We start from the raw sequence: 72,089 nt of genomic DNA on the forward strand, positions 1-72,089 counted from the left end.
CCAGGTGTCACTATACAGGACGACGTCGTCAACGTAAGCTGCACATCCGTCTAGCCCGGATATGACGTCGTTGATCATCCGTTGGAACGTTGCCGGAGAGTTCTTCATTCCGAATGGCATCACCTTGTACTGGAACAATCCGTCTGGTGTAACAAAGGCGGATATTTCACGAGCACGATCCGTCAGAGGGACTTGCCAAAATCCCTTCAGTAGGTCAAATTTCGTCACGTACTTGGCTTTTCCCACTCGGTCGACGCAGTCATCAATCCTCGGATTGGAAAGTGTCTGTCTTTGTTAAAGTGTTGACCTTCCTAAAGTCCGTGCACATACGATAACTGTGATCTGATTTGGGAACAAGTATGCACGGCGAACTCCAGTTACTTTTACTGGGTTCAATAAAGTCATTGTCCAGCAGGTATTTGACTTCTTCCTGGAGATATTTCGCTTTTGTTGGATTCAGTCTGTATGGATGTTGTTTTACAGGCTTACTGTCCCCAACATCAACGTCGTGATAGATGACGTTCGTCCTCGTTGGAACATCTTGAAATAGGTGTTTATATTCGTGGAGCAGTTCTTTCACCTGTTGTTGTTGTTCTGGCTGGAGGTGTGCCAACTTTGTAGACTCCAGCTTCTCCAGGATTTCTGAGTTCTGAAGCTTGACCGAGCCCAGCTTTGAGTTTAGAGTATTTTCACTCAAGTCAGTTTCAGTATCACTATCTTCATAATGGTTTGAACTGACTGCACTGACAGGCTGAGTTATAGTAGGATTATCCCTATCCAAATATGGCTTAAGCATATTTATGTGACATAGCTGTTTTGTTTTCGCCTGTCAGGTGTTATTATGATGTAATTTAAATCACTCAATTTCTTATCAATTAGATATGGCCCAAAGTAACGAGCATGGAGTGGTTTGCCAGGAATTGGAAGTAGAACAAGAACTTTTTGACCTGGTTCAAACTTCCGTTTTGAGGTGCTTTTATCATATTTGGTTTTCATTGACTGCTGAGATGACTCAAGATTTTCTCTGGCTAATTCACATGCTTTAGAGAGTTTCGTACGAAAATCTGACACATATTGCAAAATATTCAGACAATCATCATCGTCTGATAGGAATTTCTCTTTAACGAGCTTAAGTGGGCCACGGACTGTATGTCCAAATACAAGCTCAAATGGGCTAAAACCAAGAGACTCTTGAATTGACTCTCTAACAGCAAAGAGCAGAAAATGAATTCCTTCATCCCACTGCTTCTCAGTGTCAAAACAGTAGGTCCTAATCATGTTTTTCAAAGTTTGATGAAATCGCTCAAGAGCACCCTGACTTTCTGGATGATAGGCGGAGGACCTATACTGTTTAATGCCTAGCTGATCCATTACTTGTTGAAAAATACCAGACATAAAGTTGGAGCCTTGATCGGACTGGACACATTTAGGGAGGCCAAATAAAGTGAAAAATTTGACTAAAGCTCTCACTATAGTCTTTGTCTTTATATTTCTCAGTGGTATGGCTTCGGGGAACCGAGTTGATGTACACATAATTGTCAACATGTACTCATTTCCTGATCTTGTTTTTGGTAGGGGCCCAACACAGTCTATTAGTATCCTACTAAATGGTTCTTGAAATGCAGGAATTGGCTGTAAAGGGGCCTTTGAATAGTCTGATTTGGCTTTCCTACCATTTGACATGTGTGACAAGTTTTACAGAAATGTGCTACATCCTGCCTGAGATTAGACCAATAAAAGTGACTGAGAATTTTATGATAAGTTTTCCTGACTCCTAAGTGACCAGCCCAGGGGGTTTCATGGGCCAGGCGCAATATTTCAGCACGATAGGGCTTTGGAACCACAATTTGATGTTTTATAGCCCAATTGTCATCAACCAAAACATCTGGAGGTCTCCATTTACGCATGAGAATACCAGATTTTGTATAATAGGTAACAGAGCTATCTGAAGTTTTACCTTCATCATCTACCCTGTCAAACAAAGACAAAATATCTGGGTCTTTGTGTTGTTCTGCAATGAGATTTGATCGAGAAAATGTCTGACTTTTGTCAGCAGAAGTTTTACTGGAAGTTTCAAATCCACGAGGGATAACGGAATGATCCGTGTCAAACTCCTGACTGAGAAAGGTGCCATTCAAGTCAACATCTGGACATTATTTTTGAGAGTATTTTGATTCTCGGAAGTTTTCTTTGACATGGCTCGAGTAATAGCACATGAAGGAAATAAATCGGGTATCTCTTGTTCAATTGGCTCTGGATCCTGATCTAAACAAGGATTATCAGTCACAAGTGGATTAGTGATGACCTTGTCCCCAGCAAGGTCGTTTCCAAGAAGAAGGTGAATCCCTTCGAAAGGCAAAAAAGGCCTAATACCTAAAGTCACAGGTCCAGAAACAAAGTCCGAAGACAAATAGACATTATGGAGAGGAACAGGAATAAAGTCATTGCAATCTACCCCCTTAATAAGAACTTTAGAACCTGAAATGACTTTTCAGAAAACGGCAGGGTATCTGCCAACAAAAGAGACTGGGAAGCCCGGTATCTCTTAAAATTTGACAGGGGTAGCGAAAGAGAAATCACTAGAAAGTGATATAAAACCATCATGAATAAATGGTTCGAAAATACCCATAATGCTATCTTGAGAAGAATTGACCTTGACCTCATTAATTGGGGATGAATAAGGGTTGAGGGGTTTACCTCAGAAAATGTGTTGCACACATTATTAGACTCTAATCGAGTTGATGAAGAAATAAAGCCGGTGGGCTTAGATCCACTTTGACTACTTTGACCTTCACGTTTTCTTTTCAATTTGAAACACTCTGACATTAAATGGCCGTCTTTCTTACAATAATTACAAGAAAGTGTACCAAATTGTTTGCCAGAAGGAGATTGAGACTGGGATCTGATGATGGAGGAGTGTTACTTGAACTCTGTGAACTGTTGTCATTTGATTTTCTACTCTCCTTTGAAAAATTCTTGGATGAAAAGGAGTTAAATTTACCTGCATTGTTTCTGTATGAAAAGGACTGGGATGGTTTGCTGAGAAATGAAGATTTGTGGGTCAATGAATAATCATCGGCCAAACGTGCAGCAACCTGCAATGTATCTGCCTTTTGTTCATTGATAAATGTTTTGATGTCACTCCGGATGCACCTTTTAAATTCCTCAATCAAAACAAGTTGTCGTAATTTGTCATAATTCTGACTGACCTTTACAGAAGAACACCAACGATCAAACAGTTGTTCTTTTGTTCGAGCAAATTCAACATAAGTTTGATCCTTCACCTTCTCACAATCCCTAAATTTCTGACGGTAAGCTTCAGGCACCAACTCATAGCCCTTGAGAATTAATTCCTTCACAGAATCATAATCTGAAGCCTGCTCTACTGACAACTGAATGTAAATTTCTCTGGCTTTACCCACCAAAGCACTCTGCAAAAGCATAGACCAGGACTCCTTAGGCCAATTCAGACTCTGAGCAATTTTCTCAAAATGAAGGAAATATTTATCAACATCCTTTTCTTGGAAAGGGGGAACTAACCTGAAATGCTTAGTGATGTCAAACTTGTCTGAAGGGAAGAATTTTCCTGACTGTCCAAGCTCTAAACGTTTTATTTCTACCTGTAATCGCTGTTCTTCTAATCGCAATTCTTTTTCTCTCTGTCTTTCTTCCATTTCTAATCTTTCCTGCCTTTCTTTTTCTTTCTGTCTTTCTTCCATTTCTAACTGCATTCGTATTTTTTTCTTTTTCTAATGCCTGTCTCTCTTTTTCCATTTGTAATTCTTTTTCTTTCTGTCTTTCTTCCATTTGTAATTCTAGTTTCTTAATCTCCAAATTTGTCCGCAATTCTAATTCTAATTTTCTGAGTTCAGAGGAAGACTCAGGCTCATAATCTTTTAAGGCAGACTCCTCAAAATGGCCAGAATTAACTAAATGTTTGCAATCTTGAACTGTATTTCTCGCTTGCGCATAGATCTTTTGACATCTACTTTAAGGAAATTTGCCAGTGCTATGAGGTTGTCTTTTCTGAGGGAATTAAATGTGTCCTGATCAAGGTCATCCATAAATTCGTCTGGCTTGAATTCCGCCATGATTGAATTCGCTGAGTTCACAGTATACAGTAGTTTTGAAAAGGCTGTCAAAATGTTGTCAAACGGCTCAAATATTCGTCTCCCGGACGAGCCCCCAATTTGTTACGTGCAGAGAAAACGAACAAAAGGGTGAACTCAGCAGTTTCCGTTTAAACAAAATTTATTACGAAAACAAAACTAATTGCTAAGTTAGGGACAGAGTACAAGCTTTAAAAGTGTACAGACTACTTATCTCAGCTGGGACGGCAAAGCTCCAGTCCAGAGTTGTAACAGTCAGTCGGACGAATGAACAGTCCTCCGGCTTGCAGGCTTGTAGTTGCACAAAGTCCACAGCACAAATCCAGCGCCGGCAGTGAAGGTCTTGAAAAGTCTTGAGAATGACTACTGCTGGAGTTTAGTAACCACAAGAGACACGATCCCAAAAGTCTGACTGGAAGCTGTGCACGTCCCTTTTATAAAGGCATATAAGAACAATCTAGAACTTTTATTGACATGCTAATTACTGTTCTAAAATTATCTCTCTTACACAACTAATCAACTTTCCAGAACATTCCAAACATGACTAATTGAATTCAAGGTTGTGAGGTCATTAAGGGCAGTGACCTTGAGAATGTTCTAGACTAATTGAACTCTGGTCATGATGAGTGTGGGGTAAATGACCTACATAACACTTTGGCTAATATGAAGATTGTTTGGTTTTGACTAGTCCGCTCAAACTATCATGGCTTCAAAATAGTTTCTCATCAGAATGCATTTACATCTCTGTGGCGGTGCTGACAAGACGGTGTTAAATCAATGAATTTTCGATTGGATTCTAACTTACAACGTACGGCGCCCAGTCACCTAGGGAAGACATCACAGTCAAAACGCTCGGCAGAACAAAAAAAACTGGCAAAGCATTGCTTGGATCTTATGGAATCTGACAAGATCATCATCAATAACTTACGGTGTCACGAAAGAACAAACTCACTTACGGCATCGTACATGAGTTTTGCTTTTGATGGAACCCAAACTTATTATAATAACAAAGTAATCGCGCTTTGCACAAAACTAGGGGATGTTTCATAGTCTCATAGTCTACTGTATTCTTCTGGCAGGAGCGTCTTTAAAATCGTTGAAAAACAAAGAAAGTTTGGAAATCATTTCTTTTCAGCAGACTTTTTGATTTATTATTTTAGACAAAATCATGTCTTAACAATAAAAAGTGTCGTCTTAGGTAGCTGTTGCTGCCAACAAATTGATGTTTAGTGAGGATAGAAATATTGCAGACTTTTTCATTACAATTTTTTTGGACAGAACAACAATTTATCATAGGCTGCATTTGAATCATCCTCCATGAAAGCGTACAAAGCAATATATGCAGAGTGCAAAGTGGATAATGCAAATACTCACGTTTGCAGCAGAGTCACTTCAGTTAATTCATATGAAGATGGTGAAGCGACATGAATGGTAACACTATGTGTAGTAATAGAATGACGTCAACATTAAAATTTGGCATTCACAGCTTAACGAACACAGAAGGCAATCCTTAAATGAAATTGCCCTGGTTGCGGCATGGTGATACTAAAAATACAGATTATTAATATCACAACGAATCACTTGTTTACTGCATTTCTTAATCTCACCAAATGATAGGGTGTCAAATGCGAAGCAATAACCTTGGGATGAGATATTAAAATCAATACGACCAACCGAACTAAACATTCATTTATTTGGTCTGAACAAAGTCCTTCCACCTACTGAAGAGTGTTGTAATTTGTTGTGATTCCAAACCATTGTAAGAATTAAACTTAAAGCAGTTCTGCACTCTATCTATCTATCTATCTATCTATCTATCTATCTATCTATCTATCTATCTATCTATCTATCTATCTATCTATCTATCTATCTATCTGTCTGTCTGTCTGTCTGTCTGTCTGTCTGTCTGTCTGTCTGTCTATCTATCTATCTATCTGTCTGTCTGTCTGTCTGTCTGTCTGTCTGTCTGTCTGTCTGTCTATCTATCTATCTATCTATCTATCTATCTATCTATCTATCTATCTATCTATCTGTCTGTCTATTTATCTATCTATCTATCTATCTATCTATCTATCTATCTATTTATCTATCTATCTATCTATCTATCTATCTATCTATCTATCTATCTATCTATCTATCTATCTGTCTGTCTGTCTGTCTATCTGTCTATCTGTGTCTGTCTTTGTTTTTCTGTCGTCTATCTGTCTGTTAGCCGTCTACCCGCCTGTCTCTTTGCCTGTCCATCTATTAGCCTGTCTGTCTGTCTGTCTGTCTGTCTGTCCGCCTATTTGTCTGTATGTTTGTCTGTCTGTTTGTCAGCCTGTCGGTCCATCTCTCGGCTACTGTTCGTCAATCTCACTGCATATCCATTACATCTAGCAATCAAGTCAAACTGTGACTACTAGCAAATGTCTTCCGTCAAGCAATAATTTTTGTCAGCAATCCGTCTTGAGGATCTTTTCAAAGTTCAGCAAGATATGTTCTTTGTTTAACTGTTTTAAATTCTATATGAAGAATGCTCAGAATTCTAATGCATATAATGCACACTATAATGCACACTTATACAGGTCTACCCTTGATTCGGTAATGCCTTGACAGGCATTTCCTGGTCGCCATTATCTGCTCATTTTGTCTTCTAGAACACAAAATAACTCCTTCATCATGACATGTAATCTGTATCTTTGTTTATTGCTTATAAATTGCAATTCGTATTACAGAATCGGGATATTGTAGTAAACTGAATCATTTGTCTATTAAACTGGTGATTCTCATAATATTTTATATCCTTCTCCTCCGGTAGGTACGGCATCACAGATTACCACAAACATTGAATTTAGCTTATCGTGCTCACACCGGTTTGCAATGATACAGAAAATCCGTGACATTTCGCGGCCAAGCAACATATGTATTTCAAATAGACATATCAAATTATAGATTTATTGCTAAAATGTCATTTTTCCATCTATCAAGTACGTCAAAACGACACGCTTTCACAAACTTGCAACATGTCATTCTTTTTTCGTCATACACAATGCAGTCATTCATTAATTCTATTCTAACTTTATGAATACATGTATTATTCGGTCCAGACATGTGCTTTAACTTAAGTGATAATGTGTTTTCGGTATTTCTGTTTTTAGCCTAATGGATTTATCTACTGTCGGAATGTCGACGTCGCACTTGCTTTGGAGGGGATAGGGCTGAGGGATGATTAGGGCTAAATTCGTTGCTAGGTGATTTGGTGACGTTATGGCAAGATGAGAGAATACAAAAGTTGTCGAACAATTTTTTGTGTTACTACAGAGCATTGTTGGTGGGGCATCGGCGTTCGTTTGGTCGTCATTTGCAGTTCTTTGTGGATGGTTTTACTTGAAGCTATTTTCAAGCGTCGTGCACATAAAACTTAACAGTAAAAAGGAAAGGGAAAGCGGCGACTGTCAAAGTCGTAGTGTAAATTAGCTCACTCGAAGGATTGAAATTGATTAGTCATAACATGAGGGCTACTAATTTTTTTGCCCAAGTGATACCGTGGATGCCATGCATAGGCCATCTTCTCTGACTCCCCGCTCTAACTCTGAGCCAACATTGACCATTTTGCAATCGTCCTTAAGCTTGTTTGTGAATTTAGCACGGTCCCGAAGGAACGGCATCGTGTCGATCTAGGCAGATGAAATGGCAGGAGAGATGCGGGGAGAGACTTGCACAAGTGGAAGTAGCAAATTTCAGTCTCGATACGTTACCTTTAGCGTATATCTATCGTCATCGGAATATGATGACTTACGAGGGCTAGCGTTAAAAGACAGTCGGAACGCTCTGCCTTACTTAATCAGGAATCAAGGCGGTACACCATTTGACTGGATGGAAAACTTGTACAACGGGTCAGGATTGTATCTAAATAAGGTGTTCTCTTATCCAATTTGGATGATATATGAAAAGAAGTGACATCAAATATGTGAGTTCAGATAAATCAATAGACTACATTTCTCTCGGACTTCTGGCAAGAACTTCAATCAAAAGCGTTAACTATATCTAGATTTATTGACCTCATAAATTGCAAAACAAAATACTCAAGATGGTATTTCAAGATGGCATTCATATTCAACATATTAAGTACAGATGACATGTAATCATGCTGGTAGCATTAAATATGTTGGACAAAATCTTTCACTTCAGAGTCTGCATACTATGATATATTTTAACACAATGTGCCATATGTTTTTGATTGAGAATTTTCAATGCCATAAATGACTTTTATTGAGATGAAATATGGCCAAAAGATGGTCAATTCAAATATTTGAAATAAAAAGAGGTTTTAAAAAAATAGAGTACAGGGTACGTATAGGTAAAAATACACACATATCGTTGTTTCGCTCTTTTTGTATGCAAATGGCTGTGCTTCACAAACTGGTTTCTAGTTAAATATAGCATGCACAGGTGTATCCGTTAAAAAACTGTTGGCATATTCTGCGTGTTAACATATTTAAATTAGACGCAAAGTCGTACTGTCACTGATCTTGTTTTCTGTGAATTATGTAGGTACCTCTAACGTTATTGTAAACATTTCTTGTATGACTTAAAATGGCAGCATGGATACGTTTATACTGGCATCGTGAATCATGCAGGTGTCGTTATCATTGTCCGGTGCAAGAATTAGTGTTAAGGTCGAATGCGCCTCGAGGACAGATATTCAGACTCTCAAACTTTTCCACTTTCTTTCTGATCTACCACTTGTGGGGTATCATTTGAAAGCTCTTGGTGTACGAAAACTTGTTATTGCCTTAGTTGTTTTGAAAATCGAAAAATGATTTTTTTCTATATAGAGTTAACACAGAGATGGCGGCCATTTTGAATTTCAAATATCGGGAAATCTAGGGTAATTTGTTTCTCCAGTACCAAACTTTGCACGGTGACTCCTTATTTTTATTCTTGATTTAGAATGAGAGTGGTTGAAATATTTCTTGACGAAAGTTTGAGAAAAAGTTTAAGTTTTCACTTTCCAGGCGCATACTACCTTAATGAAGGTATACATTATTTAGAGTATGCCGCTGCAAATCTGGTGTCGAGGATTATATATATTCATCCTGCAGCACATGCTAGTGGCAGTGAAAAAAAATGAACACAAAGAGTAATACCATTTTCTGCATAACTGAATCAATTTATATCGAACATTCTGAGTGAAATCTTTTGCTACAGGATGACGGATATGTGTATCGAGTATTAACTGAATGGTTCGAAAAATTTCACTGTACATAGTTTATTTAAAAACGAGAATTTTACATCCAGGAAACTTTTAAAAAATGGGAAATTAACAAACAATGCAATACTTGCTCAGTATTCGGTAAAATGTCCTTTAACACTTAGTGTATGACAGTTGTGCTGACCTTGGTGAAAAACATCTTTTGACAAAAAGTACAGAGGTCATGTTTGAGCAAACAACACACCTTCTAAACCTTTCTTTAGCATATGTGCAACGTGAACATCATCATGGACAATGGGTTTTTCAATATGCTGCCTTTAACTGTTACACTAAATGGAAGGTTTGGTATAATTGAAAGAATGGTTTCTACAAAGATAAGTAAGTTTTCGATGCAAAACTCTGCCTTTACGGTACTATTTGTAAAAGTTCCCATGACTTATAGCATGAACCCTTAAGAAAAAAATCATATTGCTTGTCTGAAACACCCACTACACGCGAAATTGACATGAAGAAGTTTAATCTTAACGAAAATGCGCGATAAACCTTCACGTTTTCTGATTACTTAGAAATTGACGCAGAACATGTTGCTACAGACATCAAAGCTCTATGAATTCTTTGTTGATGCCAAGATCTCACTATAAACTGCCCTTTGCCAGGATGATGAATAAATATCAGACCGATTTTTGCGTTACTGTTGACTATCAATGGTTAAAACCGAATTATCAGTTTGAAAACAGTACGGACTTCTGCACATTGATTCGTTCGTCTCCTTTTATTTGCCCGCAGATAATAGATAAAATTAACTTTTAATATTTTAAGCAAAGTTGTAAATAGTGGGACAAGGAACAAGGATAATCAATATGATCCAATGGATTCGCCATAAATGTTGAGGCAATGCAATGATTTCCGAATTTCTGGAAATGCTGCACAATGACAGAGTTACAGTTCTGGGTCAAATATGTAAAATGCATATGGATAAGGTCGATGCATTGTACGTTCCTGTCTGTTTACATCTTCATCAATCATTTGGACTTTGCAGGAAAACCACATATGTTTACTTGTTAGACATGCCGCTCCGGAATATGACCAGTTCGATAGGAAAACGGTAAACATCCGGTAACATTTTGTCGTTTCGATCCAAACAGCTGCTTAGAACGGAAAATAATCATGCCCGGAGAGCTTTTCCCGATTGGAAAAACTCATATTTGCCTTGTAATGTTATTATACCGCATGGTATTTTCCGCGTTGCCAATATGCCCGTCATATTTACCCACTTAAATATAAATAAGAAACGTCACGATGTATTTTGAAACTACAATGAGGCGAATATAATACAATATAAGTGCGTTTTGCAGTACCTGGACATCCTATTTTAATGTCAATGGCTATTCAACTTTTTTGTATTTTCTAAACTTTTGCTGGCATTTGCAAATATTTCTCATTTGAATAAAAACGACAAAAATCGGTTACTGGATGTGGTACCATTTTCAGACCGAACTGACATATTTCGGAGTGGCACGTCGAACATGTAAACATATGTGTTTTTTGCAAAGTCCAAATGATTGATAAAAATGTACACGTTCATTGCATTTACCTTATCCATATGCATTTTGCATATTAGATCTACAATTGAAACTCTATCATTCAGTTCTTCTACAGTTTACATTGCGTAATATTGTTTCCTGTGCATTCTACGATTAGGAAACATTGTTAACGAACATGGTAAGTTAAACACAATACACCTCTTAAAACTGTATCCGCTAATTACAGAAGGAATTGCGCAAATTCCGTTTCTCATCAACAAACTTTGACACGCCGCCAGTGAACACACGGCATATCAGAGTATCATGCTTAATATCTGAACGTGAGATGTAAAGATGGAAATGTCAAATATGATACAAAAATAGAGTGAAGGTGCTATGTTTACATTGCACACACAAAATAGCTCTGTTTTTCTTCTCAACATCAATTGTGATCAAATCGTGGTTTAAGTTGTTTAAACCTAGAAACAATGAGTGTTAGATTAAAACTGTTATGCAAATTCTATTTAATTGTCAAAAGGTGCAACACGACTTGCAGAATGGTTAAAGAATGGTTTCTACAAAGATAAGTAAGTTTTCGATGCAAAACTCTGCCTTTACGGTATTATTTGTAAAAGTTCCCATGACTTATAGCGTGAACCCTTAAAAAATCATATTGCTTGTCTGAAACACCCACTACACGCGAAATTGACTTGAAGGAGTTTAAGCTTAACGAAAAAGCGCGATAAACTTTCACATTTACTTAGAAATGGACGCAAAACATGTTGCTACAGACATCAAAGCTCTATGAATTCTTTGTTGATGCCAAGATCTCACTATAAACTGCCCTTTGCCAGGATGATGAATAAATATCAGACCGATTTTTGCGTTACTGTTGACTATCAATGGTTAAAACCGAATTATCAGTTTGAAAACAGTAAGGACTTCTGCACATTGATTCGTTCGTCTCCTTTCATTTGTCCGCAGATAATAGATAAAATTAACTTTTAATATTTTAAGCCAAGTTATAAATAGTTGGACAAGGAACAAGGATAATCAATATGATCCAATGGATTCGCCATAAATGTTGAGGCAATGCAATGATTTCCGAATTTCTGGAAATGCTGCACGATGACAGAGTTACAGTTCTGGGTCAAATATGTAAAATGCATATGGATAAGGTCGATGCATTGTACGTTCCTGTCTGTTTACATCTTCATCAATCCACATATGTTTACTTATGAGACATGCCGCTCCGGAATATGACCAGTTCGATAGGAAAATGGTAAACATCCGGTAACATTTTCTCGTTTTGATCCAAACAGCTGCTTAGAACGGAAGATAATCATGCCCGGAGAGCTTTTCCCGATTGGAAAAACTCATATTTGCCTTGTAATGTAATAATACCGCATGGTATTTTTCGCGTTGTCCACATGCCCGTCATATTTACCCAGTTAAATATCATAAGAAACGTCACGATATATTTTGAAACTACAATGAGGCGAATATAATCATACAATATATGTGCGTTTTGCAGTACCCTGGACATCCTATTTCAATATCAGTGGCTATTCAACTTTTTGTATTTTCTAAACTTTTGCTGGCACTTGCAAAAATTTTTCATTTTGAATAAAAACGACAAAAATCAGTTACTGGATGTGGTACAATTTTCAGACCGAACTGACATATTTCGGAGTGGTACGTCGAACATGTAAACACATATGTTTTGCAAAGTCCAAATGATTGATAAAAATGTATACGTTCATTGCATTTACCTTATCCATATGCATTTTGCATATTAGATCTACAATTGAAACTCTATCATTCAGTACTTCGACAGTTTGCATTGCGTAATATTGTTTCCTGTGCATTCTGTGATTCTTTATTTTGGGGGCAGTCTTCTTTGCATAGGAAACATTGTTAACGAACATGTTAAGGTTAAACGCAATATACCTCTTAAAACTGTATCCGCTATTTACAGAAGGAATTGCGCAAATTCCGTTTCTAATCAACAAACTTTGACACGCCGCCAGTGAACACACGGCATATCAGAGTATCATGCTTAATATCTGAACGCGACATGTAAAGATGGAAACGTCCTATATAATACAAAAATAGAGTGGAGGTATTAAGTTTACATTGCACACAAAAAAGCTCAGTTTTTCTTCTTAACATAAATTGCGATCAAATCATGGTTTAAGTTGTTTAAACCTTGAAACAATGAGTGTTTGATTAAAAATGTTACGCAAATTATATTTAATTGTCAAAAGGTGCAACACGACTTGCAGAAGGAGGTAAATGCATACGCCCCCAACGAGTCAACGATCATACTTTCTTTTTTTTGTTCGATACCGATGCTGTGCAGTAGTCGTCTTTACATGAGAAAGATGACGCACATATTCACAGGAATTGCGTATCGCATGACATAAGACGTTTTAAATAAGAGTATTGTGCATTTATTTATTTATTTATTTATTTATTATTTATTTTGAAATTAATTAAATCTTGCCCTATTTACAGGTTCCAAAACAGACACAAAAGTGTACAACGATATACGAAAACAGCCAAACAATAGAATAATGATAGAAAACTTAAGAAATTGACAAAAAAGGTTATGATTAAATGAAATCAAAAACAAAGCGCGCGAGCACAAATGATTAAGAGGACAGAATGTGCAAAAAACATCTCAATTGTCAGTTCTTAACTGAGCAGCGTAAGCTTACTGACTAAAACTCTATAACTATGAAAGGCATTCGCGCGTCTGTTGATTGGCGAAGATACAGATGCATTGCTGCCACTGCTGGGTAGTCTCACATGTAAGGTGGCGCGGCTGCGTACATTTTGGCAGGGGCATCAAAACATAACTTGAACAAATACGGGGCGAATTATACATTTAAGTTGGTTTTAAAATATGATGTCGTAATAGAATTTTCGCGGTTATGAACTAGAAGTCTAAAAACTGAGCATAGAGCTTCATATTGACGAGGAAGGAAACAGTATGAGTCTTAAAATGTGGATATTTTACAAACATCTTTCGGATAGTTTCTAAAGTTGACGTATGATACTTTTGCCAAGGATTCAAAACAATGGAACTGCACTCCAGTTCACTTTGTACAAGATAAACAAAAAGAGTTCCTACTGTTCGAGCTTGCTTAAAATTCTTGGAATTGTGTTTTTAAAATCCCAAAATCATAAGGGATTATTTACAATAAAAGAATTGTGACAAGGGAAACTTAGCTTTTAGTTTCGAATTACAGAATGAGTAATAAAAGCTCCCATTTCTATAAAGGGCAACCCGTCAGTCATATCAATGACCCTGTAAAGTGAAGCATATCATCATCTTCAAAAGTAAAGCAGGCTTCCCTCCATCGACAAGTTCTGCATCGTCCGCCAATTTTATGTGATGTGCGCCACCAAACAGCTTCTGACAGCAGCAGACTTTTTATCAAGTGAGCCAACTTCCTACGATTGTCGTTAAATATTGAACAAGTACTTTTAAATCGTGTTGCTAGGCAATGAAATTCGAGCGGAAACATTTTGTAAACGTACTTTTAATGCAAAAAAAATCAAAACGAAATGAAGTTAGTTTGTAGAATATAGCCGACATTGCTTTCATTATGTTTTGCTTTTATGTCTGTTTTGGATTTCAAGTTGCTGAAGTTAACATTTCCGTCACAGTGCATCTAAGCCTATCAATGAAATGCAAGTGACTGTTTCCCGTTTGACGTTCGGAAATTTATTTAAAGGAAATCACCTTTTTTCATTTGTATAATGAGAAGCAGTTTCTTGTATAATGAAATTACCCATAGAAAATCGCAGTGAAGCATTCGGACGACAGCATCCATGCGAGGTACAATTACTAGTTATATGTTGACATGATGACCGATTATTTGTGTTTGTCTGTTTTGAAAGCACTGTACGAGGAATGACCTGGACCCGATAAAATAGTGCTCTTACAACGAGCACGCGGAGCTGGTTCCCGCCATTCTTGATGACGCGATATCTGCGTTAGATAGTTAGTCAGGCTGTTCGCCTCTGGGACAGCGACGGGGCAAAGTCCCAAAGGTAGCCCAATGAATGTACGATGTGAGCATGCGCACATTGAACACACTCGAGTCACAAGTTTGAAGCACAGTTTAAATCATTGTCATGCCTTGTCTTTCTGAGCGCCCTTAAAGTTATCTTCTCGATTTATGTTTTAATCAAATGTGAGACAAGAAACGCGCTGGATTTATGATCATTCACATGGAACCGGAACTTTGGCAGTCGCTCATGCCAAGTTACGCAAGGTGAATTAACGAAAATGCCCCACTTACTAGTAAAACATAACTTCGCAGTCTGTTATGTTTGGTGCCGCAATGCCATTCCAATCTATATTCTACACCGGCAATGGGCCAGGTTAATATCGCCAAGCACAGCAACCGTAGAGGGTGTAGTGTACACTATGATAGCGGGAACTTTAAAGGCTTCATATTTCCACGTTGGCTCACGATGCATTTTTGAAATTGCATTTGTATCAGTCTATCAGCATCGAAAGGTTCCCAGTAGCACGGAACGCGTCGACGGGGAGAGATTTTTATTTCAATCGGTATTCTTATACCCAACATATCTAATAAAAGTGGGGTCGATGACTATTATTGTAACTGAGCCATCCTTGATGCTTGTTTGAAAGACTCAAATTAAAAATACATATTAAAAAGTTTAAAAATAAAGTTGACCGTATCATACCGATAAAGGTAAACCCATGAGTATTTCTTACGGCGGAATGTAGCGAATGAGAGGGCCCGTGAGAGTCTGCACATTTATATTCAATATACTAACGTTTTTAATTACCTGACGACACCACTAGGCCTTTGCCTGGTATGTGTATTGGGAATTATTAAATGAAATTTGAAGATAAGACTGGATGGCAGGAAAAGTAATACTTTGCACAAAAGGACTTTCTAAAGGGACAATTGATTCATAGAGTGAAAAAAAAATTATGATGTTAAATAACGTATTGAAAAAAATTCTCTCTTTTAAGGTAGAATACGCCTCGGGACAGATATTCTGACTCTCAAATTTTCATACCACTGTTGGGGATTCTTTTTGAAGCCTTCGATGTAAGAAAACTTTTCACCGTCTTAGTTGTTCGAAAAATCGAAAATTTTATTTTCCCGATAGAGTTAATACAGGAATGGTGGCCATGTTGAATTTAAGATGTCGGTAAATCTTGGGTAATTTGTTCCTCTAGTATCAAAACTTGTATTGTGACTCCCACTTTTTATTCTTGATTTTGAAAGAAAATGTTTGAAATATTCCTTGAGGAATTTTGGAGCAAAATTTTAAGTATTTTACTTTCGAGGCGCATACTACCTTAAGATCCTGCCCCCTGTTTATTTACTCAACATCTATGTTAATTAGGTCTCATTTTCAGTTAAAGCATCACTCCGAGTCCTTTTTGATGTCCGTGAATTTCGTTCTGTTACCTTACATTTTAACCTAGTGTATCAGTTATCGCTGTTTGTAATATTTTACATAAATCTTTTGTACCTTAGGTTCACAAAATTATACCTCTAGATGATTGCCCAGTCATAGTTGAACATCTGACTAAGGATTTCACAAGCACGGGAAAGGGCCAGAAACTTTAAAATTTGATGATTTGCCGCGATTTGTGTTTTGAAGTCCATAGCAATATCTCCTACTCCCGAAAACATGTTGGAACGCCTTCTATTTAGCTGGCAACGCGGCTTCTATACGTATAGATTAAAAAATGCATTATTGTTGTTTACATTTGAATTCTAGTCCGGACCTGAATTCATACGCAACGAATAATAACGCCATCTACACATGTACAGGCTGGGTTGAAAAGCTCAACACTACATATCTCACCTTGCTTTAGAAAATATAACTAGAAACTGTTGTCGATATTAAAAACGAGAGATCGTAATCTAGATACGTTGGCATTTATTCATCAAAACGTTCATTAAGAGATCAACTATTTTTCCCCCCGATATAAAGATAAAAAAAACATCTGAGTGATGTGCGAATTTGTAAATATCATTCTGATACGATTATGTGTTTCACATTTCCTATCCGTGCACTCAGATGATAAATAAGGATGAGGGGCACAAAGTCCTCATTTCATGAATATCAGTGACATACGATCTGCTATGGAGGATCAAAAGGAGATAAAATGTTCGAATCATTTTCTCTTGATGGGAGCACCCATCCTCTGCAGGTGTGGTTGAACAAGACGCATGTTATCTACAAATTGAACCCCTTCATGAGTTATGAGAACAATTGCCCCGTTTCTCAGGTGAATTATACTCCAATCCTAGCTACGTCATCTTCTGTCTGTCTGTCTGTCTGTCTTCCCCCTCTGTTCCTCTGTCTCTCTATGTCTGTTTCCTGTCTGTCTGTCTCCATTTCTCTGTCTCTGTCTGTCTGTCTACCTGCCTGCCTCTCTCTCTCTCTCTCTCTCTCTCTCTCTCTCTCTCTCTCTCTCTCTCTCTCTCTCTCTCTCTCTCTCTCTCTCTCTCCATCCAACCATTAATACATTCTTGTACGTATCCATCTCGTCAGTCATCTACCAAAACTTGACCCACTAACCTTTTTTCTAGTTTTATTGATTTTTTTTGAATCGCTATGAGTAAGCCCAAAAGTCCGAAAAACATGCCTTTGTTATGCAACCTCGGCATAGAATGTAATCATTACCCTTAATAAGTGAAAACAAAGAGCACATAAAAATAAACGTGTCGTAGAGCGTTTAGTTCTTTTTATTTGTAGACTCTGTCAAAGGCATCTCAATGTGCGATGACACTGCCTACCCAGCGATGTCTTATATTTAAATTTGTCGTTTTGAATTACCTTCCGGAGAATTGCCAGTGCTCTGCTTTGTTGATTTTGTTTCCCTAAAAAGCGAAGGAAGGTAATTTCTGAACTGGAGACTTTGAACTTGAAGCAGAGAAAATGATCGGTTAGGTTTCCATGACCCTGTGGGAATAAGCTTAATAGTAATCGAGGCACAAGAGAACACTGACAATGAATGAAAACACCGTGGGTGGTCAAAGGAAACCCTGCCAACGTTATGGAAACCCAAAAGACGCGACTGACGTCATCAGTGCGAGAGTAAGAAAAAAATCATGAAAACACATTGGACTTCATTCATTCGAGTATTTAGCTCTGACGTGCCAAGTTTGTGAGTGTAATGCTGGTTTTAAGAAACTGTCAGTTGCATTTCGCGGAATTTCAGTCACAGTGAAAAGATTAAACAAAACATTTTACTTGCTTCAAAAAGATACAAGAATCAAGGCACCGTTATTAATTTTTGGAAGAGATTGTACCCCCTTTATTGAACATTAACGTAATTAACATGGGCACAGTATACCTAGGTCAAAAGGTAGATACTATTACACTATCGTATTCAATCCCATCAACAGTTGATGTATTATTTATCCGAAGATACTACTGCTTCGAAAGTTGTCTTTACGACCAATGATGCTGACAAACAATAAATTATTCCAGAGAAAGTTGGTTAAGTTACGGAAACACGTTTTTATTTCTGTTATTCTGTATGCATATCTGGCCTTCAGTTTACAATGTGAATGCTTCGCATCGTCGCCGTAGCGATCATTTCATACATTCTCATCACCATGACGACGGCGTTAAGGCTTATAGTTGTGACAGTCTTGATGTCTTCTGGAAGCCATGAGAAACCGCTTATGCCCTCAGCTTGCCGAGCAGCCTTCTCGTAAAGATAAAAGAAGAGTAGGTAGGTAGGTGAATAGGTAGGGGAATGAGGAGTTTGTAAACTACTAAACACGGGTATGACTGTCGGAGGGTACCTATGTAATTACATATGTAGGTGGGTATAGGTAGGCAGGCAAGCATATATTGATAGACAGACCAAAGTTAAATTGAACACATGGTTTGATAGTCAGATCAAAGTTAAACTGGATACATGGACATTGAATATTAAACAGGGCTAAATATGCAATCTATGTATGAAATACTAAAAACATTATATCCATATATATATATATATATATATATATATATATATATATATATATATATATATATATATATATATATATATATATATATATATATATATATATATATATATATATATATATATATATATATATATATATATATACATACATATTTCTGTCAGATGATTGTACTATGCATGGAACTTAAGTAACAGATATAATTACTAAGTAATAGTACAATCATCTGACAGAAATATATATATATATATATATATATATAATATATATATATATATATATATATATATATATATATATATATATATTTCTGTCAGATGATTGTACTATGCATGGAACTTAAGTAACAGATATAATTACTAAGTACTTTAATTTTGTCGAGAGACCAGTGAACTCTGATGAAAATTGTCAGGAAGTTCTCTCGATAGAATTGTTAAGCTTACATGGGATACCGATCTCTGCCATGAGTTGAGTCCTCTTTTCGCTGAAATTGTGCCAACAGCGGCATGTCGTTGAGATAGTATTACTGTCACTTGAAGCGCCAGAAACAAAGATCCATTGAGCTTTGGAATTTTAGGTTCGTCGCCGTTAATCCTCCCGACAGCACTGGTCCGATGTGTTGCCCAGAGATCAAAACTCGCAGGGTATGGCAATTATCCAACTTGAATGTAGGGCGTGTTCATGGTATCTGACAACGGTTTGTGTTGCTCCGTTATCTAACATACATACTTGGAATCAAGGGCGACCTGACCTCGTTTTCAGCATGGCTTCGATCACGACTCCGTCAGGTCGTAGCAGTGGCTATCCATTATGAAAAAATCGTAGAAGAGTCGGACACCTGCCAGTATGTTCACCTTTTGGCAGAATACGCCTCGGTGACAGATAGTCAGACTCTCAAACTTTTACAATAATCTTTTGACCTACCACTTGAGGAGGCTCATTAAGTTTGAAGTTTATGGAGTGAATAAAATGTTCATCGGCGTAGTATATGAAATTTTATTTTTCCCAAGTGAGTTAACACAGAAATGGCGGCCATTTTTAATTTCAAATATCGTTAGATATGGGGCTAACTGCTTCTCTAGTACCATATTATGCACGATTACCCCTGATTTTTATTGTTGACTTTGAAAGAGAAAGGTTGAAGGTTTACTTGAGGAAATTTAGCAAAAGTTTAAGTCTTTCAATTTCTTCATGCGAACTACCTTAAATAAAAAAAATCGTACAAACATGCTACAAAAGTATCGACAGAGAGGTGCACAGAGTATCGAAAGACTGTAATGAGATTTGCTCCGATGACATTTGCAAAAACTTTAGCGGTGATCCTGTCAGGGTGAACTGACTTTTCTTTTGAGAGCCTCGTGTTCAGTTGCATTCAGTTCAAACACCCCCACGTGCCATGTCACCTGCAGACGACCTAAAAAGTACGCGTATCTGACTGTGCTATAACCTGACATCTCACATCGCACAAATCAAATAGGACAAGAATCTTATCTTGCCTCGTGAACGACACAAATTGCATCTTTGTGCCATAAATTGAATGCCATCTGATCGGAATCAGATCCCGGGGTTTTATATTGGTTCTTTGACTTTGTGTGACCTCCTTTACATGTATATAGGCAGCAATAGGCCATGAAATGCGATTCCTAAGTTATTTTAAACGGTCTGCGAGCGTTCACCGTTGTTTGGCCACCCTACAGAAAGTATAGCAGCTTGAGAGGCCATTATGTTGAGAGTTCGAAATCGTATGGTCTATTTCGATGCCAACATAACCTTGTTAGCCACACCAGTGAAGCGCGGGTAGTCAATCAATGCCATGTACACGGTATATAAAAGCTATACCAAATGTCGTCACCCGACGAGCCGTCTTAAGGTAGAATGCACCTCGGAACAGATGTTTGGACTATCAAAATTTTACAATGCTGTTTTGGTCTACCACTCGTTGGGTTTCATTTTGAAGCTTATGGAGTATAACAAAGTTTTCACTAGTTTTTTTTGTAAAAATCGAAAATTTAATTTTTCCTCATAGTATGGTTAACACAGAGTGGGCGGCCATTTTGAATTTTAAGTTTCGGTAAATATTGAGTAATTTCTTTCCCTTGTTGCAGATTTGCGAGGTAATCCCCTAATTTTTATGCTTTATGGACTCTACAGCGTGTGGAGGGGTACCGTCACAGACTGAGTCAGAATAATTGGAACAACTTAGCTCTGTCATTGAACCGCTCTTTTTAAGGGTGGGGATTTGGCCGAGCGGTTTTGACTGTGAAGTCTTCGCTACATAGGTGACTGGGGCCTTACGTTGTGGGTTCGAATCCGATCGAAAATCTACTGAATTTTATATCATGTCATTTCGAATACGAACGGGGTAAAGTTTTCTGACAGTCATTTTTTTGAGCAAAAGATTAAGTCTCATATGAATAAATTCCCCTGATATCAGTCAAGGTATCAGCAATCAGCAAATTTACATCGATCCTGACTAGAAATCTGTCAAAAATGTTTCATAACCAAAACGTTCGACGACACATATAATATTACAGAACAACCGTGACACCGACGAATTGTTTTCACTAGACACATACAATGAACAAGCATCGCCTCTCCGAGACAACAAGGTCATATATTCCCTGACAAGCGGCATCGGCATCGTGCGTTTTCCTGAGATTTGGGTTTAAGTTCAAGTTTCATGTACTATTAGTAAACGACAGACACAAGTCGGCTCTCAGGGCCAAGGCGCTATGTTCCGACTCTTGAGAAATAAAGTTGACGCAGTCAGGTGTAACAGGTCGCTGTCGTGCGATTGTCATTTCTTCAACATTCCCTTCTGCTTCATATATCCCCGGGAATGCGGAGACAATTTATTGTCTTATTAACACAACAAACGGAAGTATTCATTCACGACCAGAAATGAAAGAAAGTATGTATCCGGTTAACCCGCTTACCCTAATCAAACCTGCCGACCCGGAACGGTTTTCGCATGATGAACTTCCCGGCCACATGAGGTAAATTCAGCTTTTTTTCTCAAGCCAATGAATTGGAGATCGCCTGTTTGTGGTTATTTGATGAAGAATATCTTGAAAGACTCTGGAACTGAAGACGAATGATGATGTAGAACTTGAACCTGTTTATTGAATACGGAACCATGGCTAGGCCTCGCGGTCTGGCTGCTGATGTATCATAGAGGTATTAAGCGATGTGAAATGTTAATTTTTGAGGATTGTGACATCAATGTTTAAAAAGTTGTCGACTATCGACCGTGTTTTTCGAAAAGTTGTAACAAAAACACGGGCACTTTCTACCCGTTCAATTATCTAATTTCACTTTATTTATCTATCTATTTATTCATTTGTTTATTTATTTATTTATTCATTGATTTATTTATCATTGATATTATGTTTAATCATGCGGGATGAAATTAAAACGTACATGATGAATCATAGAGGAAAGCTAAGCGAAACTATGCCATTGAGTTTCAATATGATAGTACCGTTAACTGGTGGTAGCCATGGAAACCAAACACTCCACGAAGACTTTAGGAAGATATGGTGGTGACGTGGGCTTTGGTGTTTTGCGAGAAAAGCAGTCGAAAACGGTTACCCAAATAGTTATACGGGCTAAGGAACGAACGCAGCTGTAAATGAGTTTACGGTTACTCAGCGTTTTACAACAATGCATTTCTGTCGTCACGGTCTGTGTTCAGGCTTTACAAATGTAAAGCCCATCTTTTCAGTCTATTGGGAAATTCAAAGCCGTCTTGAAGTTTTTGCGGGCGTACCTGCAAGTCAATCAAGAACGACTCTCTGAAAGCAAGTAACCATCGAAACTGCGTGGCCCGTTTTCCCGTCAATATTTGTATAAAATGACTTCATTTAGGGACTGCGGTTTTTAATGATAAGTAAGCGAAAGTTATTTTTCTGGTAAAACTTATATTCTGAAAGATCTTGAAAACAACTTAAAAGGGGACCGAAATTAGCCATGGAAGTTGCCTCACCGGTTTTACAATGTTTCCTTGTTTTCGCCTGATAAATTTCCAGTTACTTTATTTCTTGACTCAGAAAGAAACTTGCATAAAGATTATGGCAAGAAACCCACAAGTACTCACAGCTTGGTATCCCAACGTGTTGTGAAATATCCCTAATATTAGAAAACGGATCAAATACATACTCCCATAAATACTATTGCAAGGAACGACCCTGTGAGTACTTAGCTCATTTTAAATAATTTAAGGTGCCCTTCTCTATCCCTATAGGTCTCGTAAAAATTGATGTGTGATGTGCCACAAACACTTTGACAATCTTTTGTTGTCAATTTAAATGTTTCCAACTCAATAAACGTACCGTTAGATACATCTGATAATTAAACGGGGCCTTCAAGAATATCGTCTTCGATATTTATTTGGTTTTGACATCACTGCGGAAAAGAAGACGTCACCACGTCTTTACACTGAGCGCCAATGCATGTTTCATATACAGGGGTAAAGGTACGTTCGGAAGCACTTTTATTTTTGGATACGTCTACCGTGCACTACAAAATAACGACGGACACACGAGATCCAATTCAATTGATTGCGGATCGCTTTCCGTTTACGAGGCTGTCTTACAACTATGATCTCAGAATTTATCGTATCAGATCTTAGTGAAATCCTCTACTTAAAAGATTCTAATCTCGTCCTTGCGCACGGTATGAAAAAGCCGTGACCTTAATATGTGATTGATTTCTGCATTGATGTCAACAACCTGAGCGCTTGTCGAGACAAATCGGCCTATGACTTTCGTCTTTTCGGATTTATGGTTGCAACGAGGTGCCGTGCATGATCTGTTTTGCTATTAAATGTCCGAGGGGCAGTTGACATCAGCCCGATGACGGAGATAGCGACACGAACAGTAATAAATTCAAAAGGTAATGACTGAACTCGGGGAGTTATATCATTAAGATTATCACCGCTTTGCCACAAGCGATAACGTCGAGGGCACAGCCTTGTAGCAAAATAATCTGCAGGCTTTTAACATGTTCACGCCCGGTATAATCACCGGTAATCTGTGTCCCAAATGAGCTGAGATTTCTCGAGAGTTTAGCCCAGCCATTCGATGATGAAGTGTGAGCGTAATAGTCTTCGCGAATTGCTTGCAGACTGCGTCACTTACATTCAAACTTGTCAGATCGGTCTGATAAGCAAATGCTTGGAGCAGCGCTCCCAAACGTGTTCACAAGGAGGCTCACGGGCAGGCCGCAAATTACAGCACGGTCGGAGACCTGTGAACTAGTTATTTTTACTGCGCGGGATCAGTCTTTTAAATTCAATCTTCTTCAGAAGTCGGAGAAATCCCACTCCACCTCAGAAATCACCGCATAGCCATTGCAGTTATTTTATTGACTCCCCCCCCCTAAAAAAAAACCAGTATTACGTCATCGCAAGGAGCTGCTGATGGCACTCATGACGTCACAATGATTGACGTTCTGAGGCCGGATTAGCGTTGACATCAGCCGATAAATCCCTTTTCAATAAACTCAATGAATTATTAGGGAAAAAGTTCTCTGTCTGAGTGCATCTAATGAGTGTCTGTGCTCCTGAATGCACGTGGGTGATAATGCCATGATTCATATTTTTTAAAGAGAAAAGAATTCCATCCATTGAGCTTGCCCGAGAACACGCTCGTTTCCCCTTATCTAAAATAGAAAATAAACAGGGGCAAGTAAACCGCCTTCGCATGTCAAGGTAATGAATAACCATCAGAATGGGGACTTTTTTGCCACAAAGAACCATTGACATTCCAAATTTCTACGAAACACTTAATAATAGAGGAGGGGGGAATCAGCTAAATATTGCATTAAATTTTCAATTTCTCCTAACAAAGATATCCCCGTTTCTAAGATTTTCGTGCATTTTAACATATCACTATATTTTTGACGTGTTCTAGCAGTAGGAAATTAAAGTGATCCAGAGCCTCGCAGTAGCCACGCCCAATGTGTGAATAATGACGCAATTTAGAGTCCTTCCCTGGGTGTCCTTTTAGCTCGAGAAGATACCGAGTCGGAAATGGAAAGCTTTGCTCCGATCCAACTGCACCGATTAAACATCGAGGGATGCTCTTCACCTTTATAGTGCTCATTTATTCTGTTAATCTGCCACATCCGTATTATGCGCAAAACGATCTTCGCGAGTCATATCATGGCATAGATCCATTTCAAATGCTTATCTCCTCGGGTATCCTGATCAACCGTTTTTTGTGTCATTTTCCCTTATCTCATAAAATTATCCTAGGAGACTGTCTCGCGACGCTTTTCGTCCGATGAAAGTCTATCACTCCCAAGTGAACCACCTTATATCCGTCGGTCCAATGAAAACTTTCGATGTCCTCGCCAGGTCAGCGTCCTCCTAGCCGAACCTTTCGCTATCTACCGACTATCGAAGATTTTGATCGAACTTTTTCGCGACAATTTCTCTGTATTTATATTCCTAGAGTATGCATGTTCGGGCGGGTTTTGTTAGTTCTCTTTGTTTTCTGTGATCAAGATATTTTGCGCTTTTAGCCGAGATCCTGCAAACAAAATGAAAGCGTTTGTGTCACAGTGTGGTGTGTCTGTGTGTATATGTGTTTATTTGTGTATCTGTAAACGTTGTATATTACACGTATTTACCGTGGCCGATTACGACAAGTCTCTGAGTCGCTTCTGTGAGTAAGATCCATATGTGATAACCATCATCATTGGCGCACTCGTAAAACACTCTTATGTATAAATTTTTTCACGGTTCCCCTCTTTTGTATATCACATTTTTCTTTTAAAGGGCTAGTGGCTGTAACCTTAAGGTAGAACGCGCCTGGGACAGAAATCCGACCTTTCCAATTGTATCAATTCTCTTCTGACCTACCACTTGTGGGGGCTCATTTTAAAGCTCTCGATGAAAGAAAAGTTGTCACCGTCTTAGTTTTTCGAATATCTAAAATTTAATTTTTCCCCAAAGAGTTAACGCAGGGATGGCGGCCATTTTGAATTCCAAAGATCGGGGAATCTTGGGTAATTTTATTCTCTATAGCTAGTACCAACGTTTGCACGGTGACCCCAGATATTTATTCATGCTTTGGTAAGAGAATGGTCGAAAGTTTCATTGAGGAAAGTTTCAGGAAAAGTTTAAGTCTTTCACTTTCTAGGCGCATACTACCTTAAATATATATGGTTAGACAACATAAGGTTACTTCCACGGCGTCATGTCATGGCTCCATACTTGACGAACGGTTGATGAAAACGAGACAACTCTTCGAAGGTCACCAAACGGGTTCTTGACAGTCGACTTTGAACAGCTCGGTTTATCTCTTGAATTGTCTTCTGGTTTGGATTGCGGTGACGGTAATGCGTCGGAAGTCGAGGCTCTACCGTGTGAAGCATGAACCAAATTACAGTTACAGTAACACGCGATGAAACATGAGATGATTACTGGGGCTGGTTTATCTCGCAAACCGACAATTCACAGACGCCTGCCTCCTTTTCGGAAGCAATTCATATCTCAATTCGTTAGTAATTTTTATCAACATGTGATAGGAAGGAATTCTTATCAAGTCACCACACTTGTCACACCGGCCGCTCATTTCTCTATCCCATCTAAAATATGAACCTTGAAGGTATACTGTCACCTGTTCCAATTTTGCCACAGTTACCATGGAAAGAGAAAATCTAACCAATCACAGATTTTAAGCGGGTGGCCGCTTTAAAAACAGCGCGCTCACATTGGCATTTTGAATACCAAGGAACGCCCTTTTGACCATATATGGGCATATTTAGATTACAGATGACTGTATACCTTTAATGTCTTCCATGACAATTGGACTTGCGTTTTCTCTATAGTTCATTATGCATTGCCTACATTGTAAAAAGATATAATAAAGAGGGCAAGCATCGGTGTAATATTGTGTATGATTGTTAGAAATTATTATTGGCTGTTCTTTAACCCCTTCTGGTAGGCTGAACATCATAAAGATTAATTAGAAAGAACCAATCAAAAGAACTTACCTACATTTTTTCATGTACAGAGCCGTTAAGTTCAACCCGTAATCCTTGCTACTGTGTTGTCTACGCGAATCGTAAAACGGTCAATTTAATATAAAAATGCATCATCCATTAGACTGTGCGTCAAGAATCATCAGCGTTTCATGAAAATCTACCCCGAGTTGAGACCGTAACAACAAAAAACGCCCAATCTTCGCCGATTCGGACTATTTAGAGTGTTTTCTGTGCTGGTAGATGATCCGGGGGTCGCCCGAGGTTCACGTCGATGAGAACGTCAGAACGAGAGCGGCGTTGGAGATAATGAATCGCTCCTCAGGAGCTAATAACACGGCAGTTAGTGATATTGCATGACAAGAAACCCACGTAATGGTTATTTACTTCCGTTCTCGGCTTGCCCGCACTGGAAAACACCTACATCCGTTCGTGCATTTCCCCTTTTCGAGTCAAAATGTCAAAAGGAAACTCTGATAACAATTTAACACGTGTATGATTTACAATACAGGTGACGGTGTTTTCTTTTTAATCGTTTGGCGCGACCAACAAGCACTACTTTGGTAGATTAAACGCTGTTAGGACACACACTGCAAAAAACTGTTCCTCAGAAATACTCGCTTTCAGTGGATATTAAAACTTGGGTGTCTAGTTTCAGTCATGCCATCTTACCAAGCAGCGTTCCCGTCGGTCAAAATGGCTTAATATCAGGTGTACTTTTCCAATCCAGGATTATATTGGAATACTGTTTCAGCAAAACCAACGGAACTGAATATTGTAAGCAGGTCTTTAATTCGTCAAGCAAATGAATGATTCAGTTTGATGGTACATAATAATAAGACGGAATTAGCTCTAAGAGACGAGGCCTTGCAGAGTGTCTACTAATGGAGAAATCAGGAAAAAGCGTGCAAGGTGTTACAAGTGCGAAAATAATGATTGGAGAAAAAAAAGAATCATCAACAGGTATAAGCAATTATGTTTCTGTTTTTCAGTGAGTTTGCTCATGGTGTTAACGCTTCCAGAAGCGGTTTTTTTTAAAATAAATTTCTTCTCCGTTGGATTTACAGGCCCCATCACTAAGTAATGATGTATCTCTCCATGGCCTGCTCTTTCCACAATTAATTGCCGGCTATCGGCGACTAATCCCGATCACGATCAATTTACGGCCTCTGCGGTCATCCATCAACTTTTCACATTAACTCAAAGTGACTGAAGCAAAGGACAATTTTAGAGTGTTGTCTTCGTTAATTGGAGACGCGCGCCGAAGACGACATGATTGCTGGTGGCGATGTATTTATTAAAACTTACTTTCTTGTAAACACCCTGATAGAATACACTGTTGATTCGGCTCAGTCGAGAAATGCAAATCTCCCCTTCAGTCTGATGACGTACTCGACTGTACGTCACGTGACGCGTTCAAAAGATCCCGCATTCCCTGCAGAATGGTTATTTCTAATCGCCGTTGGATTATATCAATCTAATTCTGAAGTGATCTGTATTCCTAACATGGTCCTGTAAAATAATTGAAGTTCGCAGGGAAATTTGAGAAATCTCGCTGCCCTTGCAAACCCGCACAAGACGATGCCACACCGTACCATTAAACGTCAATTCACTGAATTCTACACCTTACCAATATACGTCAATTCACAAAAAATCTTAGTATAACTATTAAAGTAACATTCCAACATGACAGAGCTCCTTCACAATTATTTAGACTGTCTCATCCTTGACATGTCTATTAATTCAGTCAATTCACCCATCTTACGCTTCGTCCAACCGTTCATTCATCTAACAATCACAGCATCTCTCTCTCTCTCTCTCTCTCTCTCTCTCTCTCTCTCTCTCTCTCTCTCTCTCTCTCTCTCTCTCTCTCTCTCTCTCTCTCTCTCTCTCTCTCCCCCAGTAGGTCAGTCTATTTTACCTGAGTACTTATCTACACATCTATCTGTCTGTCTAATTGTTTGTATGTCGATCTATCTACTCATATTTTGATTAGATTGAGTGTTGTGGTTTGGTGGACAGATATTCGAACTCTTAAGTTTTTACAATTCTTTTCTGATCTATCATTCGTGGCGGCTCATTTCAAAGCTCTTGAAGTATGCAAATTTTTCATAGTCTTAGTTTTTCGATACCTGAAATTATATTCTCCTTTATGGAGATGTCACAGGTATGGCGGCCATTTTGAATTTCAGATATTGGCAAGAGTGCGGTTGTTTGACTTTTTAGGACAAATTATGCACAGCGGCCCTTGATTTTTATTCCTCATTCGTTACAGGTAAGTCGTAAGTTTCACTGAGGAAAGTTTGAGCAAAAGTTTTAGGTCTTTCACTGTCGAGGTGCACGCTACTTTAATTCTAATTTTGTTTCATTTGTGAATATTAATAACTACAATGATTCCAAGAACGTCGCAACACAGCAAGACAATTCGCTTGCACGAACGCGTTGTAATGATTTCAGAGCTTTTGAGAGATGTATAATTTACAAATTCAAAATTCTTTATATTTTGTACGCTCGAAGTAGCGGTGAAGCTACGACATATGTAACTCATCTATTGTCCATTACTTTTTTTAGTTTATAATGTATTATGCCATGTCCAAAGTCACATTATTCAACTTGTCGCTAAACTCTGAATGTGTGCACTGCATCCACCGATGTTATTGGTGCAAACTGAATCTCAGTCTCTCGTCTGATTCATTTCTCAGCCACATACTGCACATTTTACATGATGTGCTGTTTTCAAGTTCAAGATTAGTATATATATTTTCTGCTCATACTCTTAAAGGAAAAGGAGATACTGTGTCTGCTTTCTAAACGAAATAGAAGGAAAAATCGTGAAGTGTTATCACCGTTGTTCGTCCAAATTACGAGCGCAACTACCGAGATAGAAGAAATTCTACCGCATACAGTATAACATATCAAATGCAGTGACTGCCTTCCCGTTTGTTAGTGTCTCTCGTAACAGCTGATATGAATCTTCGTAATCCTAAGCAAATATTTCTTCTCCTCTTGACAAGAAAATGATTTACGTGAAAAAAAACCGGACTGATTCATAAAGCAGCGATGTGTGGGACAGTATTTGCTGACCTTTAACTTCCTAGGGGCCTGAGATTGCGCGGCGAGCAACTTGAAATTAACCAGACGTGATGTTTTTGCGCACGTTCACAAATAAATCATGGTGAGCGAGGGTGAAAGACGACACACGGCATCAGCATTCCAAGGAGTTTCCAAAAGCCACACACTGATGTTCAAAGAAAGCAAAAAAGAGGACACTTTATTGAAATCGGTGTAATAAAGTACACGGAAAACACTAACAGATAAAACAGTACAAACTTAAAGGTAAATGCCAAAATCCACGGCCAGAGTCTGGCGGGATTTTGATCAACCATACAGAAATGACCCGATTCAATTCAGTCTTGCATTGTTTAATATTATGAGTCTTTCCTCCATTTGAAGGTGTTTTTTTCTCTTTAAATATTAAATACAGTCAGACAATAAATAATAAAATATACTTCTATGCTACCATATGCTGCCTTCTTCAATAAAAGCGATTTTGTTAGTGGAATTTTCTCGGATAAGGTGAACTTAAAGAAACAAATTCCTGCACAGATGTAGCTAGAAATATTATTATGCAGTGTTTGCGGCATGTACAAACATGAATGAATAGTTCTTTCAAGACAAAATATCAACTTGTAAAGTTTGTTTGCAAAATGACCTTCCATTACCATGGCCATGTCCTGTGAAAATATGAGCTAAACAGCTAAAAAGCTACGATCTGATAAAAAGCTGCCGATATGAATTATGTCTGTTTATATATATATATATATATATATATATATATATATATATATATATATTGTCTGGTTATATGCTATTTTTTTCACACCAATTTTGCGAATGCGTAGAAGTGGTCACGGTCAGTGAAAGAGTTATCGAGGTCCATGGAGGCTTAGATTTCTCCGGTCCTGATGGCATGTGTGTCGAAGATATGGTAAGATTGTTAGTTCGCACGCTGTAGCTATGGGTAATCTTCTGAGCGGTTCCCTAAACAGAATATGGCAGCTAATCCAGGTATTAGAACGCAATTGAACAGTATCTCTACTTCGGGTGAATGAAAGACGACTGTACAGCTACCGGTAATTGACGACACACGATGGAACTAAAAAAAGAAACAACTGGGCACTCTCATATACGAGGTGTGAGTTTCTTTTTCTTTTAAAGAGGACGGTATGTTTATGGAGGTTCAGAAAAGCAGTGCGGATTTTTTTTTTTTGAAACAGATTCAAGGCAACTATGTGTTTGTTTGATATATATCTAACTAATGCGCTACCATCGAGCTGAGCTGAGGTGATGTAATGAAGATCCATTTAACGGCAGCAGAGCGGGATGACAAGACGACTCCAGAAATATACACATACGCAAAGTACGTTGCCAGCTTAGTGCTATCGTTTCACCGTAACGCCTGAGAAAAATGACCGGTGTATTTCGTTTTTATGGCGATTCGAGTCTGCGTTGACTCCAACCAAAAATTGTCCTTCTCCGACCCCTCCAAATACCCTCGGACCTTTCAGGCGCCGACACCCATCTGTTTGAGAACCTCGGAAATGTTCGCTTCTTCATCGCTCAGCTTACCGGAGAAGTATTCATATTGATACTCGGCAAACATCTGTACGGTAAGCGCCAAGGGAGACATAACTCCTTCGGGTTCGTGGGCAAAGTAATGAGACATCCAACTGGCTGATAATTCTGTAAACTGGTTGAAGTTATCAAACGCGCTGAGGGGACAGCGCGTTTCATGACAGTATCCCTCTGATCCTGACATACATTTGCTTTTCAACTGTGTCGGCCAGTCGGCCACCGTTGTCATGCAACGCATACACTGAGCGCAATCTTCTTTTACCTCCTACGAAGAAGAAAGAAATAAGAGAAGTGGTTGTAAATATATGTTCTTAGTTTAAGTCGAAAACTATTGGCTTGAAACGTAACGGTCACATTTTAAAAACACTCACACAAAGAACACTTGTGGCGGAGATTCTAGGCTGGCATGCACAAAATTAAAATCGGAGATAGCGGGTTTGAAACCCGCGTAGTAGGCCTACTGTAGGATACTGAACTTAAAGTTAAAAGAAGAAAATAGCCAGTTTGAAATCTTGGCATGGCTATAGCTGTTGTGCCTTTAGTAAGAGCAAAGCAGACATCTTCTCATCGCCTTACCAATACCAAGTAGTTGGTACCTTATTCTACCTTTGGGCTTCAACGAATTTGAAGTTTGGAGTGCAACAGACAAATGAAAATTTACGTGCAGTTAAAGGGGGGGAGGTTCGTCTCTTTTGAGGATGTGCATATGGGACCAATACATCGTGTCTGTTGCTATGCACAACATAATCCCAACGTCTCTTGGTTTCAAATATTTTAAAATGGCGGCCTCACAGAAACTGGTGACTGCTGCAACTTCATATTAACGAGGGGACGCAACCAAAGTTTATTTGGCGACTTCTTGCGATGATTGGAAAGCTGCAAAACTGATGAACTACGAAAATGCATCAAATGCTGAATTTGCCTTACATTTGTTCGACATTAATCGCAAATTTCTGACGAGAGATAAGGTTTATCATGAGAAAAATGTCGCGCAGCCGCAGACATGACGAACCCTCCCTTTAAAGGGTCAGTCTTCAATCCCTGATTCTTGTATTAGTTCTTGTTGACATTCATTGAAATATTTTACCCATTTGGTCAATTTGCTTTCAAATAAACTTATGAACAACCTGACATTTTAAAGCTGAGCATTAGTTTAAATTCGTGTTCAGAGTCAACCTGTGCTGCGTTGGAACGCTTCGCTGTGTTACCGCAAAATCGGGGCATTTTAGTTATTAGCAGGTGAGGGAGTTGTTGTTCCACAGGTAGTAGTATAGCCACAGGGAATAGGTGAAAGGACCATGGGGTGGGGAGGTTTTTTGTGCAATGGTTTACCTTATTTGATTTTATTAATTTTGTCTGTGATATTTCAAATAAAGAGTTCAACTCCACACCGTCTGACTACTTTAAATATTACCGACAAGTCCTTATCCCCTCTCCAACTTGTGTATACACCGCTGTAATTGCTAAGAAAATATTGCCAACTTGCTAATCCGCTGTCCGTATCAGCGGATTAAGTGATTGAGTCAACACCACAGCCGTCCCACACGCATTAAAATTTCATGCATGTGGGACGGGTGTGGAGTTGAACTCTTTATTTGAAATATCACAGACAAAATTAATAAAATCAAATAAGGCAAACCGTTGCACCAAAAACCTCCTCCCCACCCTAGGGTCCTTTCATCTGTTCCCTATGGTATAGCTTATATTAACCCACTTAGTGCCCCAGCACTCAAAGCTGGTCGAAATTTGACGCGCGGTTTGGCATTTGCCCAAGATTCAATGCGTCACCTGGTAAGTCGTTTCATGTTTATCTATATGCTATATTTGGGTCATTGGCGGCACGCGTATTTATGTTGATCATTTCCTTGATAGCGATACCGACCGGCGATTCTTCAAGCCTTCGGAAATTCTGTCACAAAAAAAAACGCGCGTATAGAGCGTTCTCGGTTGATTCCAGCGACAGACATGTGAGTTCAGGAATGAATATAAGTTCAACAGACTATCATATCCAAGTTGGTATGCACACTCCGGTAGTAGCAATTGGTTTTTTTTCGAATACGAAAATAAGCGTACAGTTGGCATCGTAAGATTTTACAAAATCGACATCTTTCAACCAGTCGGTATCTCTACTTAGGCCTATCCTTCTCCGCGAATTCTGAAGGTGAGGCGGAAATTGACATATCAAGGTTTTAAAGGCAAACGGACATAAAAGCATTGCAGAACAATGTCTGCGGGTTTTATAGCTCTTTCGTAATTTCCTACGCCAGGTGGAGGATATCGAGATGTCAAGATATGTGTCCTTGGGGAGCTAGGTAACACATGGGTTATGTTCAGCTTCGAGTCCTAAAACCCAATGGTGTACTCCCTGTGAGCGACCTCGTTTCGACAAAAGGCACACCAAGGTAAATTGCTGTGTGAGACGAAAAGGGCGGTGTCCTCATAATTTGAGAGAAAAAAAGAAAAGACGGATGAGTCTGTCCACCGCAATCAAGTTTTCACACTTTTGGTATGACCGTGATTTTTTTAAAAAGTGCAATGATATTTCCTGGTTCAGAACAGGAGAATCCGGTTCAAGAAGGAACTTGCCTGTTTTATGCGTAATGTTACATGATCACGTGATCAACGCCCCCAAGCGCGGAGTTCTGGGACTATGATCCCCCACAGCGGCTGGGAATCAATCTTTAGAATCGACCACATCACTAAGGTTTATTCATAAAGTAGCAACGGTGGTAATTTGACCGTTAAAACGTCAAGGAAACCGGAAAATAATTATTTCTACGAGCAAGGAGAAACCTCCGAGAAACCTATATTTTGTATTTATTCTCGTTGAAGGTAGTATGCGCCTCGAAAGTGAAAGACTTAAACTTTTCCTCAAACTTTCCCAAATGAAACTTTCAGCCATTCTCTTGCAAAATCAGCAGTAAAAATCGGGGCTACCGAGTAAAGTTTGGAACTAGCGAAACAAATTACCCAACATTTTGCGATATTTGAAATTCAAAATGGCCGCCTTTCCTATGTTAACTCCATGAAAGAAAAATTAAATTTTCGATTGTCGAAAAACTAAGCCGGAGAAAATTTTTCTTTCTCCAAGAGCTTTAAAATGAACCCCAACAAGTGGTAGATCAGAAAAGAATTGCAGAAATTTGAAAGTCCGACTATCTGTCCCCGAAGCGCGTTCTACCTTAAAAACACTTAGGAGGCACAGTGAACTTAAAGTAATACATCAAGACACCGTTGAAGATTACAATGATGTTTCATCTCGAACAAAAATATGTGGTTTCTGTTTTAAATCAGAAGCTCCAGTACGACATAGAGTCCATCCATAACCGCCCTGGAAGATAAGAGCATCGCTGTAACAGTGCTATGCAGTTGGAGGGTTACAACTCCCGGTTTATACCGCTTTTTATCAGCCGCTAGCGATAACGGATTCGGCAAGGTTCAACCGGATTTTGTATCACCCCGACCCGACCGATAAATAGAATGCAGCGGAAGTAAATATTTACAAAATGTGGAAATCACGCGAGTTTCGGGACTTTTGCCGATTTTTCAAAGTCGCATGATTTTGTTCAGACTTTGAGCTACCTCTATCTCCCAAGAAGACTAAACCTATTTCAGCACATGTTGAGGCCTTTAGTGGTCGCGGGGGAAAGTTTTACCGTCATCTTATGGCACAGATATGTTTCAACAATGGGTAAATATTTGGACATTCATCGCAGGGTCACTGCGGTCAAACCGTTGCCTAGCCCACGAACAAGAGGCACTTGCAACTGTACACTCTACTTGCTGCCTTCATGCAACTGGTAACCGTAGACGATGAATATTATCACGTACAGAGAAAGCCTCTTGAAACGTGCCGTGTAGTCCTACATAAAGCGATGGAGATTTTGCAATCGAACGTGTCATATGGCAGAGAGACTCTGACATAGTATATATTGAGAATAGGGTGATAAAATTGGAATTGAAACTAAACACAAATATGCACCAATGCCATAAGATTACCTGCATACACACAAATATCCTGTTTGTTGAGTTATGATTTATGTTAATATACACGTCCGGAGACATACTCACATATACATAGACAAATAGACGGCCATACATACACACATACACACATACATACATACATACATACATACATACATACATACATACATACATACATACATACATACATACATACATACATACATACATACATACATACATACATACATATCTCTGATCTGTCAGGAGACTACATGGTGTAATCACATGCTAGGCCCAAATATGTCAAGTGTTTAATATAAATGTCGTTTCCAGGGGCGATCGTAAAATATCTTCCTCACAAGAAGGCGCGTAAGTTGCCGATACGAATCGATTTGCCGATAATGTTCGAAGTTATATGTGTAATATAGATATATCCGAATTTCCAACCGTCTGGTCACGTGTTCTCGTTCTTATGCGATCTCCTTCAGAACTCAAGGATAAAAAGCGATGAAAAGCCGGGTTTCACTACCGTTGGCACCTCAGAGCTATGCTAGCTAATCGAAAGAGCAACTGTTGAAACTAGGTCAACGAACTATGCAGCTTTTATCTTGAGTTATTACTGCGGATCGATTTGACGATCAGTCCCGTGACCTCGAAATGCATACGTCATGTGACCATTTAAAGCGATAAACCAAGACTGATAAACCCGAATTACTCTGTACTTGTACTGTTATTGTCATGTGACCAAAGAAGTCATGGGATAGCTATAAAATATAAACTCCATCTTCAGGTCCGACATTGTCATAGTGAAATAAACGCGACATCGATTTGCAGATCGTGAACTTTTACGAAGCCATCTGCCTTTTGTACTGTTATCAGGGCAGGGCCACTGCACGAGTTTCTAAAGTGACGTCAACAAAAACCATCTGCTTCTGTAAACATTTAAAAATATGAAAGCCATTTTCTGTAGCTATAAGAAGGGGTATTTCGATATGGTATTTTGTTATCATTTTAGGTGATGTTTTCCCAACGTTTTGTACCCCTGATAAGGGACGGCGAGTTTTTATGCAGACAGGCTGCAACAACGGACGTACCGTGAACTGCATGATGTCGCCTACGTGTGTCACCGAAAAAAAGTGATTCTCCTCAAAAGGCCGGGTACATGACTCAGGCATAAAAATAGAAGCCGCCTGTTGCTGCGCCAAGCGGAAATCTCCACGATACGCTCAGTGTATTCTTCAACTGCCATCGCAGGTGCATGGGGCATCGCTGAAGCTTGAAAATGATGCTTTCCTGTCTTTTTTTAAAAATAACCGCTCAAAAACGTTACCGGGTTCACCTCGGAGGTATGACTGAAAGGGATGGCCAACATGCAAAAAGTTTATACAGACCTACGACAGGATACGTGAAGGTGTCTCCGTCCACCATACGAATAAAAAAGGCGAATTTCACAGGCACATACAAGCTACCGAATACATAAACCGTGTTTTCTAGAAGTATGGGGAACCCATTTGATCTTATAGGAGGCTTAGAGACTGATTTTGTGGCGGTTTTTTTTCCCAGTCAGCGTCTCCTTCACCTCCAATCTCACACTCTGAAAAAACCGGCAATTCCTAGAGATGGCCATTTTTCGTACTTCCTGTTATTCAGTTTGTTAGTGTGTTTTTTTTTCAAAAGACGCAACTATGGTTCTGTTTCATGAAAGGTGCCGGATATAAAGAAATCGGGCCACCTTTTACCTTGGTTTCACAGTCATTGTGGAGCAGCTAGGTCCCCGACACTTGATCTAACCTGTAACTTGAGAATGCCTCTATAAATAGAAGGCTTTGTCACGATGATAAATAAAAATGATGGATAAAAATGCGCTATGATCTAATGCAATACCTACCCTGGAGTACGTCAACTGTCTTTTGGCCGCTGTTTTGTATTTGGGTTCTATTGCCATCGCGTTGGTCAATACGACTAGGCACGCCCAGTAAAAGGCAATAAAGCTGACTGTTCGGTTGTACATGGTGATTCTGTTAGACGGCGAGAGAGAAAGAAAAGAAACGAGCTCTGAACAAAGTGTGAAATAGCAAAGTCGTCGCCTTCACGAAGTACCAATGTCAAACGAGAAAATGAGAGAAAAAAAACACACTGCCGTGCTTTGTTGGGGTAATAACATTGATTGTAACCGGTAACTTGAAGTGGTGCGTAAACCCCTTGGATTTGATTTATTGGCACAGTCCAGATAACGATGTCATGTTAATCGGAGGGTTAACAGGGGTTAAACATACACAGTTCCTCCAAGTTTGTAACCTATGAAGATATGCGCTGATATCTGAGTCAGGCCCATCTATAAACGATCGTGCCGGACCTGCCTAATCGCGCAAGTCATGTCCGGTACAATCATTATACATAATTCTCTCTGAAACATTTGTTCAACTCAATGGATAAGTTTAGTCCGAAGGTTAAAGACGAGTAACATTTTCGACCGATAGCAGGCGAACGTTCTAATTTTCCCAAAGAGATTTTGCTGTTGCATCAGCCACGGAGCGAGCCGGGCCTGGCAATGAAGAAAGAGACTTAGCTCTCGATACTAAGTGGGGATGGACGGTTCTAAACTTAATGTCGATGTGATGATAAAAACGCTGCTCTAACTCACATATCCCTCCCCTTGTAACGGCACGGAGTTGTTACTGTCGTACGAAAAGAGAGATAACGGACAAAAACACGGGCACGTGTGGCACGGCGACCTAAAAACACAAAATGTTCAAATACAAACTTTAGAACGGCGATGTGGAGATATATAGCGTTACTTACCGTGCTTGAAGTCCAACGTCAAGCGCAACTCTCAATTCTCGTAATCGCTGTGTATGCTCTTATATATTCGCTGCAGTGATGACAGTTCTTCCTCGCTGTAGGCTGTTAGGGAAGAAAATGTTAAAACTATAAATCTGTGCGGCATTATATATTGCCCAACCCGCCCACTTCAACCCCACGTGAGACTCTGAAGTCTTCACAATGAAGTGACGCATGCGCATGTAGAGGTCGCGCTCTTTTCCCAGACTGGATCTATAGCTCTTAAGTGATCTATGGAAGTTATTACACCTGGATGTAAAATGTACCGTGATTGTAGGAGAAATATTTTAACTCAAAAGGAAAAAAACCTCTAACACTGAACTGAAAAATTACTGTCTTAGGTTACTTTTTTGAACATTTAGGCATACACCATGGTGAGTTGCTTTGCTGCAGATGGGCGACGTACCCAACACGGTTATACGGCGGGCCATCGATCGGCAAAGAATCGTACCATACTATCGAACATGCGACAACGTTAGCTTAACCAAGACATGTTTGGGGCTCTCGGGCAGTCTTTGTAGTTCATTTCATACCGGCTAGACAACGTACTCAGCGATCTAATAAGATTACATTATACGTTACACCTATATGGTAGTTGGTGACCAACGGTCCTGCCGACAGAACAGCGTATTCGTGGCAATCAGAACAGTGGATTGTGACACTGATATTTTTATCACTGCCGGTGGACACAGATATACATGTAACATATTCTTACCATGTGTATTATTTGTGTTCGTAGGTTTTTTAATCAATTTCGTTGGTTCATATTTATTTTGTTTTGGGGGGGATTTTTTGCATATCCTCGTATTGTCTCAAAACTGCACTACCCCCCTCCCTGCAATATCGCGACCATTAACTGCACGGGTTTAAAGTCAAAAGCAGGAAAATCGTCACTTTTCTCGCGCCTTGCAGCTATCAAGACAACGTGCAGTCAGCAAATTGTCGGCGGTACCAAACCGACAATTACTCTTGGTGACGTTGTGGTGTGAATGGGCTGTTCGGTTGTCACGAAACGCTAAACGCAGATCTATACCATCGTGTGTGTTGCCATGGTTACTGGAAATGACGCTGGAAGGAAACGCCGAACAATAGACGTGAACAGAAAAACCAATCTTTTCAATGAGAAGCCAGGGACCCTACGGTGACTCTCAACAATCTCTCCATTAACGAGCTGACTATAGCAACGGTTCCAAGAACACGGTTTGAAGTTGAAGGCACCTCTCTGCGTATACCTGAATTTTTCACCATCTAACAAGTTGCACCGCATAACCAAAAATGGAACCTTGTCAATTATTGTTATAAAATCAGTTTTCTGCTCAGGTGTCGAAGAAAATATTATACATCATAAGACATTTCCCTTCAAAGCTAATGTTTCGTGTGGGTGTAATTGAGCGATTCAACTTGAATGCTGCCTTCCTAAAGTCAGCGATACCTGCGGATTGTAATTTTAAATGAAGGCAAAGTTTTCTAGAAAGTGTCATTTTCCTGGCGGTAAGATATAACACATTATCGTATTAGTATTTCGGAAGACTGATTTTACTCAAAGGTGAAACCGAAGATAGAATGCACCTCGGGGGCAGATAATAGGACTCGAATTGTGACATTTTTTTCTGATCTAACATTTCGAAGCGCTTGGAGTAAATAAATTTCACCGGTTTTATGTTTGTGAAGGTCGAGAATTTAATTTTCCCCGAAGAGTTAACACTGGGGATGACAGCCATTTTTAATTTCAACTATCGGTAAATTTCGGGTTATTTGTTTTTCTGGATTCAAAAATTTGCACGGCAACACCATGAAGGGAAATGTCTTAATTCTGAAAGAGAATGGTTCAGAGTTTCCTTAGAGAAAGTTCGAGCGAAAGTTTAAGTCTTTCACTTCCAAGTGCGTACTACCTACAGAGCGCTTTGAGTCTTGCCCTACCTTGAAGAGGAAACGAGACGTGTACTCACAGCGTCGATAGGCTTCACAATACTGGAACAATGCAGAGAACCTGCGTATGAACTGATGACTAAACGAATGTACACCTTTTTTGGGCAGGGAACCATATACGGAAGAGTTTCCATACGGAATGGTTTTCATTTAATCAAGTTAAGTGTTCAGACAGTCCTCGGAAGTAATTGCCATCAGCAAGCCGAATGCATAGTGCATTTCTGAAGACATACATCATTCAGGTAAAGAGGATATTAAACGATTCAACAGAAGATTTAGTTTATAAATGTACTGAGATTGAATTCATGGCGATTCGATGATGAATTCGAATCGGACGAGCTTTTTAACGTTTACAGTCAATTACATTGAATGCCCCTGATAGATGAGTTCGTCATCATCGTAGCTCAAGGTCGTCGCACAGGTGCAAGTATTCGCTGTGCGCCGCGTCTGCTACAGGTGTGTGCGTCATAACGCGCGACTGGTGGAGTGCAAACTATAGGAGAGAGAGAGAGAGAGAGAGAGAGAGAGAGAGAGAGAGAGAGAGAGAGAGAGAGAGAGAGAGGTTTTTGTATAAGACACGGTGCAGTGCCCTTTTGGATCTACTCTTTCAAGATAGCCACTTGTTCAGCGTACTGCTCTACAAGACACGAAACACGTGGCATCATCTAATCGACGCGTTTATCTACCCGAAGGCATGCAACTTATAGAAAATAATCTACATAGAAGGACGAGTTTACACTCTCCTTTGTAGGAGCTTCTTTTGCTTTTTCGATCAAACGTCATCAAATCAAAGAAAGCATTTCTGCTCTGCTCCGCTGTAAAAGAATTCCTCAACACATACCGATTTTTGACGATAGGAAGAGAAATTTGACGACTCTGTCTTATATATATATATATATATATATATATATATATATATATATATATATATATATATATATATATATATATATATATATATATATATATATATATATATATATATATATATATATATATATATATATATATATATATATATGTGCAAAATTAGAACAGGATATAAAATGTTTGAAATTGGGTAAAACTGTATGTTGTCAAGACTACATGTAATTGCCTGAATAACATTTTGCAGTATTGTTAACTTCTGTTCAAGTCCTGAACTCCAATTTTGTTTGGCAGGTCGCGTAGACTTGCGTTTATTATGACTGGCAGGCGTAGTATGTATCTTGTATGTAGAGCGGTCTCAAATATCACTTATCCGAGAGTGGAAAGATGGTCAATATTTAATCTTCCCGTATGACTTTCGATATTTCGAATGTTACATCTTGCATCAACTGTGTATATACTCCGTCGAACGTGCAGCGCGCCTGTCAGTTTATGAGTGACGGGAAACGGATCCGTCATGCTGTGGCTCCACTGGAATTGACTGACACCGACGGGTGAAAAAAATTGACAAGCGGGACTAGGGTTGAAAAGAACCATACGTTTTTGTTGTTCCATATTTATCTCTGTAGCATCGCAGCCTTGGTGCTAAGCATATGCCCTATCCATCGATTGCTTATCGGTATATTAGTCAGCTAAATGAAAAATGTGCGAGCACGTCAAGTCAGGCAGTTGATTTCGCATAACTCAATGACTTAATGTGGATTTCGGTGTCTAATTTTTAACTTGATGCAACGTGTGGGACATAGCACTGTAGAGTATGGAGAAAAAGAGCTCACCAGATGTTGCTCAAAGACAATGCCTTCCTTCCCAACACTTCACTATGCTGAACAAGTGTGTCGATTCTGCGGATGACAATCTCTCTCTCTCTCTCTCTCTCTCTCTCTCTCTCTCTCTCTCTCTCTCTCTCTCTCGCTCGTCTCTTACCGTCTCTCCAAGCTCGAAGAGTGACAAATCAGAGACCTGACAGTTTAAATCACAAAATATGCAGTCAGAGAACTCCTACAGTTATGCTACCGATATGCCACAGGGAATCAAACTGCGACAAAATTCACAGTTCGCATTCTTCTTCCACGTGACCCGCTGTCGCTGTGTTCAGGCACTGATTGACACCGTTTCTTTTCTCTGCGAACATAATTGGAAGCAGCTCCCAAGGGAATATGTGTGCAAAGGTTAAGGTTGCCGCGACATGATAGCCTTTTTGCACCATTTGTCGCTACGTGTGACGATGAGCACAGCGGCTGCGTTTGCGTGTAAAATACTGCGTGGGATTACGCGTTGACGCGTTGGCGCGATGAAAGGGTGGAACGCGTGTAGCGCATACAACAAGTACCTAAGACATAGCCGTACAAAAAAACTTCTTTTGTACAAAATAAGGACACAAAATGCCCACTCACAAAAAAAACACAAGGGGCTGTGTCATGGTGTTTTGCTAAGACCTTTGAACTCTTAGCATGAGACTTCGATGGCTCAAGAACTACAATTTATAACATTTCACACCGTTATTACTCACAAGACTGAGATATTTAATTGCAGACCCTATAGTCTGATTCAGTTAGAAACAAACTCCTGTTATACAGCGAAAATAAAGTTCGGGCGATTTTCACGATCACATGGTATAGATATTCTGATTCATGTTCCGGATGCACGGTAGAGAGAGGTTTAGCAAAGGTCATGTGACAGCGCTTTTCTGTCGAAACTCCAACACTGGCACGTGTAGAGAGAGGTAGAATCTCACGTAAGCCATGACTCCGTTTCTCAATAAACTCTCAGAGTGACCTATTTTGCCCACAGGCGACCACACCTTTACACAAGAATGGCGGATACACTACGACACAATACTCAATTCGAAGAGAGTTTCTACGTGGGAATTTCAACATCCCAATGATCGTTCCATTTCAAGATCGCGTTTAACTTCTGTCGTGTTTTGTTCTGTAAACCAATATCGGTTTGTTTAAGTTAATGAATCACACTATGTTATCAAAAACCACAGAATGTAATGGATCGCCTGAATTCGATAGTTTGGCGCGGATTCCCGGCATTCAAGAGTCAGCAAAATCGCCGAAGAAAAAACGCCAATGCCCAGCACCGCTTAATTAATATATGGCCGCAATGAATGTTCCTCGGTAAACGGTTTACCGATATTACGTCGATCGGGAGCCTGTACACGCATTCTGAGTGTCCTGTTTTCATTGCGGCCGTCAGTTTTAATAAACTTACAGCGTGTCTCGGGACGGGCATAATCACTCATTTCGCCTCAGTGACTGTTCCCTCGCTGACAATGATTAGAGAGATGACGCAGGACAAGTAAGTGGCATTAGCAAAAAGCGTGAAACATGTGTCGCTTTGGTGTTGCAAACGAAAACACCAAAGTTTTTTTTTCCGTCACTGCATAAAACGATAGGATGACGTCACACAGTAGTTCTCACGCACCCACTATCCGCAGCCTGATTTTTTGCACTCTTCGAAATTCAAATATCCTAGCAACCAATTTGTTTCACTTTGGAACTTTGTGAAAAATGTGCAGGGTCACATGATTGTAAGTTTTTCACGATCTCTGGTTGGGAAAATTCTGAACCCGGAAAAGGCCGACAGATATATAAGCAACTTTTTATTACTTGAACCGATTTGATTCGGTCGCGATGCGAGTGGAAAAGAAGCCTAGGGCGTCCAAGTGAAAAAAAAATTGTTCTTCGTGATCATATAAATTAACTTCTTTATCGAGTACAGCGCTAGGACAGGGGGGATTTCCTCTGAACAGTCGACATTCTACTGTACCTATGACGACTTTTTTCACCACTGTTTTCAAAGTCGGTTTAAAAAGAACCCTGGCTTCCAGTTTCAGTGCGCACACTGGGAATAGGTTTGCAGATCAGGTACCGCCATGCACTGGTGCGTCTTAGTTTGCCGGACTGCATCCGTGTCCCTTTTATCGAATCACTCCCGAGCACACTTCCGGAGAAATCGCAAGGGCTACTGCGTACCATAAAAGAAATTCGCGTGCGATGACGTCATCACATTAATGTAATTCTATCTGCAGAATGTGAATACCTGAGATGACGTCACAGAACGACTCCTTGGCACTCTGCCAACCTTTTCTATAGCAACTTGTTTGAATCTAGCGATAAATGGCTTCTTCAATTACCGATGGTCGGTAAACTGGATCTAAGTGTTTCCAATCGTGGATTTTCAAAATGGAACGATATGCAGCCGTTTGCCCGTGGCTATAGCCTGGCTGTGTTCCAGAACACAAACGTTTTATCATCGATGAATGATAGCCGTTACAAGGTTTTGAGTTTTCGCTTTTGAGAACGTCATGCTTTGCGTTGCGCTCTATCGAACCGTGCAAAAGCTGTCTATCACACGCTACGTCAGCTAAACCTCAGCTGGTTTTTGTACGAAATCGAAAGTCAGCCTCACAGTATACGTTCTGTTTGACAGTATACAAACGTGGTCGCTTTGATGTAACAATGATCTGCGTTGTCACTCATCAAAATTAAGGTAAACGCGACACAGGTACGCGGGTGGAAATACTTCGGAATGCGTGCACTGAACTACCTTTGATTTGTATCCCACACAGTAGGCTAAAACATGCAAAAAATGTACGTGGTAGATTGGGTGTTTTAAAAAACCTATGAGAAAGAGAGGTCGGTGACCCCAACAGCGTTTCACTTCATTTGCCCCAGGTGCGTGACTGGAGTTTTGTCCATGGCGACGGCAGAATTCCACTTTTTAAATAGAAGCGGTGACTCGAATTCTTGTTTCCATTTATCAGAGCATGTATCTTTTATAGATATTGATCTGAAGAATGCATGATATGCGGGCAGAATGCTGCCGGCTACAATGCGAGTCGCACTTCCGTCTAGATGCCTAACGTAGACAAGCAACGGACCGCTTGGCGCGAGGTCTGACACACCTGGAACGGGTCAATTGCACCGTGTGTAAGCAAAAATTACGGTGGGGACTCGCTGTGTTTGGAAGTCAACTAATTTGCATCATCCTAGAGATGCAAGAGTTAGCTTTCTGTCACCGCTTGGCCATTTTCAAAACTTCCTGTCTACTACTTAGGTAAAAGCAAACAGTCCGAAGAATTCCAAATATTATTTTCCGTTACGGCTTTAAGTTGTTTTTATGCGCTCCGCTCCACAGCGGTCTAATTCTAAAAACTCACTGGTTTGACTTTTACTGGGGTTTAACACAAGGTCTTTGAGTGACAATAGCTTTTTTTTTTCTGCGGTGAAATACACTCTCCTCGCTTTGAACGCTTGGACAATGATGCATCCGTCTTTAATTGAAGCAGTAAAAGGGTGATTATCAATATAACAGTTCGCACTGACTTTCGCCGAAAGCGCTACCGGGCTAATCTTGCGAACGGCAGCTGATAGCCCGTCTCCATTACAGCGCTGAGTCATTCCGCGGACCCGGAGGAAACGCTCGTTCACATTTACAACCACCAAGCCAGTCAGCTTTACATTGCTTTATAGATTAAATAAAACACAGTCTGAGAACACTTCAAGTTCAATTTACAATGCGGATACCACTATGACTCTCACGCCGTCGAGTGTCGCGACTGGCTACTGGGTTTAAGCCACATGACTATATAAATGTACCTGCTATTTCTATTTCAAAGGCACCGTAGACACGGATAACAGAGGCAATTGCATGAATATCGGATATAGCTACAACGATTCGACGTTTGGCAACAGTTTTGTGCCGCAGAAAGAACGCCTTTTTGGCTTTTTAGCTTTGAAACTGCAAAAAGGCAAGTCTAAAAGGGATTCGGATTGTAATGAAAGGATACCTGCTTGCGGACAGAAGAATTTCGATGTGATTTTACAGACCTGAATAACAGAAATCAGTCTTCCGTGTTAAATTAAACCCGTTTTCAGTGTTCTTGATTGTGGGAAATATTTTTCCGGCGGCATAGAGGCGTCCAACTTAACCCCTCCTTGGCAATCATACGGGTGACAGAGAGTCACTTTTATCGATTCACGGGCGTCCACCGTCTCTTTTTTTCTAGGGTCTACAATTCAAAACACTCTACAGCTATGCCTTCAGCAATAGCGTCTATAAGGGGATAGCAACCTGTGTACGGACACTGAACGCATTCCCGGCGGCAAAAACGACTATTATAGCAATTGACAGCTGTGGAGTTACTTGGTTGGTAGGATTTGTGGAGATGAGAGAGAGATGATGACGACTTAAATCTGATACACCTCGCCTTGTTTCGCAGCAGACAATAGCGGGCAAAAAGTAAACAACCCCATGGCGCCATTTATAAAGTCACAGTATACTGAAACGTAATAGTTTTGACCTTGTTCTGAAGTTGTTGGCAGAGATCACTCACCTGTCCCTGAGCACTCGAAAGCTTACGGTCGGACATGTATTTCTACCTGCACACGCAACATCGAGGAACGTTCGTCAAAAAAATATACACAAGTTCTGTTTTCCAGAAACTTGGACAGAAATTGCAGTGCTTTCACCTCAAAAAATGCTTTGGAGAGTAGAACCTTACCTGCTAGAAATACTCGGTCACGTTGTCACACACGTACTCAATGATTCTGCGCCGTTGTTTAAGTGTCCGCCACTACAGACCGTTTCAAACTTCCGTATACAAGTGTGTTTCCCGTGTTTTAAGTTGCCGTACTTATATATACAAGGGCGAGTGCATTCAGTGGAAAAAAGGCCGACACCGCCCACAGAGAGCCTAAATCTTTTGGCAGCAAGCCAACAGCGAGTCACCTACATCATTCACTGCATCAGTAATTCGATTTTCCTGTGTGCTCTAGAAATGACGTAGGTACAATTCGGAAATCCAGAATGAAAATTTAATAACAATTGCACGTTTACGCGTTGAGAAGGGGCCGTGAGCCTGTCTAAGAGGAGACGAGGCGAAGCTCTGACATCTATGATTGACGGTTCGAAATTCTACTGCGACATATCTAGAGATAGAAATTGAATTTACGATCATTTCAAAAGTCACGAGTCCACATTGACAACAGATTTACTGTGTAGGTCGCGAGCATGCTCAAAGACATTAATTAGCCAGCGGCGGTTAATGAGTCGGTAATTACAGTCGCTTCCATCGGATTATTTCTCGACAGTCACGACAGCTCGTTGTGGCGGTAATTTTTGCTGTACATCACTGACGAGAAGGTGATTAAAGAAAACCTGAAGGGTTTCGGCCCGTAAATTCGCATCTTAGTGTACGTGCAACGTTGAACTAACTCCTCGGGCGGGTATTTAAAATACTTCCGTTTCTACAAACGGTAATACTAAACTATAGCAAGCACACAAATCTCATTAAAGAACCAAGACAAAACAAGCCTAAGTAAAACCCAGGCAATTTACAGTAAAGTACATGACAATTACGGTTTTAGATTAGAGTCCTGCATTTCTTGAAATAAAGTTACAATTCCAAGATCGCGATTTCAAATCTAAAGTATGTCACCCCATTCCCCCTTTTAGAGAGACATAACTATGTCATAGACTACGGCAGGGTTGTAACAAACCTATCTGTTAGAGGGGGGGAATAAAGCTGCAGCCATTCGGTTGTTGTTTGTCGCTGGCTGCTATGTAAAGCTAGTCCATGGAAGGTTTTGTCGCATATTGAACAGCACCAGTTACTGGATTTCCCGCATTGACGTAGGAGAATTACGGATGAGGATGATTTCCCTAGACGATATTATGGATCTGCGTAATGTTTACGAAAAGGGAGCAGCCCCTTGGAAATCACTGAAAATAAAATCAGCCGCCCTGAATGTTTTTATACGGCGCATTTCAAAATATTTTGGACACCTCATTCGAAGCTCTTGAAACATGACACTAAAATGTGCGAAGACATTCGACTTCGCGTAATCTCGCAACAATATATTACCGTGGAAAATATTAGCCGTACATTTTTGTCTAACGAAATAGGAACCACGCAATTATTTCTTGGCCTAATGTTGTAAGACAATACACCCTGGGGTGTTTGCAGTTTCTACTCGTCGTATTACGTGTCTACTCCGCTCTCCTGGCAATAGAAGATATGAAATTCACCATATTTTATGAGCTTCGAGGACATGAATATTCGACGATGACACCTTTCAGAGCCTAGAATGCTACGGTTGACATTCACCAGTGCACGCAAAAACTTGAAGACTCCGCCCCGGCTAAGGTCTCATTGCAACTTATGTGTATAGCATGAGTTGTCAAAAGGTGACGAACGTAAATATTATTGACGGAATATATTTTCTCTATACTAAAGAAACCATATACGCCCAGATGGGACCCGATTTTATGAGAAGAAGATATCACGCTCTGTCAGCGAGCAATTCTTTCATTTTCCTCCGTCAACGCGTGTTTCCTACGACCACTCGGGTGACCATCTGACGGCACGTTGGAAGTAGATGCTCGTGAACCTTTATGTCCCAGCCGCAGTAAATGACGATGTGACAGTTTATCCTTCTCTATTTCCGCTGAGATCTCCGTGTGAAATGTCTTAAGCAGAATTATATATCCGCTTTATCGCTGAAAGAGTGCATCATTAAATTTCCATAACCTACCTTCTCACCGACAAATCTGTAACATTACGCATTCTGTTAGCATTAACATTTAACTAATCATTGCCTTCATCATCGGGGCCCTGCCTGTCGGAAATCACTAATACCCCAATCACGATGATTACAATCGTATGTACTTGCCGATAAGCTTAAGCTAAAATTAAAGGTACACTGTCACCTGTTCCAATTTTGCCACAGTTACCATGGAAAGAGACAATCTAACCAATCACAGATTTTAAGCAGGTGGCCGCTTTTTTAAAACAGCGCCCTCACATGGGCATTTTGAATACAAGGAGCGCCCCTTCGACCATATATGGGCATATTTAGATTACAGGTGACTGTATACCTTTAAGGTAGAACACGCCTCGGGATAGATATGCGGACTCTCAAACCTTTACAACACATTATTGGTCTACCACTTGTTTGGGCTCATTTTCAAGTCGAAGCTCGTGGAGCAAAAGGTTCGCACCTTATTTCCATGAAAATTGAGAATTCATTTTTCCCATAGACTGACATAGAGATAGCAGCCATTTTGAATTTCAAATATCGGTATAAACGTTTGGTATTTTATTTCGCTAGTACCAAATTTTGAACGGTGACCCCTTACTTTTATTCTTGATGTTGAAAAGGAATGGTGTAATGTTTCCATACGGAAAGTTTGGGCAAAAGTTTAAGCTTTCCAATTTCGAGGCGCATAGTACCCTAAATAGCATCTTGATGTGCAAAGGGAGTTAAATGTCTTACCAGCTCTCATACAACACTTTGTTTCCGGGAAAACAGAGGCCCGTTTATTTCCAAGAGCACTTATACAGGCAAGAAACGTCCTGAAGAAGACCACATGTTTGTGTTCATATTTAAGAACAGACCCTTTCTTAAATATCTGGATAAAAAATAAACAGATTTAAAATGCAAGGACACAAATGTCTTGACAAAAATTAATACTTCTGGTTTCACTATATACAAAGAGATCGAACGACTTTCTCACCATCCACCATGACTCTGGTTTAGGTGTGTTTTTTTGTTTGTTTGTTTATTAACATATCCGTGGGAAAGAAAACAAGTTGAACTTCGACGTCAGCTTGGAAAACTTGGCTGCGATGTCTCTGACCCCTCTCTCTTAGCTGTCACCCTTTTTACACATTTAAAGAATCGCAAGAGGTCGTCATCATGATTGATTCTAACGTTTAAGACTTTCTTACCTTCAGCGGCTATTCAAACTATACCGAACGCATAGCCCTAGCGATGTTCGTTTAGGCAGTTTTTCAGGTATTATGAGAGGCTTGGCCTGAGGAATTTAGGGGCGGCCATGCTTTTTCACAAATCTGCCTATGTATAGGGTCATATTTTGCAAACATAGCCTGGTGCAGGGTCACAACATTGTACATTTGCTAATTCTATGACGAATGCAAATTCTCAATGTGTTGCTTACAATGTAAAGAATCCTTCCACGACAAACTTATCAGAATTGTAATGGCTATTCATCAGTACAATAATAACATCCTACTCGTGTCATTAAAAGCATTACTCATAACACCATAAAATGAGTTTCCCTTATGAGCGCCAATTTCACACGTTTGAAGGTTGCGTTGTATATTGCAATAATGGACGCACAACAACCACGCATTCGAAGACGAAGAAAAAGAAGAAGAAGATGATGATGATGATAATGAAGAAGATATATACATACACACACACACACACACACACACACACACACACACACACACACACACACATATATATGTATATATATATATATATATATATATATATATATATATATATATATATATATATACATATATATAAATGCATGATTATGATTATGTGCACAAATACCACACATTGTTTCACATTTCAGAAGTAATAAATGCAGATAAAAAAATTCGTAAATATCCGTAATATTCAACTCTACAAAACTTCATTTACAAGTTCGAGAGAGCTGGGATTTCCATGAATTAGGGATAAAATAATGAATGAAGTAAAGAATAGATGCAAGCGATCTATGCGGTCATCAATTCATCAATCAGTAAATCAATCAATCAATTCATCTTATCGTATATTTAACAGTACATCTATCCATCTATTTTTCCATCTATGTATCTGTCTGTGTATCTATCAACAAGTCTCTTTTACCAATGTCTGTGTGCCGTTCTATTTTATCTATCTCGTGTGTCTATACCAAATGTCTACTCACAAAACAAATAAACCAGCCTGCTAGGCTGTCTGTTAGTGTTTCTCTACGCCTATCTTTTATTCGTCTAACACAATTCTAACTCTGTATCTCTCTCCATCATATCGTATTTTTAAAGTGGCCAGACAGGTTACTTTGGTGAAACAGATAAACCAGTAAACCTGACTGAATATGTGCGTAAATTCGATTTAAGAAATAGACAGACAATATAATATATATATATACATATATATATATATATATATATATATATATATATATATATATATATATATATATAATATATATAATATATATATATATATATATATATATATATATATATATATATATATATATATATAATATATACATCATTACCTATTTCGCCGGATCATTTTAACAAGAAGAATGCCATAAATATATTTTTTTCTGTATAACGGCTGACTATTCGCATTTTCAATTCGCGGGAAATATATTTTTGATAGATTAACCGAAATCAAAGAACAGATTTCCCGGATGCACTGTTTGCCGAACGATATCCCAGGAAATGGTTTGCTTTGCGAAAGAAAACCACCTGCGCGAATGAAAAAACCCATCAATCTAATGAACAGCTTCTGTTGGCACAACATGTATTTCTGACCATCAAGCATATTACTCTGGGCAATAAAGATGAAATGCCCTACTCGTCTCTAAAAATGTACATTTCATTCACTCGGCAAGTGCCACTTAAAGACATAGCGTCTGTGCCTTTCTGTATATTTCTTTCATAAAAGTATTCCTGTGGCAATTAGGATTAATTGAGTGAAATCGATATTCTAAATGGTCCTGCTAATAATAAACAATGCAAATGATTACCCCCGGGAAACGTGCTACTTCCGCCACTGTAGCCCCGCAATCGTGATCGCAGCGTGAACATAGGGCAATTACCGGCAATTGAAAGAAATATTTGCAAAAAATTTAACCTGAGTGTATGGGGATCACAAGCGTCCATAATTCACATTCTGAAACCCCGGGGCGGCATTGGTGATATTTAGATCATTGACAGGCTTATGGAAATTCATATTTTATCGAGTCTGGCGATGAAAAATCGGAACACATTTACGCACAACAGCGTGACGCACATGTGTCTCTTAAACTTGTGTAAAACCGTTGAACATTGGCAGACACATGATATGTAACTTTAAAAAGAAACGGCATTGCCATATACTGCTGTTTAAATCATCGGGACATAGTAAACTACGTCACAGCACTTTAAATTGCGAAATCTCTCATGGTGATACAAGCTGAATTACGCATGCTCCCGGATTTTAGTGATGAAAACCGACCATTGTTACAGATAGAGTAGAACGCATTATCAAACTCCCCAGAGATTGTGATTGGCGTCGTTTAAAATACGAGCCTAATCGAAAGTAAAAATGTTGCCGAGGCGATGCCAGGAATCCCTAGTGTCTGACATCTCATAACGATATGGCTGAAATTCGTCAGCTGACTTGAAAGCCGTCATTAGCTCGCTAGTGCTGTGTGCTGTTATGATCCAAAACTCTACAGCGAGATATTCACAGGCGCACAGATATTGTACACTATGGCATTAAGAAATGCCAAGTTCAAAACCGAAGTGGAACTTCAAAACCTCATCGTTATGGTGCAAGACGAGAATTGATCTTTGCCGCTTAGCAATATCACCAATAATACCAAAAGCATTGCACTGATAAACGTTACCTACGTGTACAATGGGGTTCATAATGCTGTCGCGTACAACCGTCCCGTAAAAATGTGGACAATTTTTTGCCTTTTCCGGCGCGTTCAAGCTTTAATAATATTATTTGCACACAATGCAAAACGCGAACATCTTGTTTAATTTACACCACAGCCTGCAGGGCGTTTATTCGGCATCGAATTGGATTCAACTTCAGCATTTTTCCATGACGTCGGAAAATTTATGATGACAAAATAAGTAACTGGCCGAACAATTGTACAGGAACACGCTTTGATGGAATTGATGCATAAAGGAAACATTTGATTGGTAATTTAGTTGTTATCAAGGTTTTATGCTGGCGGTCCGTCTATCTAATCACCTCCGATTGACAGTCAAGCTGACTAAAGAAAGATATTCCCATAGCTAATATCTTTGACGATGGGAAGTAGATATGATATTGCCGGTTCATATATTGAGATCATACTCTCTGCCTCAAAGCGGCATAACGTCAATTTAAAGCAACAGAAGCTTGTTCGTATCCTATCAACTTAGCATATTAAAATTTCTTTTTTATGTAACGGGCATGTACATACCAGCAGTACCATAATTTTTGGATTTCTTTGATGGGGGGGGGGGGGGGCATCAAGGGCTGCCGAAAGGGCCAGTATCTGATCTTTAGTGATGTTTTCCCTATTTTGTGATTGGCAACTACTGTTTTCTGTTCTACTCCCAAGGGCATGTTCAGCGCTGCTGTTGTTTACATTTGAAGTCTTGCCGGACCAGAATTCACTTGTCAACAACAACAATGCAGTCAACACATGTTGAGGCTGAGTTGACAAGCTGAATACTGTGCATCTCAACATGCCTTGGGGAGTAGAACAAGGAATTGTAGTTGTGAGGAAAATGATAAAAATCATCAAACGTTACAGCCACTGCTCTTTATAAGTATTGTAAGTATTTTTTTTTAAATATATATTTCCTGAAAACAACTGTAGGACTCAAACAAGAGAAAATTCAGTTTTGATATATTGTCGAATTTCAAAACATTTATTAAATATGCTAATGATCTGATAAACGTAGTCACGCCTATCAAACTTCCAACAAAAATTTGACCAACTTTCCTCAGAAGTCCTACACTTTATCTAATTCAGTGTATTTAGTTTTAACATCTTGATTACAGTATACAATTTAGCTAATAATCGGTTTGTGACGCTCCTTGAATTTTCAGCATAAATAAACCTATGCATGATTAATGTACCTCAGAAATCAGACTAACTTCAACGTTTTGGGTTTTGATTTATGGCCTAATTATGACAATTCGTCACATATGCAAATTGCTTATAATCATTATGTCGGCCCACTAAACCTACCAATTATATGAATCACGATTGGAACTTATTTGGGATGATTGGATCGTCGTATTTTTCAAATTTATCAAAAGTGCAAGGTGCCCTATAGTTGAATGTTGCAATATTACAAACTAATCATAAAAAACAAGTATATAACTTAAAAAGAAAAGCAGATGAAGTGTACATTTGCAGATAAACAGGCATCACTTCACCATCCAATTATCCCAAATTAGTTCGTGTTATGAATATAAAGTCACGAAAATACTCCAAAGTTACGTCACCTTTCGTCACCTAATTCCTTAGATATCATTTGTAAACCTTAATCATCAGCTGTTCACAGCTTAGTTATACAAGCTGCAGTCTTTAGAAACTGATCAGACCTACATATACCTACGAACATACAAAATCTTATTAGTTTTGGTATGGCATAAGTTGTGAAAGATACGCAAGTCTAGTCATGAATACACTCATGGACGTAGATATAGTCCCACAGATATGAGAAAAGAGCCATGGCATAGGCATAACAAACTGAGCACAAAAAAGCTTGTTGAGCATGGTAACGGATAATTTTAACGATTAGAGAAGGAAAAACACAACTTGAACAACTCTTTTCACAAAGGTGCCAGAAATCCCATTGCATACCCCGACCTCAGACCTTGGGAAATCATTGAGCTACAACACGACTGAGGCAGCAACCACGTATCTTCATAAAAAATTGCCATCCTGTATAATTAGTCTGTATATTTTGCGAAAGTTTAGCCGAAATCCGCTAATCCAATCCGGATTTCACAATTGTGACTCTGGTACACTTATCGTTCATAGTAATTCTTATCGTTTAATTGATCTTCGAGGACCTTCTGCAGCCACAGGGAACTGCAAGCATATTTTTATCGCAAAAGATAAGGAAAAATAACAGATGCTGCTATAACGTATCATGGTCACTTCACTGTCGAGACATACATTTTCAACATAACAATATCTGATAATTGTCCATCCTATCTCCTTAAATTTGTTTGTAATATTAACGTCTTTTACCTTATCAGGTTCTGATGAGGTGTTTATCAATACTTTTATGGTCAGCACCAACCTATTCATTCATTACCGTTATTAATTGATTAAGTAATTAATTAATTAATAACTAATTAATTGCTAATTAATTAATTAATCTTATTTATTTATTTATAATTTTACTATTTTGTATTTGTGTTATTACTTATTTCATTTTATGTTTCTCCTTTCGGTTTGTTTTCTCTTGTCTTAGCTATTTCTTTGTCTCTTCATCTACGTATCCACTCATTTTTCCATTTACTTCACATGATTACGTACTATCCATTTGGTAAACATTTACAAGAGAGGAGCAATAAAATCTCCCTTCGGACTGTATGCTTCGATGGCTCCACGATTGAAATTACGTCAACCGAAAACATAACCTAACATAAACTGGTTAAAATCGTACAACGTATGCAGGCGGGAAACGAAGGGGAATGATTCGATTTTAGCACTGAATGTTAGATCCAGGAGAAAAAAGGACAGATTTAAATCGAAATTTTACAGATAACATGAGCAGTACTCTACCATTTTTTTCAATGACGTAACATCATCATCATATGCTAGACTTTTAAATTTGTAAGCATTAGGGCTAGCGCTATAGGGCGTTGAATTCAAGGCAGATGCTTGAAGCAGACAACAAATGTCCTGTGTCTCCACTTCGGTACGACACTTTAAGGTAGAAGGCGCCTCGGAGACATATACTTTGGCTTTCAAATTTTATCAATTCTCTTCTGATCTACCACTTGTGGGGGCTCATTGGTGTAAAAAAATTACCGTTTCAGTTTTTCGAAATCGAAATTTTTATTTTTTCCCCATAGAGTTAATACAGGGATGGCAGCCATTTTGAATTTCAGACATCGGGAAATCTTCTCTAGTACCAATTTTTGCACGGTGATCCCTGATTTTTATTCTTGCTTCGGTCAGAGAATGGTCGAAAGTTTCATCGAGAAAAGTTTGAACCAAAGTTTAAGTCTTTCACTTTCGAGGCGCATTCTACCTTAACGGAGAAAATGAGAGATCAAAATGAGCAAAGTTCGGATTAGAGTTTAACGCGCAACATGTGTTGCTGATTGGACAGATACAGAATCGTTTTATCATTATATTAAACCGCTAGAAATCTCCTGTGCGATCCATGACCCTTTTCTTGGAATTTAGAAGCAAATAACAGCTCACTTCCCATGATGTGATGATTGTAAACTTGAAATCCACGGATTACGTATTAATCCCAGAAAAGTATCTGTATAAGCGCCGGTAACCCCCCCCCCCCTTCCTCCGCAGGGTATGAAATGATTACGTCAAATAAATGACGGCTTATCGCTTCAAAAGTCTTGAATCGCAAACTTCGTAAATTAACAGAAACGGCGGGAATGTTGGTTTTATTGCAAACCGAGTTTCCGCGACATGCATGTTATTACGTCTCACTAATTCAAGAACATCGTCCGATCACGTTGACGACGGGGTGCTCCACGGGAAGGCATAAATCATGTAAAGAAAGCCATCAACAGAAATGTCCATGTTTATATATGTGACGTAGAAATAATCAAAAGAAGTGTACAACCTCGGAGGTAAAATCTGCTCTTGAACGAGGTTCGAGCGAGGATCCCCCTTCCCTATAATTACGTCATTAACACAGATCTAAGCTAACCGCGCAGGGGGATTACTGAACTATACCTGGCTATCAAGTTCGTATTGTTCCAGAAATCATACGCTAAACTGTGGTTTCAGCCGGTTAATATCCCCGTGCGTAAAAGTGGCAATGACGCGACGCGTAAATTATGATTGAAACTTTAATATAGTCTCTCCCTTACATTACAAATGCGCAAAGGCACTGATTTATGGAAGGCGACGCTGGGATCATCGTTTCCCATGAAACAAATTACCAAATCGGTTCCTATGATATTGAGCTATTAATGAATGCAACTGCGTCCATTACGTGTAAATAGAGCCGACTCCATAATCGGATGCCGGTTTAAAATGGACGCCGCAAGATTTGATTTGTACTGTTTCCTTTGACCTACGGACCAGACTTGATATTTTAAGTGATGACTTGATTCTGCAACCGGACTTGACACGTGATTGATGATCGTGATATGAGAATGCCCAGTTAATGACATTAGAGGGCCTTGCCTTATGAAGCCACCATTGTTTGGGCAAGTAATTGATGGACCCGATGACGTCATTTTGCTCGGTTCACGTTGGATATTAATTTGACGCACTAATGCAATAATCAACGGACGCGCGGAATTTGCGTTTCCATGGGTTTTGGATTGACCAGGTTCAAAGAACTTCCATGCAGTGGTGCTAGTCGATGTAAAAACTCATCAAGGATGTGTTCAGGAGTCACACGTATGGTACCTATTTTTCTGCGTTCTTGTCGCGTCATGAAGTAGGAATGAGTCTGTGAACAGTAACCGCACACACCACATCTTGATTCGAGTTTGCCCTTTCTAATGCTGAAGTGTTTGATAAACAATTTAGCTTTTCATTTAGAGCCTCCGTCATTTTATGTCATCAATAGCTTAATAGGCGACGTTTTAAGGTAGAACGTAGACATCAATTTGGGATTTCAAATTTATCAAGTATCTTCTGTTCTACCACTTGTTGGGGCTCATTTTAAAGCTCTTGGTGAAAGGAAAGTTTAAACCGTCTTAGTTTTTCAAAATAATTTTTTCCATGAAGTTCACACAGGGATGGCGTCCATTTTGAATTGCAAACATCGGGAAATCTTTGGTAATCTGTCTCTCAAATACCAAATTTTGCACGATGACCCCTGATTTTTATTCTTGTTTGGTAAGAGAATGTTCGAAAGTTTCATTGTGGAAAGTTTGAGTACAAGTTAAAGTCTTTCACTTCCGAGGCGCATGCTGCCTTAACTAATTCTACTCCAGACTCCTATACAGAAGCTTCAAGTTCTCTCCGTCTAATTACCATACCTACAAGCATAAGGTCTGAACTCCATGGTGACTGAGTGATACGGTTGACGAGTTATCAGAGATACAAAATGTCAAGAACAGACAAACTCACTGATACTTGATAAAGCGTAAATTATTGATAAGTGTACTCCATGGGTAGATTTTGCGATTGAATGAAAAGTCATATATATATATATCCGCTCATTCTCACGTGCACGAACTAGCAGACATCACAGACAAATAGAAGAAACAGATTAGCGACGCGGCATGGCTTTTGTTCCATGGTAGTCTCGGTAGACTATGGCCTTTTCATATTAAAATGAGCTTCACAGGTGTTAGATTTTTTTTGAGACCTTTGTTCGTGGTTGACAATTGCACGAGATTATGCTAAAAGTACAACGAGATGGCATCGTGCTGCCAGTCGCGTAGCAACCATACTTACTTTGTGGGCTCTCAGGGCAGAAACACTGCTTCACGCCAATCAAAACATAATACGCCCGCAGTTTCATAAACACGTCCTTCAATGACCAACTTTTAATAGACGATATGACTGACCGTAAACATCGAGTAAAACCAGACAGTATCGATAGAAGATTTTCAAATTTGGTTGAAACACACTTATTATATATTCATTCAAATATGAGAGGAATTTTTAAAATGGTAAAACTCACTTTCCCGAAGCTCAAAACTTTCCCGTTTTCGCCAGCATGCCGATTCCACTCAGCACCACATGACAACAATAACACAAACTTTGCTGAACATACTTTCGCACAAAAATTGGCGAAAATCTGGAAACTACCGAAGGGTGCATGGTCGGCACTCTTCGGAAAAGCGAGGCGAGAGCTACCTGAGGCGAGGCGAATATGGATGACTTACGTAACCGCTTCACGCCTTGAACAATACCCGTTGCCAGTCTGTTTCTATTTGTCTGTGCAGACATGTAGTTTGGATAAACAAAAACCGGAGAATAAATCACGAGTTCACTATCCTGATTTCAGTGCTTTGAATATTTTATTCATTTTCTCATATGAAGCTGACAATTTTTAAAATTTAAAATCGGTCAGTAACTTACAAACAAATTTGTGTTTACTCATCCGAAAGATGGCTTTTGATTTCGTCTGTCTATTTAGTGTAGAACTGAAAGAGATTTCGATTGGTTAAATTACAATCATTATGAACATTTAGTCTATTCCTTTCAAGATGTATATGAAATGAGTTTTACATATTAACAATTCTAAGGTTCACAACAAATATACTTTCTTTTGTTTGCGAATTCGTTTGTTTGTTTTTCAATAGAAATGTGTTTGGAGCTCATCTGCGACGTATGTGTCATTAATGAAGTATTAAAAAAACAACAAAATATTATACAAGCTATAAAGTAGTGAAATTCACAAGTTTGTGCCCAATGTTTGCGCGTACGTATAATAAATAGGCATATCGACGGATAGTCGCCTAGATCTTCAGACATCCATTCACAGACAACAGAATGCCACAGGGACTCGTTATATCTACTGTAGTATCCAACCTTCTCGCAGAAGGTTTGTACTTTACATTATGATTCCCATTTAAATACTCCTGCCACACTGGTCTTAAAGGTTAGGGAAGACGCGACTCCTTATAATTATTGGCTAGTCATCGAACATTTTTTTTGATGTCGAAATATCGGAACCCTAACCGATAAGCTTATGATTTGGCTCCACTTTGAGTAGAGATAACACAGTTATTTCAAAAGACTGCAACGACACATGCCGACGTCGACAGGGCGGGAACAGTCGAAGGTGAAATATGGCAAGTTGAGAGCACATGCGTGGTTAAGAAGGACACTTTTCAGAAACTGTGCTTTCTATCTAATCAGGGACTGAACCGTGACTATGTTTAAGTGCGCTACTCATTTTATGCAAACTAAGCTGAGATAAAGAGGAACTTAACAGAGTTATAACGTTATAACATTAGCTTCTGTGTCGGCAGAAAACTTGATAATAACATCAGGATGAAATGCTGAAATTGCCATTGTAGGGACCTCGGACGACACTTTGTTCAAGCCTGCTGTGAATTTTATACCGACAGATTTGAGTTTAACAAGAACCTTACAGCGGCATAACATTAACTTCTGAGTTGGTTATAGGCACTGGACAATGGCCAAATGCAAGAGGGACGTAACTCACTTTTTTCAACAAACTGAGTTATAGGGTAAATGAAGGTTTTAAAAGCCTCTAACTCTAAAATTCAAGTTGTTTGTGGTTATTGCTTTTAATGGTCAAGGGTAATGTCATAGATATGTAAAATGTCATAAATGAATGTTATTATTATTATGTACTCAATTCTACGTAAATTGAAAAATTTTGTACGTCCGTCTTGCACTATAGCATTTTGAGCAAAAAAGTCCCCTCAACATGAGGTACGTCCTTTCTAGGGCGTAACTGGCCACGTGTTACGTCCTTTATGCACAGGTCGATTTTCGGTTTTTGATGAAATATTTATGAATAGCGTCCTCATTATCAGATGTTTTCACATTTTGGTGTTTTCACATTTTGGTGTTTTTACTTTTTGCCCTTGCTAAACTGGCTTACGTATATTGAGTTATGCCCTTAGTCCACTGACTTTCTCGTGTCAAAGGATCATGACTCAAGTTACGTCCCTATGGCAACATGAGTTGACATTTTTTACTCAAAATTTCACAAAAAAGAGGCATTCCACATTCCTGAACAAAAATGTATCAGACTAGAAACTCACGTCTTGACCCAAACATGAGTTACGCCACTCTTGCACTGTGGGTCATCGACCGGTTGGATGAAATACTATAATCGCCATGGACGTAGACCGTAGAACGAGACAATTACAGCACTACATTTCAAAACACCATACTTTGAAAAGAAATGCGAAAACATTACATTATGGTCGATCCTCAAAGCGATGTTATTATCATTGACATACTGCTGTCCAATTCTGCGGTGAAATGAAATATCAGTAGGCGAACAATCGCACAAATAATACTTTGGAGTGGAAAAATCGCTATTTGTGTCGATCAAAATGAAAAACTGCAGGATCAGCAACCATACAAATAAGTTCAAAACAACTTTAACTTTAAAAAGTCACGTATTCGTGTTTCTCGAGAACTTTTTCGATGAACAATTATTGTCGTGTCGACATGGCGAGTTTGGCGCCTTCTGACTTCATCTAAGCCAACTGATTCACGCTCCTTACGAACAAACTCAAATACTAAGTCGAGAGCTTCTTTATCAAATATCTTTCCATTACGTCAACCAGCATTGACGTATAATAAATCCAGTAATCTATTCCAACACTAAAGAGTCCTTAACTTACGCACAGACCGATGTTCTATGTGTTGACAAGCACCATCGTCAGTTTACTGTCATTCATTTTGCGTTAACCCCTACCCCTTTCAGGAATGGTTGTTCATTGTCCTGGCCTTTGAAAGTTCACTTCTCAGACGTGCAAGGAACGTGGCACGAAGAAGCTGAATGTATCTCCTTCACGACCATATTTACATACCTTCTTCACTTACCAAATTAAATGTGTGTATAAATTGCTCTTGGCGTTGCTGAAATTACTTTCGCCATCAGAGACAGCTTAAGTGTGATGGGGAAACTCAGCTGGTCACTTACGCTGTGCCTTGTCATTTTTGTTCCGCCGTCAGGACGACAACAAAAGGACATTTCGACGATACTGACCTTCCAATCTGATGTAGTCATCACACAAAGAACAAACAAACAAACAAACAAACAAACAAACATACATACATACATACATACATACATACATACATACATACATACATACATACATACATACATACATACATACACACACACATACATACATACATACATACATACATACATACATACATACATACATACATACATACATACATACATACATACATACATACATACATACATACATACATACATACATACATACATACATACATACATACATACATACATACATACATACATACATACACATGTGCCTATGTACGTCTGGATAGACATTCTGACTTTAGAAAATCGTGGGAAGAATAGAATATGTAGAATATTAGTGTTTCACATGGTAACATGCTCAAGTGTCACTTTATGTGAACTATCTGCATTGGTGAGTAAGAAACAGAGTCGCAAAGCTTCTGCATACTATAGTTTTCGCGCCTAAAGCAACTCCTCGACTACGTGACGAAATGCCCACAACCAGTGACGTTGCAGTCGTGCACCGGTCGGTATTGCAGAACTATACATTAGCAACGTGCAACTAACTGCTTCAGTCTGCCTCCCTTACGAAACGTCAACAAAGGCCTGCAAAATCAATGACACTAATGAACCGCACACCCTCTGACATTTACAATTTGCTTACAGAAGAATTGCCGTCATCATATCGCGACCCAAACTACTTCACGGTCGCTTTTCTTCGATTTGAAGGCGTATGAATGGAGCCCTAATGCACCTTGTCATTAATTTTTCATACTTGTCCATGGTTGACAATGCAGGGGGAAACACGAAAAAGCGTGTACTGCACGACAGAATGCTCTAATAGAAGAGCGTGACTTCTCTCTTAACTGGCCCATCGCAATTCCGGATAACGTTGGGCAACTTTCCATAAAGCGGTAAATTGGAAGTCAGAATTATCGTCAATTCAGAAGGATAGACGTATTATGCCTCGGTTTCAGTGCGTTTCTAATGTAAATTTAATGGAATTCACTACTCCAAATGTCTGGGGACTTTCTTGCCGTATTATTATTACAACGGTTTTACTTGACTGTTATGCGAAGTAATCTGCAATATGAGACCGATCGACAAATGTCAAACGGTCCACCGTGTCCGCAAATTGACATCACGTCGTAATGGTGGTAGTCGCTTGAGTACATAGCTATTTGATGAATTGTTATATTTCTTTATGTCGTTGCCACGGGCCAAGTTGATCAATATCGTCTCAATGTCGTTCTGTCAAAAGCGTTTTATTTCCCCTCCTGTCGTTGACAGTATTATTCGTACGACTGTTCGTCGTACGTGACTGCTGAGTGGAGGACACATTGCCGGACGTCCATGCAGCGGAAGGAAGGCAGTCACGGTGCGCACGCCGTAGGCAATGAGTACAAAAGAAAGCGATAGCCGAAAGGAGACAATTGTACGTACGGGGGGGGGGGGGTAGATGTCGTATCGCAGGGTATGATATTAAAAAACCGGTCAATAGTTGTTCTCGTGATTGTGGAGGAAATCGTAAGTTATATGTTGGATATGGTTGGTGGCGTCGAACTTGCACTTAGATAGTTCTGGATGTCGCTTGATTGAGTTTGACATAGGGAGCACCCAGAATTCTAAACTGAGCGTGTTGCAGTTCATCCTCAAAGGTAAAGTAACTGCTTGCCTCGGTTAAAACATGTAAAGGTAACTTCACGTCAACTTCTGAATCAAGGTCTATACGCTGCAAAATCTATTGACGTACCTAAGATTTGCGCATGTTTGATGTGATGATGTCGAGTTTTTCATCCTGGCGCACCTGTCCGACAAGCCTGTAATGCAACAACGTTTTAACGGCGTATTGTTGTTGCAGACTTCGAAATTGCGGGGGGTTGGATTTTGCGGCGACGTCCTTGAGGTAGAATGTAAGATAAATAACTTATAAAATACGAAATCTTGTTTTGAATGGTACATTCGCGAGTACAAGCTCAGGAATTCGACGATAAAAATTTTGCCAGTTCACTTGTGCATAGTGGATCTGGTATTATGAAGATTGACCATTTATCTGTCCAATTCCGCTGTTTAGTTTATGCCTTTTTTTGTTCCTCTCCACATGCCTGCTGCCCGTAAATTTCGTAGTCACATGTGCTCATCTTCTCCGGGAAGTAGTTTAAACTTTAGAATAAATCAAAGCTAAAGTTCAAACCTTCATAGAAAGTCATAAGAAAATCATGTGTAAAATGTCATTTACTAAAACATTTTGATGCAAATAACTTTTACTTTCAGTGAAATCATTGTTTATCCTTCTTCGATGTTGGAGTGAGGATCGAGCGTAAACCTAAGAATTGTCCATATATGAGGCGAAGAAGTATACATTTACGTTTTAATAAGTCCCCTAAAGCTCGTTATAAGAGCAAACATAATTCTCAATACGATGGAGTTTTTATTCTGAGTGTATCGATAGTCGGTCTGCAAACAAAACGTGAAATAGACACGATGAATATTATTAGCACTGAAATATTAGTAGTCATGCGAAACTAATAGAAGGCATAGAACGGTACATTCATGCGAAAGTAATTCCAACTTGAACCATGATATCTCGCCAAACGACTGATTGTCTACAGCCGTATCCTGTTTATGAGCCCTAGTTTGCCTTTGGTAACAATATGAAGTTCTTGGTATATAGTAAAACTGTTGTCTTAATATGAATTGCCAGCTACTTGCGCATCCTCCCTATGTGGTTTTGCGCATTCATAATTAGTGGATTTTTCTCCAGGGCAAGCTTTGAATATTTATGCCTTGAAAGATAAATACATCCGGCTCTTGGATGAAGTCGTACTCCAAAAGTATTTAAGAAGATTTCTGTGAGGGGTTACTACCTACGTTTTGGACTTTAAAACTCCTGAGTAGATGTGCAAAGTTTTTAGTGTCCTCCGTAGGTACTTTTAAATCTGCCTTTTGCTTTGAGGAAACTTACTTGCAGATTAAGGAAATGAGGACACGGGGGAGCGCCCGTCACACTGCCATTGCGTTGGTTGTCCCCGAGCTAGTAGCTGTGCCATTTCCTGGCGAAGTGATAGCGTCATTTGATATGCTGAGATCTGGTAAAATGAGGCAAAAAAAGGATTATTGTGTCTTCATATATGACATGGTTTTTAAATACGTTTCAATTTGGTTGCGATTTTTAAGCTCACGTTTATAGTGCGTCTCAAAGATGTCAAAAACAAGAATTTTGCTATAAGACGACTCAAAATGCACAAGAGCCGCACAAATTGATTGAGTGGTTTCTTTATTAGATTTCGATATTTCTGAAGTCGTTTACTTGTATATCAATATACTTTATAGGTTTTTATGACATCAAGGAATGTTAACTCTATTTCTGAATCAACTTGCTTTCGTCCCTGGCTCAATATTGTTGAAGATAATTTTAGATAGCATATGCTTGGTCACGGTAACAAAAAGTTGGGAACTCGCTAGACATAGTCGGTGACCAAGTATCCGGACAATCGATTTTTATTTGATCTTTACCATAGGATATCATTCATAAAATATGAGATGATTCTCGGGATTATACTTCTAGTTCTAAAATGCACATGTGATCGTTAGGAAATACATTTGATATTAGCATTTGTAATATCAGTTACTGCAATCATTAGGTACGACAGTTGAATGACTGCGACCAGGTAATGAAATGCACCCATTTGTCGATCTGAAACGAGTAATTATCAGTTTGCTTTCCATCTCGAAAAGGTTCTTTTTTTCAATGTTGTCATAGTTTAAGGACATAAAAGCTGACACATTTCCAGAAAGCAAAACTACACAGCGATTAGTGTCCTTTGCAACGTCGAGGTTTCGGCGTGCATACACTAAGGCTTGACCGGGAACCAACTACAAACAAGATTAAATCACTTTTCAGCGCGTAGGAATTTTATGTTTAGAAGAAAAAACCTTCAACAACAGAATCAAGGTTAGGCCAAGTTTTTCTTTCTTATAATAACAATATTCATGTTCTCACCCTATATTTCTGAACTGAATTAGGTCAATGAACAGCAAAAAAGAAAATAATGTTGCACGAGTCGAAGGTCGAGATATCTCTCTACACACGGCAAGGTACATGTGCCTAAGCAACCCAGACCCCTGAAAACCTTTTCATGGGCTGTTCTACGCTATTTAGACAAATGTGGAGGAAAGGCAGAAAAGACCTGAAAGAGAAGAAATGTTTAGGATAACATTAACCAAGTACATTATTTTACAACATGCTAATCTGGCAAACAGGATTTGAAATAGTTGTCTCTGTCTTCGTACTTGCTTGGACTTATATTAATAGCTTTAAGTTGTCGGTCACCGCTATTTTGCGTATTTGGTAAAAGGGGCGTATCTATCTTGTTAACAATCGATGATTGACAGCTGTAAACATTGGTGACTGCATTCGTTTAAGTGTATCCTAGTGTGATGTATATAACCTTATATTTTTCCGCCGCGAGTCGTTACTCGAAGGAAAGTTCTGGTAATATACGATGTCATGATTGATATGAGAAACTTGCGAAAGGCGGAGGCGTGTGCTGGCATGTGTAGCAAGTGCCAAATTCGCAAGATTAAACTCAAATGAATTGCCATCAACCTTATCACACCATCTTAGCTTTCTCATTTATTCATCTTTGCTTCACATACGCTTGCTGTATATCGAAGAAGATATAAATGTTTTCCGTTCATGCCGATCGATCATGTCTCCAAGAACATGACATAAATGCCGACCTGCATTGCTGTAATATATGTTCGGATCATACGAAACACGTGCTTGGAATTTACGAGTACTTATTTCACATTGGAACGCCCCCGCTGAATCTTAGTGAATCCCGTAAACATTTCCGTACATATATGACTTGCTGAAATTCAAACTAAACAGCCGATACTCAATTAATATGATTCTTTAAAATAAAAAGGACCAAAAATTATCCGAATAATCTTGAAAAGTTCTGCGCAGACGATGATTTTTGTCATATAGTACCGAGCATTAATCCTGGATGACGATGTACAGTACAGAGAGTATTAATGTAACTGTTGGGGCAGTTTTTGCCGCCCAAGGTGTAGTGTAAAGAGGCCTCGCTTTCAACGCGTCGACTCTATAATCTACACCTGAAATGGTCCTTGATGTGTGAAATTTCTAAAAGATAGGGGTGAGTGGTTGTATTTATTGGGAAAGATAAAAACAACCAGTCAATTCTCTTTGGGACGTTAAAATCGACACAGGTGACTTCTATATTTGAACCGCCGGAAATATATATTTCTGAAAACGTCATAGTGCACTACAGCGAAAATCACGGCAGTTTATGACGTCAGGAACATGACGAACTGGAAATAAATTATTACTGAGATTTTTTTGTGCAGATTGAAGACGCACGCGAAATATATGAGGATATTTTTTAACGATAAGCTTAATATAACACACAGGACTTATGTGCTCTAAACCTCAAACTCATGGAGACAAATTTGTACAAAGCTAAAGTGGCCAGCACGCTTTTGACAGAACATAGCCTAGAAACTTATGTTAGGTCTTGCAGCATTTTAAGATAAACTTGTAAGGTAGTAAAACCGGTATCGGCCGTTGCAGGATGTAGATTAAATTTCTGCATTTTATCATGAACAGAGCGACCGCTTTGCTAAGCATTTGCAGTAACACAAACAAATAATGTCTATAGATTAAAACCGTAATGGTAATAAAATCTGTTTATAGTGGAGTGAGTTTCAGTGAAATCAAAAATATATATGTTACTTCTAAAATCGTAATATAAAGACTGAATAATGTATCCAAACCTCGCAAATTATTGTGAGGTTCTCAAAACGATATAACGGTGATTCAAAAATATCGGGAATTCCCCAAGTGGTACATAATTCCTCGCTCGTGAAATTGGATATTACTCATGCCATGCTCATGCTTTGGTTCTGTTCTGATAAGTTCCTAGTCGCAGAATGTACGTTGCTCGGGAGTCTAGTCCTTGTGTGTCTAAACATCATTTGCGCATTCGTTCGGGGAAAGCATGACTGTAAGAAGTAACGAATGGAGACAAAATAACGCAAGGCAGGGCACAAACGCTAAATATAAGAACAGCTTGAAAGCAGATGTTAACAGAGAAAACAAAATAGAAAATAAAAAAGATCTGATATAAAGTTTGCAAATACATTGTCTAACAATATATTTCATGGAGTAGATAGACCTGAATAGCGCTGTGGGAATCAGATCAACCATTATATTAACTATAGATCTCTCTCGAGGTCAATGTCTTAGCCTCCGTGTTTCTATACCGTTTACTATTCAAGGCAAGCAAAGATAAATATTTTATTACCATAGAAGGGCTGTGTCGAGCATTTTGCAAGAAGACAAGATTCTCTCGATAGCAGCTAAATGAAGACTGGGTTTCAAAGATGCGCTGACTGTTTGATTAATACTTTCTCGTTTCTTTACACACTTTTTACTTCAGTCTTTGCCTTATTTCAAAAGTATGTCAATTACTGCTCAGGTGGTGCCGCAATGTACGGTTCTTGTGGTCTACCAGGATGAAAAGAAGATACATGAAAAGTGTTGGGTTTCTTTCCTATGTATTTTAGGAAAATGTGAATAAACATGTAAATATAAATGACGTCTTAAAACGGAAACGTATAGCAAGTGTCGTTTGACCAAAAAATGTAACATGGGTAGCGTGTAAATGATAAACACAGATTACAGTGCCAACTAGCTTAAGGTAGTATACGCCTCGAAAGTGAAAGACTTAAAGTTTTGCTGAAACTTTCCTTAAGGAACCTTTCAACCATTCTCTTCCAAAATCAAGAAAAACAATATGGGGTCACCGTGCAAATTTTGATACTAGAGTAACAAATTACACAAGATTCACTGGTATTTGAAATTCAAAATGGCCGCCATCTCTGTGTTAACTCTATGAAGAAAAATAAAAAATCTTGATTTTCGAAAAACTACGCCGGTAAAAAGTTTTCTTACACCAAGACCTTTAAAATGAACCCAAACATGTGGTATATCAGAAGAGAATTGTAAAAGTTTGAGAGTCTGAATGTCTGTCCCCGAGGTTCGTTATACCCTACGTTACAAAGTCACTCTTTTTGAGTTTTTTCATGAATTTGATTTGACATTAAAAGCAGTTTGTGTTGTTTGACTTTCTGAAAATACTGAATAGTGGGCAATTGTGCCATTCATCTCAACTCCCTCTGCAGCTGGACGAGATTACACATTCACTGAAACATTTTACGCTCTGTACCAAACCAGATATGAACTAAAATGCTCATGTGTTTCAGTATATATTGCAGTTGTCTGTAAATTGAAACTTTTGCCACAAGTTTGCGACTTCATTGAAAGTGTTATGATCAACATCGACAATAATTATAACAGATTAATTCTAAAGGTTATTGAGTATACAAATATGTAATTAGCTAAAATAAAAATAAATTTCTTTGACTGCTGTTATTGTATCACCACTTTATATAGCAAGCGCAATAGCCTTTGGTCAAGACATTAAAGCTTTATATGCCAAACTGTGAAATCTCATTTGATAATGCTAATCATAAATTAGCTGACATGAAATACAAAATACTTTTCATTCATACAATATAATTGTTCAATCAATATATATAGTAAGTTTCACAAACATTTGTAGAGTCTTTCCAGTCTTATAATATACCTAATTTGGAAAGTGAGTTAAATATTTAAATTAGTAGCTAGCTGGTATAAAAATGCTAAACGACTTTCAGTAATATTTTATCATTCTATCTTTAGTGTGCTTAACATGATTTGTCAACTTTGATCAAGTCTCTTAAGATATATATCCCTAATTAGAAAAGTTCATTAAATATGCAATTGAGTTATTAGTTTATCTGCAAATGCTAACACAGCTTACGTGAATATTATATCACAGTATCTTTAATGTACATAGCGAGTTTCGTCAACTTAGATACTATCAATTAAGATATATACCCCTAATTGGGAAAATTTATTAAGTATGCAAATTAGCTTTTAACTTACACGTCAACCAACATTTGTGGCAAATATAATCAAATTGTGTCAGCCATTCTTAATATATTTCCCTTTTTCTTCAAATAAACATAAAATATTCAAGCCACATCCTCCAAAAAATTAATCAGTTCTTGCCCTTTGCAAACTAAATGTATGCACCAGATTTAATTCTGATCCGATGAGCCATTCTTGAGATGTCGCGCTAATAGACAGACAGACAAGCGGACAGACAAGCCGACACACAGACAGACATCGCTGCGACATTATCTCATATGTGCGAACACGTGAGCTAAAAATCAAGTTAGTGTAGAACTCTTACTAGGTATGCATGGCTGAACATAGTTACATAAAGGTGAGACCTCATGCAAGCTTTTGTGATAAATTTTAATTGGCGGTGCCTTTCATTATTTTAGCAATGTATATTTTCATAGGAAAGCAAGTCGAAATAGGAAAATCCATTTTGTCTAGTGGTCACAAACGAAATCATCTATTTGCATTCAGCAAATGGGTAATTTTTGACACTTTTGCAGTTATTTACTTTCGTTATTTTGTACACTAAGTTACTTTACGCAAGTATTCCATGTTTCCTTGATACAGTGAAAAGGTAAAAAAAACCGAGCCACTTTGTCCCCTAACTTACACTTTCTACACGTATCCTAACAAAATCGAAGAGCAACAAGCACATCCATCTAAAAGTCTGAACTCTTGACCATGGTGTTGTAAACGTGACGTCGAACAGAAATACACAAACAATAATTCAGATTTAAAAAGTAAAAAAGGGGTGAGACATGGGGTCTTCAAAGACCTAATGGCATCAATATTGGTCCACGATCAATTCAATCCAAGGTAGGAGATTACTGGGTCCATTAGACGTGGCCATTTACAATAGTTAGATGAGAATTCTGAACCACTGATAGCAGAGTAGTGGTAGCAGGTGTCCAGATCGGTTAAGCATATCCTGCTAGCATGCTACACCCGCCAGGATTGACTCAAAACTGGCAAATTTATGGGTGATGCAGTTTAATGAATAACTTTATCATGTCATATTTGGGTATGATGTCACTCATCATTTGAGTGGCAAAAGGGTCATACTTCTCCACAATATCTATCACAGAATCAGAACAGCAATAATCTACATCGTAATCATACCTTCCATAGCGTCAAACTCGATGTGACAAACACAAACTGCATAGAACAGATAGACAACACCGGTACGTTTGGAAAATCTTAACGTGTCTACTTTCCAAACATCCCTGTCTCTCACAAACTTGTTTAAATGCTAATGTACTGTATCTTACAAGGAAATCGTCATATGAATCACAGACCCTGCAGCATTTCAAAAGTCGAGAGTGACACACACTGCAAAAGCTGGCGATGACAAATGCACGGGCTCTGATTTAAAAAAAAAAGATGTGATGTCGGGTGTTTCAAAAGTATTTTAGCACATTCTGCTTCACAATAATCAATAAGTACACAAGAGATATTAGACGGCGTTCAAACGTTTAAGAAGGAAAAAGCAAGAACTTACTCTTCTATCTTCTTCCCATTCTGATAGTCTGGTTTCTTTTTATCAATAAGCAAGGAAACTCAGTGATATTGGCTATCGTGAATCGCCAATTCGGTCTAGACTGCCCGTAAGGCCAGTTTGGGTGTAGAGTGATTGTAAGGGTGTTCTAACTTTGCCGAATATGACTATATTTATCGTATAACTTCATTACGTCACTCTCAACCATCTGTGCTCAAACACCTACTGCCTTTATGTAAATTGTGTGTATTAGATTGAAGGTGATGCATTTTCTTATTTGCCATTTGCCGTTTCCCTACTCATTTCATCCAACTATGCCGTTACTCAAATCGTTAAACGGTAGTGAAATATTACAAGTGCGAAATAATTAATCGAAAAAGATTAAAGCATTCATTAGATTAACGAGAATATGCAATGTCATATCCCTTTATTCACTGCGTCTGAAGAGGCTTTTTAACGGGCAAAAATTGTTTTAGACTCAGCGATGTTTCTGTACTCCATGAATAGCACTAATTTGGCAGATTGAAATCTGCCTTCTTTCCATTATTGGGTAACTATAGTAAAATGAACAATGCAGCGATGATTAAGGCACGAAGAACACCTAACAATGCATTGACGCAAGAGTTCAACGGTTTACAAGGAGCAAATGAACGACATTTGTCGTCCCGATGTTTTTATGTATATATGTGCTCAGAAAGGAATTGGTTGAGCAAAGAAGGATAAATACCCACGTCAGAGCAATCACAACTCTTTATTTTCAATCTAGAATAGGGCGGACCTTGTTCACGGAACGTGCATTTAGATGTATAGGATAATGGAACATGCTGATGTTATATTTGTAAATCTTATGAAGTATCAGAGAGTCAATAAAATCAACGAACAAGGTACATTTCGAAAATTACAAGGTTTTGTGATATTCTTAAGTGGCTATAAATTCACACAATTAGGAACAACTCCATCTATTTTGTATAAGGGTGCAATTTTATTTTCTTTTGCAATGCTGAATGTGACG

The 72,089-nt window shown here is 38.9% G+C and overlaps 1 long non-coding RNA gene across 1 annotated transcript; it reads right to left on the minus strand.

The window, feature by feature from the left end:
* Positions 1 to 30,056: 30,056 nt before the first annotated feature.
* Positions 30,057 to 46,782, minus strand: LOC139114313 (uncharacterized). The gene is made up of 4 exons (XR_011547843.1): positions 46,626 to 46,782; positions 38,219 to 38,320; positions 37,305 to 37,434; positions 30,057 to 31,712 (listed from the first exon to the last, which is right to left on the minus strand). It is a non-coding gene; the product is annotated as an uncharacterized lncRNA (long non-coding RNA).
* Between the last annotated feature and the right edge of the window lie 25,307 nt (positions 46,783 to 72,089).

The sequence above is a fragment of the Ptychodera flava genome, chromosome 16, assembly GCF_041260155.1.
Source record: "Ptychodera flava strain L36383 chromosome 16, AS_Pfla_20210202, whole genome shotgun sequence".
NCBI lineage: Eukaryota > Metazoa > Hemichordata > Enteropneusta > Ptychoderidae > Ptychodera > Ptychodera flava.